We start from the raw sequence: 72,089 nt of genomic DNA, 5'->3' as shown, positions 1-72,089 counted from the left end.
GGGAGAATCCCCCTTGTCAGGATCAGCTGCTCTCTTCAGTGCCCGCAGGTAGAAAAGTTTAAATCTGCTAAACCTGAGACTCCAGGCACCTTTCTCTCAATGTACTCTGTCCTAGGGAGATGAGAGTTCTGTCTGTAAGCCCCTAACTGGAGCTGCTGGATTTCCTGCAGAGATGCCCTGCCCTGTGAGGAGGCATCTAGAGAAGCAGTCTGGCCACGGCCACTTAGCTGCACTGTGGCGAATTCCACCTAGTCTAAACCTCTCAGTCTCCTTGGCACTGTCAGGGGAAAACTGCCAACTAAAGCCACAGTAATAGCGGTCACCCCTCCCCCACCAAACTGGGTCATCCCAGGCAGATTCCAGACTGCTGTGCTGGCAGTGGTTCTTAGCTTGCTGAGCTCCATGGGGGTGGAACCTGCTGAGCGAGACCCCTTGGCTCCCTGGCTTCAGCCCCTTTTCCAGGGGAGTGGATGGTTTTCCTGTGTCACTGGAGTTCCAGGTGCAACTGGAGTATGTAAAAACTCCTGCAGCTCAGTGCCTGCCCAAGCAGCCAACCAGTTTTGTGCCTGAAACCCAGGGCCCTGGGGTATAGGCTCACAAAGGAATCTCTTGATCTGAGGATTGCAAAATTCCATGGGAAAAGTGTTGTACCCCTGGTGGGTAGCCCACTCTCTCACTGCTTCCTTTGGCTGGGGGATAAATGTTCCCCCATTCTGTACACTCTCCAGGTGAAGCAATGCCCCACCCTCCTTCTCCTCATTCTTTGTGAGCCACAACCACTGCCTAGCCAGTCCCAGTGTGATGAACTGGGCACCTCAGTTGGAAATGCAGAAATCACCCCCTTCTGGGTTGGTCTCACTGGGAGCTGAAGACTGGAGCTGTGTCTATGCGGCCATTTTGGCTCCTCCTTCCTGAAGCACTTTTCTAAAACCATTGTGTAACACTTCTCTATTCCTCCAGCTTCCAACCTTGTATTTACCCTTTAAGATACTGTTTTTTCTTCCCTCTCCTCGTTTGTTTCTTTCCCCAAATATCCTTTAAATTATCCCATGAAGAACCTATCCAATTCAATAAGGTATTGTTCACTTTAATACCACTAAATGAGATATTGGGATTGTTCTTTCCTTTTGTCTCTGCTTTTGGTTTCCTTACACAGAGGAAAATAATCCAGTCATGTCAAATGTTATATGTAATATGAAATTACACTCTGGGTGAAACGTGGCATTTGGGGTCAGTGGTTTTCATGTGTGGGTTGCTGAAGTTCCCTGAAGGTGGTCAGTTATGACGTTTTCTACATATTCTATCATTCCCAGAAAACTAATTGATAAATAAAAATGCTTAGTAACTATTACTGTCCTTATTTGTTGATACAACTTGATGAAAATGAAAGAAAATTATTTTCCAAATAGTTCTGACAATATCTTGCAACTGGAGCTAGAAAAAGAGGGTTCCAAATGCCAAAATAATGCCCAAGGATTCTAACTTAGCTGAAGAGCATAGCCCAACTGAGGAATATACTCAATAGTCATTGTAATTGGTTTATTTTCTCCCAAAATGCTGCACATCTACACTATTACCAGATTCCACGCAAGAATATTAATATTCAGCTTAAAGTGCCTCTAAACTTTACATGATTGAATATCATTTCAGTAATAACGGTCAATTAAAAAAATTCAATGAGCCATGTTGACATGTCATGATCCCAAATTAACTTATTTTGTGAAGATTCTTTTAGTGTCTCAGAGTCTATGAAATTAGAAGAAACCAGAGTGTTGATAAAACCAAAAAAAAAAAAAAATTAAATACTTCAAGTTTGTGCCTCGATTAAGTATTTTCATTTATTTTTGAGGGGAAACATATACAAGTTAAGCCAAAATAGTACTGCTTAGAAACAGCCACTAAAATCCAGTGCTTCATTAATATTTGAAGAGAAAACTAGAATTCTAAAAAATTTTAGGCAGGCAAAAGTGGAGAAGTTGTTTTCTAAAAAGTTAAACATAGTGTACTGCACACTCCTTTTAAAAAACCAAACTCTCGTCTCTCTCTTTGGTGCTCTGCTGCTGTTTGAGGTTTCAGATACTCTTGCAAACATGTGCTTGTATGTTTTGTCCTCAAACCCTTCAAATCTCATTACTATTCTCTTCTTGCACAAACACCTCAGTCTAACTTTTCTCCTGTTTCCTTCGTAATGTCTTCTTACCTTAAAACAAACTTTTTTCTTCCTTCAGATAAGTACTAGTATTGAGGATTCAATTGTTTATCTTTCACCACTGGGTTCCACTAAAATCTTTTTCACTTCACCATAAATTTCTCTTTTTCTTTTCAGAATAAAACACAGCAGTGGAGCACTCATCACAGACCTATGCAGATAGTTACAGTATTATCACTTTTAAAAAGAAAAGAAAATGACATAAAATTGATCTGATACATTGGTTTAAAATAGCATGAAATCACTTGAATTTGTACATGGTTTATTCCATACTATGTGTTTCAAATTTCTCCCCTTGAGTACTAGTTAAGCCTCCCATTTTATTTTGTTCTCATTAATTTTTAGCATGTATTGACTGAATAAAACAATACTTTTTAAGCACTAAGAAGAATACTCCTCCAGCAGTTAGGTTTGATGATACATTTCTAAATTGCCCAATTGTAAAAACAGATTGACAAAAAGAATATTATACTGTAAGATGGAAAACAAACGTATAGACCTATAAAGCAAATTACAAGACAAGATTTCTGCATTCCCAAAGGCAAGTGATGCTGGGCAATTTTTCTCAGATTGAAATTACCCTTAAATAATTCACATTACCTGCTTTTAGGGGACTGCAGCTCGAATATAAACTATTAATTTTTGATGCTTCAAGTTGTATTTCTATGTGTCAAACTGTGACATAAAATGTTGTTTGCTAGTATATGGGATGGATTCATACTGTTTTAAAATATTAGCTTGAATGGAGAAATTTCTTTAGTGATTTCTCATTTTATAATAATAAAATGGAATTTTTATAGCCAATAAAAGACATTTGTCCTGATAATTTGTGTAACAATCACCAAATACATGATTACCAAAATATCTATTTATGCCCTTCTAGTTAGATAGTGACATTTACCACTTTCTTTTAAGAATATGTTTAAGAATCAGCAAACAGAGCAATATGGAAAAATCATTGAATGAGATGTCAAAAAATCTGATTTTTTTTCTGGATTCTTCTACTCATTAGAGAAACCAAAAGCAAACTATTTGGCATGTTGCTGTCCCCATTTTATCATTTGACATAAGGGAGTTAGATCAGAGATACCTAAATACTGTTTTGAACTTTAAAATAATGTGGCTTAAAGAGTATTCCTCATCTCACTGTACCTAAAAATACATCTGAATCATTTCAACCAGATTGTCTATCATTTTATCTGATGCCACTTGTATCCACATAAGCTCTAGATCCTATAATTTTTTCCTAAGCATTATATCTCAAACGTTGTCCACTCTCAAAGTTCTTTTGCCAGGTTTTTCTCCCTTTGCCAAATTCCTCTTCAATTCTTTCCAAAGGCAGAGGGTTGGACTTTGGACCAAATATTAACTGTTCTCCAAGGGAATATGATTAATATCAATTTTGTGATTAATCCAAACAGGCATCTTAGGGAAAGCATTCAATTCAATTAAGCAAGGATTTCCTGAGCTGTTTCCTTTAATCTAAAACTACACCCTGCATTACACACATCTTTATTTTAAAGCAGCACAACATATACTTTATTGTATTCAAATATCCCCCTTTACTTTTATGCACAATGAAACTTCATAAATCCAGATGACTTAAACTTGGTGATGGTAATATAGATCTTTTAATTCTGGAGAATTCTAAATTATAGAATACTATTATTTTCTAGCAGCTGTGAAATAATGAAGACAGCACTAGGCAGTTGGCTATTTTTTTGTGCAACATAGAGGAACATGTCAGTAGCATTAAGGAAAAAACCCATAAACCACAAGAGCATTTTTATCCATTCTACAGACTGAGGAATTGCTTCTGGTAACTAACGAAGAGGCCCGCTTAGCCCACTCACATACTATTTCCTTTTAATCGACTTTATTGAGGTATAATTTAAAAACAATAAACTGCACTCTTCGTAATTGCAGTTTGATGAGTTCTGACAAGAATATACTCCCGCGCTTCTGACACCACAATCAAGATAAAGAATATTGCCAAAAAATACTCATTTATGCTTTTACCCACGCAGTCTCTTCTCCCCACCCCTGATCCAGGTAGCCAGTGATCTACTTTTCATATAATAATTTAAAATGTTCTAGAGTTTCTCAAAAATAGCATCATGCAATATGTTCTCTTTGTGTTTCCACAATCTTTTGATTACCATAACGTTTCTGAGATTCATATGTTGTTGTATTTATTAGTAATTCTATTCTTTTAATGCTGAGTTGCTTTCCATTCCATAGATGTGCCACAATTTGTCCATTCATCAGTTGATAGGTGTATGACTTCTTTCTAATGTTTATGCCATTGTAAATAAAGTGCCTGTGAACACTTACCTACAAATCTTTGTGTGAACATATTTTCACTTCTCTTGGGTAAATACTTAAGAGTAGATTGGCTGGATTATAAGGTAAGTGCATTTTTAACTTTATAAGAGACTGCAGAATTGTTTTCCAAACTAGATTAGTACCATTCTATTTCCACCAGAAATAAATGAAAGTTGCAATTGGTCCCCATTCTCACCAACATTTGATTTTATCCAACTTTTTAATTGTAACCATTCAAAGTGATGTAGTTTTAATTTGCATTTCTTAAGACAGCGGATGAGGATCTTATCATGTATTTGTTGGCTCTTCATATATCTTCTTTTGTAAATTGCCTTTTCAAATATTTTTAGCCTTTTTCATTAGTGTGTTTCTCTTCTCATCATTGAATTGTAGGAATTTTCTGTCTATTCTATATACAACTCTATTTTCATATCTATGTATTATGAATATTTTCTTCCAGGCTGCGGTTTGCTGTTTCATTTTCTTAACATTGTCATTCAAATAGCAGAAAGTTTTAATTTTGATGAAGTCCAATTTATAGTATTTCTAAATGTTTTTGGCTTTTTGTGTTTATATAAGGAATGTTTGACCACTACAAAATGTAAGTACTGTATCCTAGGTTTCCTTATGGATGTTTTATTTTCTTTACCTTTTACATTTCGGTCAATTTTCTATTTTGAATTAATTTTATGTATTCTGTGAGTTAACAGTCAAAGATTTGGGTTTTTTTTGTTTTTTATGTTGGTGATTCCTCCTCTCCTTCTCTCCCCCTCCTGCCATCTCCATCTTCCTTTTCTTTCTCCTCCTCATCTTCTTTTTCTTTTCCTTCTTCTGCATACAGATGTCAAAATGTTCCAATACCATTTGTGGCAAAGATTATCCATTCCTTATTGGATTACTTTTTCATGTAAATTAAAAAATCAATTAGCATTATATGTGTGAATTTGCTACTCTTATTACAATTACATTGGTCAGTATGTCTACTTTTACATTCATATTAAAGTGTCTTGATTGCCTTAGCTTTATAATAAGTATTCAAATCAGATAGTGTGAGGTACTCTGACTTTGTATTTTTTCTCGAAGATGTTTAGTCTTTTACCTATTTATAAATTTTAGAATTAAAATTCATCAATATCTATCAAATATCATGGTATGATTTTGATTAGGATTCCATTGAAACTATAGATCAATTAGAGATAATCATCATCTTAAAATAATGAGTCTTCTGATCCATTAATATAATCCATCTATTTCTCTATTATTTTATATTGTCTTTAATTTCTCTCAGCATTCTTTTGTAGTTTTCAGTGTATAGGTTTTGATAATTTAAGTTTATCTGTGAGCACTTCTTAGATTTTGTTGCTTTTATAAATGACCCTTAAAAAAATGGTTTCCAATTGTTTGTTGTCTGTATGTAAAAATACAATAGACTTTCACATATGGTCCTGTATCTCGTGACCTTACTTAACTCCCTTTATATTTCTAATAGCTTCTCCCTGTGACTTCTTATGATTTTTCTACAGAGCCAATCAGTTATTTGCAAAGAGAAAGAGTTTTATTTCTTCCTTTTTAAAAATCTGTATGTTTTTTGTTTTGATACTGGTAATTTGTCTCTTCTTTTCTTTTTCCATGATTATTCTAGCTAGTGGTTTTTCAGTTTTATTGATCCTGTTGAATAACTGTTTTTTGGTGGTATACATTTTTCTCTGTATTGTTCTGCATTCCATTTCTTTGATATATTTATTATTTTCTTCTTTCTGCTTAGAGTGGGTTTAATTTTCTTTTTCTTGTTTCTTTTACTTTTTCTTTTTTTATAATTTTAACTTTTATTTTAGATTCAGGGGTACATGTGCAGGTTTGTTACCTCAGAATATTGTGTGAGTTTTCTTGTTTCTTAAGGTGAAAACTTATATCATCAATTTGAGAAGTTTCTTCCTTTCTTATATAAGATTTTAATAATAGGAATTTTTCTCTTATCGTCAATTAACCTGCATCTCCCCAATTTTTATGTTGCAATTTTATTTTCATTTAGTTAAAAATATTTTCCAATTTCCCTAGTGATTACTTTAAGTCTTGAGTAATTTGGAAATGTGTTGTTTAATTTCCACATGTGTTTGTTGAGAGGATAGACTTTGTATAATTGGGGTTTTTTTATATTTATTGATACTTATTTTATTGAGTTAGAATATAGTCTATTTTGGTGAATGTTCCATGCACACTTCAATGAATGGTATTCTACTGTAGTTAAATGCGAAGCTCCATAAATGTCAATAGATCATGTTTATTGACAGTGCTGCCCAAATTGTTTCAGCTACCAAGATAAGATGTTGAAGGCCCCTGCTGTAACTTTGGATTTGTCTTATTATTGTTTTTAGTTCTGTTAGTGCCTGTTTTGTGTATTTTTAAGTTCTATTATTAGGTGTATACTAATTTAGAACATTTATGTCCTCTTGATGAGTTAATCATCTCCTTATCTTTATGAAATGTCCCTCTTTGTCCCGGGCTCTAAAGTCCACTTTTTCTAGATTAAATGGTTACTCCAGCTTCCTTCTAATTCCTGTTTGCATTAATGTTTATATAGATGTTTCACTTCTATTTACAAGCAAACTTATTTATATTTCCATGTGACTGCAATACAGTATAATGGTAAAGACCTATGGACTCAGAGGCCAGCCTACTAAACATGAGTGTTTGAAATAAAAAAGATAAAAACAAATTAAACTTTATTAAAGTTCATACTGACATTACTACTTATAATTGCTTCAAAACAGAAGATAAGAAGATAATACACATTATTCTTTTACAAGTTTGTTTAAAAAAGAAATCTTTTCTCATTAAGTAATCAGTAAATTACATTCTTCTTAAGACATGCCCTACAGAGGAGTACTATGATTCTTCTCATTTTAGTACTTGAGACACAAGATGTCCTTTTATATATGCTTACACTCTTAAAGCTTAGCTAATGTAAGTGTAAAAGTCTTCTTCCTTAAATAGCAAAAGATAGTACAAATAAGGAATTCTACTTGGGCTTTTGTGAATATAAGAAGTATCAAATAGAAAAAACATTATTTCATTATCAAAATAATTCACAGACATTTAAGACCTCAGTTTTACCTGGGTGATTTACAGTTCCACTATAGAAGAGCAACAGTAACATTCTGTCTGTAAGAATGCATGTACCACAGAAAGGGGTTTGGTTGTTCTCTGCTTTCTCTCCAGTGTATACAAACATACTTGGTATGTTTCTGTTGAATGGATGAATCCAAGATTTATGTGTGCCAAATGCGATGCTAGGCAATAGAGAAGAGTGAGATATCTATATCTATATCTATATCTATATCTATATCTATATCTATATCTATATCTATCTATCTATCTATCTATCTATCTCTCTGTCTGTCTGTCTATCTATCTATCTATCTATCTATCTATCTATCTAGTTTGCCATCAAGGAGCTCATATTCTAGTAATGAGGATGTATAACAAGGAGCTTATATTCTAGTAATGAGAATGTGTAACTGGTGGAGTGGGGCAACAAATTGAACCAAGAGATGGTAAGTGGTTTGAAAGAAAATTTTTTAATTTAACAAGAAGAGAAGTGTCAAAGATGGGTGGGGAAGCACATTAAAAAATAGTTTGGTGAAGGACGTTCTCTCCTTTAATAAACGCAACATCTGAGCAGAAAGATCTGGAGGAAGAGAGGATAGTCCCCATCAGCTTGCTCAGGAAGGAGCCTTCCAAGTAGAAACAGTGACACATTGGACAGGCTCTGATGTACAGGTGCATTTAGCAGTTTCCACAAATAACAAGGAGCCTGTGTGACTGGATCTAGTGGTAGGAAATGAGTCAGAGACATAGTGAGGGCTTTTTTTGGCCTTAGTAATAATTTTTTTATTCTGAATGAGATGGGAAGCCATCAGAGGTTTTTGAACAGAGGACAGAGATGATCTGACAAAAGTAGTGATATTATCTGATTTAGTTTTTGTGGAGCCACAATTTCCAGGTATGTTAATTTTAGAATTCAGGTTTTTAAAAATACTTAGCAATCTTACTTTTGAAAACACGAAGAAATTTATTACCATTTAACCACGTTGCTTAGACTTGGGGCCCTCTTAGAGCCTTGGGAATGAACTGTTAGGAGAAGAACCTAGAAGTTTAAGCTTCATTAGTTTCACAATAAATCTGCCTCTGAATCTCACTAGTTCTAACAGGTTCACTCTCCTGAAGTTTTAAGAATAATTTGTAGGGGTCGGGGGTGTCAAGGGTAGAAGCAAGGAATTCCATTTGGAAACCATTGCAATAATCTAGGCAAGAAATGATGGTGGCTCAAGCCAGATGAACATGGTAGCAGTGGATGTGATGAGAAGTGGATGGATGCTGAATATATATGAAAGGTAGAGATGAGAGGATTTGCTGATGGATTGAATATAGAATATGGAAGAAGGGAATGTCAAGGATGTCAGTGAGGTTTGGGCCTGAGTAGTTAGAAAATGTACAGAGTGACCAGATTGTGATAGATCTGCAGGACCCTGGGATGAATCTTAATGAACAGGCAAAGAAACCAGTTTTTAAAAAGAAGTTTTTTGTGTGGCATGGAGGAAACAAAAAAACTGAATTAAAACAGGTTCTTGCCTCCCCACCACCTTTTTTTCATTTTAGTGTCCCCATCCCCTTCATTTAAGATGGAAATCTTATTTAAAACTAAAATGCTGATGATGTCTCTCTTCCAATTATTAATTGAGAAAGAAAATCATATTCTTTTTTTTCTATGCCTTGTATTTGGAGAAACACTGGTGCCCACTGCAGTGGCCAGCACTGTCTGGTCAATATTTGTTGGTGCACAATAGACTACAGGAATTTCAAGCCTATACACCAGAAGGTAGCTATTAACAATCTAGGAATCACTGAGGCAAGTGCTGATTGTGACAGCCATGCATCACTCTGCATATTAATCTGTCACTGTTTCCCAGGAACTGGAGATTTCTTTCTTTCTTTTTTTTTTTTTTTTTCAAGAGGATGTCTTTGAAAGCTCCCCAGTTTTCTAAGAGTTATTTCCATGATGGCATTTGTTTCAGTCAGAATAAAGAAGCCACTTCTCAGGACTCCAGAAGTGTTCATTGCACTCTCTGGTAGGTCCAAAGCTACATCCAACTTTATATGTTATTCTTTAATAACAACTTTTCATCTCATAAGAGTGAAACAGAGAAAGGCTCACTAGTATCAATGACCAGGTAATTGCACCATCAGGAGCTCTCTGTTTTACATGAGGCTCTGGCTTTGAGAATACTTGATAGTTAGCAAATTTGCTTTTGCTAGAAAAAAATCAAAGTGATTCATAAAATTAAATTTGGAGGGGTCATGCAGAGAGATTTTGACTCCCTGTTTTCCCTCTCTCAGGTATATTAGCAAAGATTGCTGATGAAGAGTGAACACTTAAACCTAAAAGGAAATTTAACATGAACTGTCTTAGGTGCAAAGCCACAATGGCTGAATAATATCTAGTGGAGTCATAAGTCTTTTAATGTAGTTTTCTTTATTAAGAATAATAAAATATTTTCCCCATGAATGTAGGTCTATCATGAATACTTTATTTTGTGGTGCATTTAGGTCACACCAGAAATTACTGCTTTATTCTAATAACGAAAAACAAATGAATCTCAGCTGGCCATTTGTGTAAGAAGAAAACAAAGCATCATTGTTTTATCCTTTTAATGGAGAGCTCCCCACCATCAATTTGTCTGCCGACTACATGAAGTTGTTTATTACTTGTAAGCTTCTGAGAGCAGATGAGTAAAAGTAAGATTTGATAACTCAGCTTTATGTCTACCAATCTACCTTGGCTGGACAGAGGAAAATGGAGTTTTATAGGATTTTCCATGGGCTGCTACTGACTGGAGTCACTTAGAAGTACATTCTGACCTGTAATAATTTATGAAATTTATTGCTACTTAAATTTGTCTGGACAATTTTTGGCTGTTAGAAGGGTAAATAATTTATTTGAAGATGATAGCAAGGTCATATTAAATACTTCATCAGAAGAAAAGCAGTTGCAATTACATCATGCTCTCTGACCAAATGGCACACTCCTGTCAGTGAGGCAGAGGGCTCTTCCAGAGTGGGGCTGCAGAACTGTAGCAGATTAGTGTAAGTGATGCAATTTGAGTTGAGTGGACCAAGTTATGCCATTAACCAGATGATATCAACGACAGCCTTCCTCTGATGGTCAGCATTAGCTTGAAACTGTCTTTTGGGAGAAATTAGACTTGCCCTGAATCACAATTCAGCCTACCCCATTGACATTGCTTAGACTAAACTTGCAATGTGTATGGTGAAGAACAAAGCCTGGAAGGGAATGAAGAAAAAAACCCATAGCAAACTGTTGGAAGTTTCCTTCTGACAGGCAGAAAACCAACTGAGAATCAGCATCAAGGTTTCTGTCAGCTTGGAGGTGAGGCAGGAACTGCTTTGGAGATTGTGAGCATGATGGGGTACTAGCCTCTTTAAAATCAAAAGTGGAAAGCCGTAGTTAGGGAGGCAGGTGCAGTCTTTAGCAGCCCCCCAGACCCCCAAACAATTATAAGCTGATTTCAGCAAATGCTGGTGATGGTAGGCTTTATTTCTTTTGAAGATAGCTACATCTTTTGACATATCTTAAATCATGAGAAGAGTTTATGTCCTAGCACATTTTTTTTTCTGTATCTCAGTAGTTCCCTAATGCCAGCTGTAGATACAAAAACACTTATGGCTCAGTAAAAGCAAGATTTGCTCTTAGTAATAAGGTGCAGATTATTCTCCTGATTCATAGACACAATTTCATATGTTCTGTTTGAACTTTTTACTTTTATTAAAGTTATATGCTAAGTTATAATTTTCATCATATTAATCATAGCCCTTTCTTACACTGCACTTAATATAACATCACATATCTTGAAGAGTAAAATCCCAGAAACTACAAAAATCACGTAATTTGAATCTAACTTCACTATTATATTATATTGACAGTATATCAAGCATAAGTTTTAGTTTAAACTAAAATCAGTAAAGTTCTGTCTTTAACTTCTAGAAATAATTTATTAGTGATTGAAACAAATGTTTTTACATCTGATCAAGAAATACAGCCACAAATAATTGGTTAATCCTGCTTGAAACTATACTGTTACTTAATATATATAATTAAATTCATATGCATTTAAATTCATTTGTTAAGCAAACATTTGTTGAGTTTCTACTATGTGCTTGGCACTCTGCTTAGGCACTGAAGCATTATATATATATGTGTGTGTATGTATACATATATATACACACATACATATACATATATACATACACACACACACACACACAATAATCGCTCCAAGAAATATACAGTTTATTATAGGGCTATAAGATATGAGCGTAATTTTTTTCAAGGCAACGTAGAAAGTGACATCTTTTAAGCAAGTATAGGTAAATTGAAATGAAAATCCAGGAGAGAATTTTGCAATGAGGAAAATCTTCATAGGAGATGTAACTTTCAGTTAGACTTTGAAGGATGAATAAAAGCAAATCCATTTCAGGCAAAGGAACAACATGAGCAAAGGCACAGGGGTGGGATATTACACAAAAAATGGGAACTCAGGCTGACTCTGTTACTTGACTTCTGTTCTTTAAAAGCACTATTTCTGGTCAAGCGTGGTGGCTCACGCCTGTAATCTCAGCACTTTGAGAGACCGAGGCAGGTGGATCACTTGAGCGCAGGAGTTTGAGACCAGCCTAGGCAATGTGATGAGATCCCATCTCTATCAAAACAAGCAAGCAAACAAACAAACAAACAAAAAGAAACACACTCTTCCTTCCTTTCACAGTTCTTACAAAATTAGAATAAAGATGGCTTGTATCTAATCAACTGGCTCTTAGTTGGGTAAGTTGGTCAAATCAGAGATAACTGGGTTCAGAATTACTAAGGATTTTTTTGCATATGCATTTAATATGCAATAAAAGGCTTTCTTTGCCATTAACATTTTGCATAACAAGAACTACCACCACCAACAACAAATGCAATTTGTGTAACAAATTAGAAAAAATAAATTAAAACTATGAGCATTTGTATTCCCACAAAGAAGGCAAAAGTGACCAATGATAAAAATCCATAGACAAGTTAGTGATATAAAATGTGAGCAATAACTAGATAGTATCTAATTAAAATATGTTTAAAAGCCAAAGGGAAATCTGACTACCTAAGATGAGGGAATGGAGTTAATTGCTTCACCAGCCAGATCTCATCGAAGAGTCTCAAAGAAAGATGTTTGTGTAACATCAGTGTAATGCAGAGCATTAAATGTTAATAGGGTTCACATCATTGCTTTTGCTTATCAAAAAACGTCCTGAATTTTAGAGACAAAGTTGATAGGTATGTCTGTCCATAATATCTTAGCTTAAGTTAGAAAATCTGATTTTAAATTTCTCTCCCATTTCTGTTATTGCTTTTGTCTTACACATCCCTTTCTGCTCCTCTGTCTCACCTCCCTCTCCTTGAATATCCAAACTTCTAGGTCTTCGCTATCACAGAGGAAATTAGGTAAAGGACTATATCACAACGGTTGTATTTTGCTTGTGTAATAATAACTGTCCAAACACAGAGATATATTGGTATTTTTTGAACATTAGCCTTTAATGAAGCAGCTATTTATCTATAGATAGTCCTCACAGGTATGCCTTGCCCATTTGATGGCTGAGGCCAATCTTCCTAATGGGTGGCAAAAATTTTAAGAATGACTGCTGAGCACAGGTAAAATACGAATCAAGTAGAGTTTTTCTTCAACATCATCTGCAAGGAAAATTCTGTATGTCCCATAGGAAAAAGGCACTATTGGTCCTACACCTTATTCCTTTGAGGCTTTCATCAATAATAGCTTTCTCTAGGAAAACACAAATGGGAATTATTTCAACTCCACAAGTGCATCGTCTCATTGGGTTTAAATCTTCCAAGTATAAAAATCTTTTCCTTGGAGTAGTTTCTGAGCGACATCAATAGCCTACAAGGGTAGAATTACCCCAGCAGAGATGATAACAGCATCATTGTTACTGATGATGACACACTATCCCAGCCCCTGTGCAGTTGGAGCTGTCACTCCTGTTTCAATTCAACGATCTTTTGATAAAATATTTGTGTCATTCCTATGGGTATTTCAACGTTTTTTTTTTTTTAATTGAGACAGAGTCTTGTTCCGTCACCCAGGCTGGAGTGCAATGGTGCAATCTCAGCTCATTGTAACCTATGCTGCCCAGGCTCAAGTGATTCTTGTGCCTCAGCCTCCCGAGTAGCTGGGACTACAGGCGTGTGCCACCATGCCTGGCTAATTTTTTTGTATTTTTATTAGAGATGGGGTTTTACCATGTTGGCCAGGCTGGTCTCCAACTCCTGACTGCAGGTGATCCACCCTCCTCGGCCTCCCAAAATGCTGGGATTACAGGTGTGAGCCACTGTGCCCAGCCTCAACTTTGAAATTAAAGTGTTGGCATTAGGCTTAGTTAGAATGTGTACAAAACTTATTTTATATATGATTAAAGAGAAGTAAAATAGGAAGGGAACGGAGCTGATGCGTTATCAGGCAATTGTGTCCTTGTTCACAGTGAAAACCTAGGTTCTCATCACCACTTATTAGCTGCTGACAATCAGTAAGTAGGGCTGCTGTGAGGATTAAATTAGATAATGCACAGTAGAAATTAATGTATGTAGCACATAGTAGGCATTCAATAAATGAAGCTTTATTGCAATGTTCTTTTACATTTTGTAAATTATGTGTATGTATATTTTATATATATATATATATACACAAACACACGACTGAACTGAGAAACAGAACCAATAGCATAGATATAGACAGAAATATATACAGATACAAATAGATATAGATAGAAAGAGAAATAGATAATCTATATCTATTTATATCTATCTATATCTTTCTCTCAATCTGTATCATCCTATTGGCTCTGGAGAACCAGGGTTTCTCTGGAGAATCTTGACTAATATATCTAAGGACTCTATAGGGGTTTATGGACCCTTCTCCCTCAACACCACTTGAAATCCTCTGGAGAAGAGATTTTGAAAATAACTTAATTTCATGCATCAATGAATGTAAAACTTTGCATCTCTCACAGAATGATTTTATCATTCTTGTAGTGGTGGCTTAGCAGGAGCTAGAAGCCCATTCAATGTTAAAGTACACTTCCTGTAGATATTGTACACAAGTAAACACTTCCTGTAGATATTGAAATAAATGTTTTCCATTTTACTCTCATTCATTTCTGGGTAGTTAGAAAGTCAATGATGCTCTTGGAAGAATTTCACGACAAGCATCAAAATCCCTTGACTTGCTGGTTTGGAAAAGTTTTTCTGGGAGCAGCCGCCTAAGGTCCATGGCTGTCAGGAGAATTAGTGTGCTGACTTTAATCATCTCAGTGTGTACTCGAGAAGGTTTTGCCAGAGTCTTGGGAGGAAGTCTAGGTAAAGGAAATATTAAAATGAACTATTTCTCATCAGGCACACACATTTTAAGAATTGTCTGAATTTTTTATTCTTTTAATGTGTTATGTGGCTTTCTATAGATATCAGGAAGAAATATTTATAAATCCTTAGAAGCAACTTTGCATGAGAATTTCTAAAAGCTTCAATAATAAAGGAATAGAAAGAATTTAAAAGTTGGGAATTAACTATAGATAAAATTGCTGAACACTCACACCTACAAGTTACCATTTCCCATCATATTTGAGCGAATAATTGGCAAGAACCACACAATCTCCAGCGCAGGGATTTTACTCAGAAGGAACTCTTGTCACCACCCAGGTAAATGATAAATAAATGACTTATTGGTAAGACTTATTGTAAGATGATTTTTACAGTTCTTTGGAAGGACTATTCTACTGAAACTCATTATGCAGAAAAGAGCAGTCTTACAAACAGCGCTTTGGTGAAAGAGAAAAGAATCTGTCCCATATGCACCGTCCTTCACTTATTGTCTATCATTGCCCCTGACTTACTTCATGACCAGTTTGTGACAGTTTCTTATCTTCAAAGTGGAGATAATACTTGTCTTTTCTCACAGGAACATTGTGAAGATAAATGAGATAAATCATTTGAAGTGCTTTGGGCTCCACTGATGATAAGTGCTATGTTATTTCAAAGCATTATTATTTACTTCACAAGTGACTTGTCACCATTCCTAATCTGTGTAAAGCACTTTGAATCCCTTAGAGAAAAAGTTGATATTGAGTGAAATTTTAATACAAGTGGATAAATATGCACCACATAGAATCTGTTCTGTTAGAGGCCCCATTTCTATTGTAAGGAGAAAATAACACATGTTGTAGCACACTAGATAAGAAGAAATGTCAGGAAATACTTGGGCTTTTCAACTAGCCTTCTCATGAGCCCTCTCAAACTAGCCTGAGAAATGGACTTATATTAGTGACACATTACATTAATGTGAATACTTGGCCTAAATCACACTGGTCCTTAAAACTTCCCATCTTATCTTACTATTCTATATAAAAATAATTGACTTGTCAAACAATTACTGAGCATTTACTATTTATTTGCCACTGGACTAGATTCTGGAGACACAAAAATGGCCAAAGTAAGAAAAAGACAATGAAATTACATATAAAGAAAAGTAGAACATGGTAATCTAATTGGTTAAATTAGAAACACCAGTGTGACATTAGGACCTTAAAATAATACATTATTTAAAGCTTGGCACTCCTAAAGCTCTCCAATAGTAGAAATAGCAGTAGTATTCGAACTTCACCCATTTCCAATTTTCAGGAAACCCCTAGGATAAAGATTTTAGTCTCTCATACTGCTCTCCACTACAGAAAATCAGGACTGTTTGGTTTTCTGTGTAGCTAATTCCATACCTTACATCAGGAGAAAAATAGAATGGGCCTGGAAATTTTACTTTTGCCACAAGAATACTTTCAAGGGTAACAGAGGCAGTTATAAAGAAAAAAACCAAAATCTAAAGAAGTTCCCGGGCCAGGCATGGTGGCTCATGCCTATAATCCCAGCACTTTGGGAGTCCTAGGCAGGCAGATCACTTGAGGTCAGGAGTTCAAGACCAGCTTGGCCAACATGGTGAAACCCTGTCTTTACTAAAAATACAAAACTTAGTTGGCTGTGGTGATGCACACCTGTAGTCCCAGCTACTTGGGAGGCTGAGGCAGGAGAGTCACTTGAGCCGGGGAGGTGGAGGTTGCAGTAAACTAAGATGGCACCATGGCACTCCAGCCTGGGTGACAGAGTGAAACTCCGTCTCAAAATAAAATATAATAAATAAATAAATAGTAAAGAAGTTCCAGATAGCCATGTTGAAATAATTTGACCGTGTAGTAAAAATCATAGCAATAATACAGTTAATTGGAACACATTAGATTTATAAAAAACCAAAAATTCTTATGGATATTCAGATTTGATATATGTTTTATTTAATCCATTCCTTCAACCTTTATTTATTAAGTGTCTATATGGGCGGTCACTAGAGCTGGCATTCTAGTGGAGGGAAAAAATGAATAAATAAGCAAAATCTTGTATCTCAATGGTGCTGAGTACTACAGAAAGAAATAAATGAGGAAGGTGGGCAATAAATGCCAGAGAGAAGTTGTGAAGAAGAGAAAGAGAACCAGGAGTTTCTTTGGGAAAAGAATAGTATAAAGAATAAAGAATGTTGGAGATGAGGTCAGATATTTCCAGGAAATAGAATAGTGTAGAGGTTTTGTTTTTTGTTTTTGTTTGTTTGTTTTTTTTGCCACTGGAGAGAGTTTGGCTTTTCCCTGGGTGAAATAAACAGCCATTTGCAGCTATGGGGACAATGGATTGCAGGTGGGGCAACAGTAGAAGTGAGATCACCATGTGGGAGTCCACTGCAATAATCTAAGAAAGAAATCATGTGAGCTTGAGAAGGAATCAGATTCTGCATATATTTCCAAGTTAACATGAACAAGATTTTCTGAAAGACTGCTATGGAGTCTGAGAAAAAAGTGTCAAAGGTAGTGCCAAAATTGTCACTTAAAGAACTGCAGGAATGGAGTTGGCATTTACAGAATTTAGAAGAGAAGCAGGTTTAGTGATAAAGACCAGAAGCACAGAGCTAAGCATATTAAATGTGAGTTGTCTATTACGCATTCAAGAAGACATATAGAGTGGGCAGTGGCTATACGAGGCTAGAGTTCTGGGAAGGCTGGGCTGATGACAGAAATGTATTAGTCATTAACATTTATGTGTGTGTGTACACATATGCACATGAACACTGGATATGCGAATGCACAGATTGAGGACATGAGGAGGAAAGAACTGACAGAGGAGATGAAGAAAGGTGATCAGGAAGAGCCATCAAAGTGTTATCCTGGAATTCAAGTGAAGACAGTGTTTCAAAGGTAATTAAAATAAAAAAGAAGGTTGAAAAATGGTAAGAGGTATACAGTTTTTACAGACATCAATAAACAAACTGCTGGTATATCATTTGGGATTTTTACATTTATTCTATCCTGGTTTACCAGGTTTATCTGGGTAAACTCAAGTCATTCTGGAAAATGTAGCCACATACCAAGAATAGGAAGGAATGGTGAACAGTGATAGTCACGCATAAGAACCGTATTGAAACCAGCTCCAGCTATTTATAACGTATGTGGCTACACATAAAATCTCAGTGGAAAGAATGCTCCACACTATTTCAAAATTTCGATCAGTTAGTCAAAGAACTAACGATGAGAGTTAGAGTGCAACTTCACTCCTTTTTTTCCTAGGAGATGAAAATACTGGATGGATCTTTTGAATTACAATAAAAATAATAATGAAGAGTTAATAATATTGAACCAGGTTACTGCATTGCAAAGACAATTCAATGTGTTAAGTATTGCAGGCTATTTAAAACTTGATTTATTGGAAAGATAACAATTTATGGAAATAAAAATACATGTGAGAAAGAGGGGGTATTAGAATATACAACAAGGAAAACATTATTGTTGAAAAGGGCTCAGCCAAATTATATGACACTGTGGTTTAATTCCCTTGTACTGGGGGCTGAGAGAAGATCTTTAGTAACTGTTTGATAACTTTGATTCTATAACGTCTGCTGTTCTGAGAAGAGGGGAATCTAGAAAGATCAATAACATTCCAGAACAAATCAATATAATACTTTCTGAAACCACAGGAAAATATCAAAATAAGCATTAAAGTAATTTGAGAATGTACAAAATCTGGTATAGAAATAAGGAATAATTAAAGTAAGTCTATGGAGTTGATTCTTTTAGACTAGAAGTTAAATGTAAATGTTATAAATTTTGTATTATTGCATTTGTGTATACCTTTATTGTTGTTTAAATTGTTTAGAAATTTATAATTGCCATATACATTATTTGAGAGAAATTAGTCAAAATAACTGATATTTGAATGTTTAAAAAAATGAGTTTTCATAGTTTTATGTTTTAGATGTGAGTTTCAATATATTGAACATTAAATGACAAAGGGAACACTCATATTTTCCTTCCCTGTAAAACCTCCTTGGATACTGAATAATGAAAGACAGCTCAGTATTCAAGGATCTAAGTGCAGGATTACAGAGACAGGCACATCAACATGTTTATAAGGCCATGTGGTATGTAATAACTGAGATGTGCATTAGGGAAGCAGTCCTCAAACTTTTTTTAAATCCCAGGAACCTTTTAATTGCTTAAAAATTATTGAGGACATATATGTGTTAAAAGTATCAATATTTACTCTATGAAAAATTTAAAATGAGGTATTTCAAAATATTTATTAATTTATTTTAAAATACAATAAACCTTTTACATGTTAACATAACATTCTTCTGTGAAATACAATTAGATTTTCCAAAACACAAATTTAGAAGAATGGCATTGTTTTAAATTTTTGCAAATCTATTTAATATCCATCTTAGCAGAAGATACATGGATTTTCTTATCTACTTCTATTTTTAATTTATTGTAATATGTTGTTTGGGTTGTTATATATGATAAATATATCACTTCCCATAAGTATATATTTGGTAAAGGAAGAGAATTTCAATAGCCTTTTAAGATAATTATTTTAAACTATACCAAAATTCAAGTAGTTTCTAAAATGTTAGTATTAAAGGGAACTCTAAAATAATATTAATAAATTTTCATATTATACACAACTAATTGATATATTTCACAGATTGGATGGATCTTTTAGCCATGCATAATTATATACATTATAATTGATCATTTAAAAGATATTGGTTCACTGAGTTATATAAATCCTATAAATGTTGATAAATGTTATTATATAATATCAAGCTCACAATGACTGATAAAAGCTTTCCAAAATTCTAATTTTCTCTTAAATGTTCAAATTTTGTCATAACAATAAAGACTATTAGCTGTTTTTCTTGAAGTAGCAGCCTAACTTCATTTATTTTCAGGAAAATGTGTGCCAGATAACCAATGTCAACACAGTGAACAAGGCACATATCATCTTACTATTAGTACAAAAATAATTTGAATTTGTGAAGCCCCTATAAAAGACTTAAGAATCCCCCAAAATCTGTTAATCACTTATGACAACTATTGCATTAGGCTGCTATGGGAATACAGAGCTGGTACATCCACCCCAACTTGGATTTTGGGGATGAGTGTTACAGAAGACTTCTAAGAGAAAAGACATCTGAGCTGAGTCTAAAGAATAATTCCTGTTTAGTTGAGAGAAAACATAGTGATGTAGTATCAAATCAAGGCAAAACTGAAAGTGAAAGATAAAGTTTGGCTGAATCAAAAAAGGAGAAATATGCCATATTAAGGATTTTAGATTGTATCCTTTAGTCAAGAGACCGTTAGCTTTAAGGAGAAGAGCAGAATTATTAGATGTCCATTTTAGAAAGATCATCTATATGAAGCATAGCTTTCAGGAGAACTAAATTGGAGGCAGAGAGGCAAGGTGTAGAGCACATTTCCTCTCCTTTTCCTACTTCTTTGTCTTTATTTAGTAATTACCAAAATACAAAATAACAAATGTGCAACACAAACATTTGCTATGTAAAATAAAATAAAATAGAAAACAATATAGAAATGCAAAGCTAACCTCCCTATCTTTCTTCACTTTCATCACCTTCAGGTAACCACTGTTAGAGCCTGGTGTGTATCTTTCAGAGGATAGTTTCTTTGTGATTGTGAGTAGCTTAGCTGTTGAGCAAGCCATTGGATACAAGACTAACCTTACAGAAAGGTCAATCCTGGACGGGTAGGATGTCATCAACATATGAGACATGGTTAAAAACCATGAATGTGGATGAGATCCTCCTGGAGGATCACATAAAGAGGTCAGTGCACTGTGACCTGACTTACAGGGATTACTATATGGAAGCTGCATACAAAGATCAGAGGTCCAGCAGGGAAAGGGGGGACAATGAGTCTTGGGTGGAAATTCTGACAACACAGGATTAAAACACTGAGGATGTGCCTTTACATCGAGAAAGTGCTGAATAAACATCCTGAAGGAGGTTGGTGGATTTTAATAAAAATTAAAAAGGGAGTCTTTATTAGACTATAATAATTCTCCTGTGTTTTTCTGCATGTTATTTACATATAATGCAACTCATCTTCAGTCAAGACTTCAGGGACACTTGTGCCAGCAGACTGGTATCCAGAGAAATAAGTGAAGAACAGTTTACTGTAAATTTAAATATTTACAGTAAACAAATGGACAGATATTTGTATGTTCTACCAAAAAAAAGATTATTTATTGATTCATTTCTAAAATATTAAAGAAAGTACAAGTTTTTCCAGGCAATATTAGAAAAAGAAAAACATTGAGAAAGTAGTAACTTCAGTTTGTGAAGGGGTAAGAAAATCTCCAAGAAAAAAAAAAAGATAGAGTTTGGAAGATAAAAAGGAGAAGGACATTGTGACTTTTTCACGGCTAACCTGCCAAAATATACATAACATCAAAAAGTGTTGCAATTACAAATGTTGCTTTTTCTTGTTTTTATTCAAGTGGAAATGAACAGTGTCCTGTAACCCTCAGAGTGAGACTAGAGTCAGAATGCAGGCTTTTCTCATTTGAAATCTGTAAGTACTTACTATTGTCACAATGGGTGGACAACAATTTGGGTGTTTCCCCATGCAATAATTTGCATTCTTCACAACATGTCTGATATAATTAAATATTTCTAATATCTACATGTCAGATACTATACTAGATACTGAGAATATTCAGATAATTTAAATACTGTTTTTCCCTTAAAGAATTCACATTCTGTCTAATTAAACCTCTATCTAAGCCACTAACAATAATACACTATGATAAATATGGTATAGAAATTGCCTTTTAAAAAGTCTAACAAAACTACCTCTACCATATCTTCTTAAAGTTAGGAAAGTTTTAAGCCTTTAAGCTCTTCTCTATTTCCCAAGATGAGGCCTATGACAAGAAAAAACAATCTTTTTATAGCTGATCGAAGTATCTCCTATATAGGAAGTATTATACAATTTGAACCCAATTATCCAAAAATAAAAAGTATAATTCACTACTCTATGTCCTTATGTATGAGATGGGATAATTTCAGTTCATTTAGTCAAATTTGGTGACATATACAGAGGTGTACTTAAGTGTTAAGTTCTTGAATAGAGTTATCTGTAGTGGGCTGATTCCATAGGCTGACTTTATTTGAAATGCTAATTATCGTAAAGCAGATTTTTAAGTTTTTCTGTAAAGATTGTACGTTTTAGAAACATGGTTTGAGCCATAGTTTATAGAAATCCATGTAGTGATGAACTATTTAATGGTGAAATACTATTTCTGTTAAGATGTACTCTTTTCCACAGAAATCTACTAGATCTAACAAACTGAGGCTTTTCTTCTTCAGTGATAATTTTTCCAATGGAGCTCAGAGTGTAGCAACATATCAGACTGTATTTGTCCATTCTCATGCTGCTAATAAACACATGCCTGAGACCGGGTAATCCTTAAAGGAAAGAGGTTTAATTGATTCACAGTTCCCCATGGCTGGGGAGGCCTTGGGAAACTACAGTCATGGTGGAAGGGGAAGCAAACATGTCGTTCTTCACATGGCAGCAGCAAGGAGAAGAATGAGCGAAAGGCAGAAAAGCCCCTTATAAAACCATCAGATCTTGTGAGAACTCATTCACTATCACAAGAACAGCAGCACAAGGGTAACCACCCCCATGATTCAATTACCTCCCACCTGGTCCCTCCTGTGACATGTGGGGATTATGGGAACTACAATTCAAGATGAGATTTGGGTGGGGACACAGCCAAACCATATCAGACTGTTTGATTGAAGCAAAGGCTGGATACCTTGGCATTAGCTCTGTTCAAAAAGTAATAGGACCAATTGGGTGGCTAAATTCAACTTACGCAGAAATCTACCAGAATTTAGGAATAGAATTTTCCCTACATGAGGTTTAGTTACTTAAAAACATTTGTTGCCTTTTGTTTTTTTCATTTCCTCCCCCAAATAAAAGTGCTAAGACATTTTCAGAATGGCACAGGCTTTGTGATCATGGTACAAAAAAAGTATGTTCAAAAATATATGTGCTGTTACATTTGCTTATTTACTTCAGTCTGGAAAAAAATAAATGACTTCGGGAACTACTACTAATCAATGTCTCTCCTGATCAGTGGTGTCAGACCCATAGCTAAAGTAACTTCAACAACTTAAATACATATCTTTGTACATATATATTATTTTTTAAATGCCTCTTGAGTTCTTTCTTTTTCTTTTTCTCTTTTTTTATGTGAACATTCCCTTTGAAGAAAACAGGTGAGAAATAACATGGGGACTTAAGAAGGAAAGTCACAGGAGAGAAGTAACTAAATAGGGGGACTTGGGACAAAGAATGACTTTACCTGTAATGTGATGCAACTCTAAAAATGGGAGTGAGAATAATGAATGGGATGTCACAATTTTTTTTTTTTTTTTTGAGACAGAGTCTCACTCTCTCGCCCAGGCTGGAGTGCAGTGGCACCATCTCGGCTCACTGCAAGCTCCATCTCCTGGGTTCACGTCATTTTCCTGCCTCAGCCTCCAGAGTAGCTGGGACTGCAGGCGCCTGCCACCATGCCTGCTAATTTTTTTATATTTTTAGTAGAGACGGGGTTTCACCGTGTTAGCCAGGATGGTCTCGATCTCCTGACCTCGTGATCTGCCTGCCTTGGCCTCCCAAAATGCTGGGATTACAGGCATGAGCCACCACGCCCAGCCGGGATGTTACAATTTTTTAAGAATGGAGAGGTAAGACAAATATATAGCACTCTGAAAAATAAAGCAATCTGTCTTTTACAACGCAGAAAACTAAACTAGAAATAATAACAGAGAGATAGTTTGAAAATCCCCAAATATTCAGAGATTAAACAACGCACATCTAAACATGAGTCAAGAGAAATTTTAAAAGTATTTTGAACAAAATTAAAATGAAATTACAGCTCAGCAGAACTGGTAGGATGCAGCAAAAAGAGTGTTTAGGGGAAATTTATAGCATTGAATGTCTATATAAGAAAATAAGAAAGATCTAAAATTAATAACCAAATATCTACTTTAGGAAATTAGGAAAAGATGAGCCAATTGAATACAAAGTAAATAGAAGAAAATAAAGAATAAAAATCAGAGCAAAAATCAATAAAATTGAAAACAGGAAATCAATAAAGAATATCAATAAAACCAAGGGCTGGGACTTTGAAAAGACTGATCAAGTTAAAAAATTTTAGGCAGGCTAACTAAGAAAAAAAAAGGAGAGAGGATACAAATTACTAATACCAGAAATGAAAGAGAGGACATCACTACAGATTCAATGGACATTAAAAGGATTATAAAAGAATAATATCATAAACTATATGCCCACAACTTTGATAGCTTAGATGATCTAAATAGACTGATATCTATAAAATAAATTGAATCTAAAATCAGTAACCTTTCAAAACAGAAAGGATTAGGCCCAAATGGGTTCACTGGTAAATTTTATCAAAAAAGGAGGAAAGTACATCAATCCTCTAATATCTCTTTCAGAAGATAGAAGCAGAGGGAATACTTCCTAACCTATTCTCTGAATCTAGCATTACCTTAATATCAAAGGCTAATGAAGACATTACAAGAAAGGAAAACCACAGACCAGTCTCTCTCATGAACATAGATTCAAATATCTTCAACAAAATATTAGGAAGTCAAGTCCAGCAATGTTGAAAGAGGAATTATATACCATGATCAAGTGAAATTTAGCCCAGATATTCAAGGCTGGTTTAATAATCAATCAATATAATCTATCACATCAACAGGCTAAAGAAGAAAAATCATATAAGCGTATTAATAGATGCAGAAAAAGCATTTAAAAAAATTCAACACCTGTTCATGATAAAAATCCTCAGCAAACTAGGTACAGAGGAGAATTTTTTCAACTTGATTTAAAAAAGCAACATACAGCTAACACCACACTTAATGATGAAAAACTAAAAACTTTCCAACTAAGATCAGAAAAAAGGCAAGGATGTTTCCTACTATGATTCAAATGTGTCTCCCAAATATCTTGTGTTAAAAATCCCCAAATTTATATGTTGATTGGAGTTAGGGCCTTTGGCAGGTAATTAGGATTAGATATGGTCATCAGGGTGGGGCCCACATGATGGAACTGGTGGCTTTATAAGAAGAGAAAGAGAGACCTAATTTGTCACACATGCTCTTGCCTTCTTGCCATGTGATAACTTCCACCGTGTTATGAAGCAGAAAGAGGGATCCTATGAGAAGCTGAGCACATGCTGGCACTGTGCTCTTGAATTTTCCAGCATCCAGAACTGTAAGCCAAAATAAACTTTTTTCCTTTATAAATTACCCAGCCCGAGGTATTCTGCTATAGCAACAAAAAATGGACAAGGTATCCCTTCCCACCACTACTATTCAAGATTTTACCAAAAGTTCTAGCAGATGTAATAAGATAAGAAAAGAAAATGAAAAGTATACATACTGGGAAGAAAGACACAAAACAGTCTTTGTTCACAGATGTATGGTTTTCTGTGTAGAAAATATGAAAGAGTGAACAAAAAAATTTCTGAAACTAGTAAGTGATTATAGCAAAGTCGCAAGGTACAAGGTTAAAATGCAAAAGTTGATCTCTTTCTAATATACAAGCAATGAACAAGTGAAATTTGAAATAAAAAAACACATTTATATTAGCACCCCAAAATAAAATATTTAGGTAAAAATCTAAGTACAAAATCTTTATGAGAAAAACTACAAATCTCTATTGAAATAAATCAAAGAAAAACTAAATGAATGGAGATACATTCTATATCCATGACTTGAAAGAATCAATATTGTCAGGACGTCAGTTTTTTCCAACTTGATGTACAGGTTCAATGCAATCACAATCAAAATAACAGCAAGTTATTTTGTGGATATCAACAAAATGATTCTGAAGTTTATAAGGAGAAACAATAGTCAACACCATATTGAAGAATAAAGACAGGGGACTGACACTACCAACTTCAAGACATACCATAAAACTACACAATCAAGACAGTGTGGTGTTGGCAAATAAACAGGCAAATAGATCAATTGAAAAGAATAAAGAGCCCAGAAAAAAACCCACATAAATATAGTTAACTAATCTTTTATAAAAACGAATATAATGGACAAAAGATAATCTGTTTAACAAATGGTGCTGGGACAATTGGACATCCACATGCAAAAAAAAAAAAAAGAGAATCTAGAGACAGGGTTACAACCATAGCAAAAATTAACGCAAAATACCATAAACCTAGATAAATAAATAAATAACTAGATAAGTAATAAGCCTAAATGTAATATTATATATATACACATAAAACTCCTAAAAGAAAACACAAGAGAAAATCTAGATGACCCTGGGCACAGTAATGACTTTTTAGATGCATCACCAAAAATAAAGTCCATAAAAGACATAATTGATGAACTGAATTTCACTATTAGAAACTTCTGCTCTATGAAAGACACTGTCAATAACAGGAAAAGACAAACCACAGACTGGGAGTGAATATTTGTAGAAGATATATCTGATAGAAAACTGATATTCCAAATATACAAAGAACTCTTACGATTCAAATGTAAGAAAACAACTTGATTTAAAAATATGCAAAAGACATGAATGGACACATCACCAGAGAAGATATAATGATGACAAAAGTATATGAAAAGATGCCCAACATAATTTTTCATTAAGGAATTGCAAATTAAAACAATAATGAGATATCATTGCACACCTATTAGAGCGGTAAAAATTCAGAACAGCGACAACAAATCCTGGTGAAGATGTGGAGCAATGTGAACTCTCATTCTTTGCTTGGGAAATGCAAAATGATATAGCCACTTTGGAACACAGTTTGTCAGTTTTTTACAAAACTAAACACACACCTACCATAAAATGAAACAATCAGATTGGTGCTTATTCTCAAGCTGTCCACTTAGGGCAAGGCAAGTGGGTCACAATTACGTTCTTTATTAACAAGTAGTTATTTTTGTTGTGACCCAACAGAATACCTTATAATATTCTGTTATTCTAATTTTTCAGAAGGTACTGAAGAAATTGAGAGATTGTGCTAAACTTGATAGAAGGCAGAACAACCTTGATTTAGCTAGGATTTGAATTTTCACATGTGGCTTTTTCAAAAGATTTTTAACTTGTTTTTTCTAGTAAGCCTGTGGAAAGGGTCACTTAGTGCTTAGTGAACATCCCCTTATTCTTTAAGGTGATTCCTGCTTTGCCTATCCTCAGAGTGTGGTCAAAAGGCAAACTTTCCCACTTGCCTTTTCTTTAGCAGCTTTGTTAAGGGTGTCAGTGCTGAGAGTTGCTTATTTTTGGAGTGAGTGTTAATGATTTTATATTTTTCCTGTATACACTGTTCCAGCAGTGAGCAGACTCTTAACAAATCTCTAAAATAAACTCATTTACCAAGTCTTTCTCGTATTTGTCATTTTGAAAGATTGAATAAACATCAGTAAAAGAAGCAATCCAAGTTCTCATGCCAAATATGTATATGTCCAAGACCAGGATTTCTTCATGTCTGAATGTGGATATGGAGCCTAGAGTACTAGGTATTTTAAATTTTCATTTTAACTTATTTTTGTTTCTCCTCCTTCACATGCTCCAGTTTGGATGGGCCTTAAAGGTAGGGCTGCTTGCCGCTATACGAAGATCTGCTCTAGCAGACTGAAGGCTGGGCTATGTTCTATTTTATTTGGAAGAAGACTTGATTTCATAGCAGAGAATTACTAATTGTGGCTCAGAGAATCCTTTCCAGATGGCTGTAGGTTGGTCCAAAACACAAAAGGACCCAATTGGTCTAAAGCCTGGATGAGAGTCCCAGAGAGAATTGGATAAAGGTTGGAGGGAATTATTTCTGTTCTGGATCTGCATCTATAGTATCTGTAGAATGAGGCTAAACTGAGCAAGAGGAGAGGAGAACAGAATGCATCTTTGGTTTCCTCTCCCTTTTTTCCACTCGTATTTTAAGGGAAAGCAATGTAAGGATTTGAAAACTTTTTTTTTTTTTTTCCGTGTAACTTTTATTAGTTGATAAAGTTACATGGTGGGTCACTTAGTTCAATGCGGCTTCTCTATTACCCTCTTCTCATCTATGTCATCTCCTTGCTTTTCCATAATTCCTCCATCTCCGCACTTATCAGACTCTAGTTTCTCTTTCTTTGTATGCAACTGAAACAATTTGAGACCAGACAAGCAATATTACTATGTCAAGTGGCAGGGCAGTGCCTCAAAAAGTTGTGGAGACTCACCAAACTGAAACATATGACCCTCCTAAAGGTATTCAAATTCTAATGTGAATTTATTGACTAGTAGACAAATCAGAGGGTCAGGTTCCATCTACTGGTCATCTCTTTGCAACTGTTGCTCTGTTTTATTCATATCTCCTTTAATTTTCCCTTTCCACCTTTCTAAACAATTGTATAAGGTAAGGGTGAAGTTTATGATCTTAAAATTCTGGCTCTACCACTTACTTTGTGAATTGGGCAAATTAATCTCCTTGTGACTCAGTTTTCTCATCTAAAAAATGGGGTGATAATGATATTAACCCAGTGAGTTGTTTTGAAGAATACATGAAGTAATACCGATAAAGCTCTGAGAGTAGCACCTAGAACACGGATGTACTATGTAATTGTTTTTAAAATAAATATTTGATTTTTTTATGGCCAAGAAGTCGCTGAAATCTTCTCCTGAATTTCACTTCTCAGCTCACCTGTCTTCCCTCCCCCACTTCTGTGTTCCTGACTGAAAGGCATACAAGGAATCAACATATGCAAGGAAACAAATAAGGTGCAGATTACCATTTGACTAGGCTAGTGCTGATTTCCCAATGATCAGCTATCTGCATGAAGCTTGCTGCTTAGGTTTGAGGCCTAAAGAATTTCATCACTACCCTTATGGCCACGTTTGAATCCTGTTGTCTTATCACCAGATTCAGATGTTAGGGCTTGGAAGAGACCTAGCATTATCTTTGTATTGTCATATATTTTCATAAAATTTGCAAAAGTGCAAACGCTTTAGCTACAATCAATCTTTTTCCTTACTGACTCTCCACATTGCTTACCCTCTACCCCAAACTCATTTACCTATGCATAAGGAGGCATTAATGTCTCCGCGGGAATGTATTGCGACTAGAATAGGAAGATTGAAGGAACATTTAGTTTGGATTTGCGGAGATATATTTATGAGACGTGTAGTCACTTCCTTGTATAGTTCAATTGTTGTTAACTGTCCCACAGTAGAAATGGTTTCTAACAATGTTTCAAATGCTTTTCAATTCAAAAATGTTTAATGTTTTTTTAAATTAACAAATAAAATCATATTTTTTTAATCATGTACAACATGATGTTTTGAAGTATATGTACACTGTGGAATGGTTAAGTTGAACAATTCAAATTTTATATGCTTGCAAGAGTATTTAAGAGTAATCACCACACAAGAATATCTCAATGCCCTGAAATCTTGCAGCTCTTTTATGAAAATATTTGAAAAAATTTTTTCAAAAATTGACAACAATCATAAAAATGTGTATGACATTAAAATAAATGAATATATTATATAATATATGTAAAGAGGTTTTGAAAAGATGTGTGACTCCTCTGTGTTTTTTTTGTTCTAAGACCAATCTAATTATGGTAAAATACTACAGTATTTACATCATTGCTCAAATTGTATCACATCGCATTGAGTTGCCATGTCTCCTCAGTGTCCTCTGGTTTGTTACAGTTTCTTAGGGTTTCCTTGTTTTTCATGACCTTGATAGTTTTGAGGGGTATCAGTCAGGTATTTTGTAAAATGTCCTTCAGTTTTGGTTTATCCACTGTTTTTCTCATGATTAGACTGCGGTTATGAGTTTTTAGAAGACTACCACAGAGGTGAAGTGCCCTACTCCTCCCACTGTATTAGCAGGCACTTCATGTGCACATAAGATCACTGATTCACCTTTATCAGGTTGAGGTAGCAGTGCTTGCCAGGTCTCTTCACTGTAATTGTACTCTTCTTTCTTATCCATTCACTATTCTTTGCGAGTGAGTCACTAAGTCTAGCCCATTCTTGGAAGAAGGGGTAGGGAAGACTAAATTTCATCTCTTAGAGAGCTTATTTGGGATAACTAAGCTTCATTATTTGCAATTCTTGAATAAAGATGATTTCTCATCATTTACTTATATCCAAATAGACTTGTAATATTTATTTTATATTATATTATTTATTTTTTAGTTGAAATTGTGCCAGTTTTTGCCATTGGGAATTCTTTCAATTGGCTTCTGTGTCCCTTTGACACATCTCTATCCTTTGTATTTTTTTTTTTCCACTTTCTTACTTTCTGCCACTGTAAGATATTCCAGGTTCATTTTGTATTTTTCTTGCCCTAACCCTCGAATTAACCATTTCTTCAAAGAGCCTTGGTTTACTTGGGTAAAATGGTATTTAAAAACCAAGATCTAGGTGCTGTCTGTGCTCACTGCCACTGGGTTATCATTGCTTCTAGGACCTCTCAACCAACACAACTATTATGTATGCTAACTTAGGTGTACATGCATATCTTTAGTTTATATATATATATATATATATACACACACACACACACACACTATATAGTATATTATGTATGTAGTACATTTATATATACTAATTTATGTGTACATGAATATCTATGCTTGTTTCTGTATCTATCCATTTGTATCTATAGTAAGCTAAAAATAAGTTCACACAGATGTCTCCAACTCTGATCCACTACTATGGAGTTTATTTTAGCCTTCCCCTCTTGCTAATCTATAACTTTATTCTCCAACAATGAGAAAGGTGACACCCAATATCCATCTTCCTTTTACTTATTTACCTAATCCCTATATATATATTAGCCTTTCAGAAGGGCTAACATGTACCTCCATGAGAAAAATAAATGAAAATGAAAACAGAGTACAGTGTTTATGTAACAGGGTCTTACTCTGTCACCCAGGCTGGAGTACAGTGGCACAATCATGGCTCACTTCAGCCCCAGGCTCAACTGATTCTTCCACCTCAGCCTTCCAAGTATCTAAAAATACAGATGCGCACCACACCTGGTTAATTTTTGTATTTTTTTGTAGAGACGAGGTTTCACCCTGTTGCCAGGCTTATCTCAAACTCCTGGGCTCAAGCTATTTCCTCACCTCAGCCACCCAAAATGCTGGGAATACAGGCGCGAACCATCACACCAGGTCTAAAATTCCTTTTTTTTCCTTGACTCTACAGTTTCTCTATTTTCATTTATAATTTACATTTAAAGTTTAGCTTTACAGTCAAAACATTGTTTTCCAAAGTTACATAGGTCAGCTCTCTTTACCTCCATCTCATTCAGTGCAAATATATCATATATTTTTTAACAGTTTAATTAATTTGCCCTTCCACATGCTGGTTGATGTTTTAGTTTTCTTAGTTTGCATGCGTTAAAGTTTACTCTTTTTGATATACAGCTCAATGAGTTTTGACAAATGCATAGAGTCATGTATCATCACCCAGTTCTACTATTTCTTTTAACTCAGCAAGGTAAGTCCAGGTCCTTACCTCCACCTAAAAGTTCTGCCACCAAGGGACATCTGCTCATTATCTTCTGTCCACACATCAAATGACTTCAATGTGACCCCTGGATGTTCTCCAAAGAGCTGAAAGGAAATAAATATTCTTTCTTTATCACCAAATACTTCAACTGCAGAGTGGTTGTGCTACCAAGGCCTGAAACTTTGGAAAAACCTGCATAACACAAAATATTAAGTGCATCTCTGAGGTAATTTTATGAGTATACTATAAAAGAAAAAAGTAAGGACTTATCTTTCAAGCACACAGTTGATGCAGTGTGCATTTGTTCCATCTTTATTCTCTCGATTTTCCTATTGTATGTATAACATGTTTACCAGATTGGGATCAAAAATATATTTCAAATTGTTTCTATAATAATAATTTAGGCTCCATCATTTTTAGCTATTTTAACTATCAGTGTTGCAAATTCAAAAGAATTCCACTTTATAAAAGCACACCATTGGTAGGCCATCTCATTATTATCTGTATAAATCATTTAAATATATTAGTAGTAGTATCTTGGCCAATTCTTTTAGTATATAATTCTTTTGTTAATTCAGCATATTTTCCCACTAATAATATTTTTCTAATTGTTTAATTTTGTCTTGCCTTCTATAACATGTTTTGAATCTGAATAATTATCACCTTTCATTTAATTTGTTCCCTTAGAGATAGAGAATACATGGTTGTAACACCTTATAAATCTCTTATTCAATTGATAAAGTTTACTCTTTCCTGGCTTTTTATGGAGATTAACAGAAGATCCTTGAAAACATTTTCTAAAAGCTGGCCTGGAACACAAAGCTCTCAGGTCTCCACATTAAAGTATTTTGCTTTGCATTCAAGGTTGTCAACATGATGTGTGGGCTTCTGCTTTTGCAATTATTTTAAATGTAGTTATTAAGTTCCTTTGGGAAATTGTTCTCCAGCTCTTGCATTTTCTTACATACCCCTTCTTTTATTTAGCCAAGATGCTAAAAGTGTGCTTCTTTTGAGAAATATACTTGCTTTTCATTAAAAAATGAAGAAAGATAGGGGTGCATGGAGGCTACAAGAAGATAAAACATAGTGCTCAGAGAAAAGAGAAATTATTATACTTAGCCAAACTTCAATTTTAGAAAGTTATTAGTATTTTATCCCAAAATAAAATTTAAGGTAAGCACAACTTTAACTTAGAAAAATATTCAGCATAATTATTTGCATAATTACTTTCTAGCTTCAAAGTAAAATAGAAGAAAACATGTTCAAGTTTTTATTAGGAGATGGGACTTGTAAAGCAATTTAATAACTTTAAGAATCAAGTATCTTCTGAATGAAATGAAATATGCACAATTTTGTTCTTAATTGTCAAATTAAGGATGTCATCAATCTGATTAAAGGCTTTTAATTGAGTTGTCATCAAAGAGATGAACAAAGGATGGCAAATATCTAGCACAAAGAGTACCACTCTTTGATGACATGCCCATGGCAGACATCACTAATTAATCACAGCACTTTTTTCCACTGTTATCAGTGGAAGTTTCCAAATTTTTCTTGTCATGGTCCTGCTAGGCACCAAATGCCCAGCATATAAAGACAAAGAAAAAGTTAAACTTGTTTGCCATTGATTATATAACTGCAAACTCATCTCCCTCAGGTATCAAATGCATGAGAAACATTCTCTTATGTGGATGTAATTGTAGAGGTTGCATTATTTCTTGACTAATCCCAATAAAACTCATTAAATGTCATGCAATTCCACAGGGTTTATCATGGTATATATTATTTCCACATAGATAATATTATAACTTAACAACAAAACTTCTTACTTAAGAATGTGATAAACTTTTTGAAAGATCTGCTATACTGTTCATTCCATGTATAGTAGAGGGCTTATCACCACGGACATGGAGATTGAGTGATAAAGTCACTTAACAAAATAGTTAAATACATACATCTATTTTAATGAAACTCAGAGAATGTGAGGATTATGAGTAGAATTAATACAGTAAAATAATGAGCAGGATTTACATTTACTGGGAGCTATATAAAAATCAACAAATCAATCCACACTAAGTTAGTTTAGCTTCAGTTTTACACCTCCTAGGACAGGAATTTTGTAGCCTACAAAACAATTTATATTTTATCTGTACCATCTAATTAATTAAATGGCCCCAGAGTACCAGACTCACAAATCTCATTAATAGCTGAATGTGGAAATAAAGGCTGTTCACCCCTACTAGAATAATATTTGCATATCCCCACCTGTGATGGGTAATAAGTACCTGCCACAAATCAGAATTATGAATTTTGTACGCCTAACAAAACCGCAGGGGAAATTATACCTCAGACATTCCATAATAATTGCAGCTAAGCTGTTTAGTGCCATCCACTTATTCTGCCTGAAGTGTTTAAAGCAGCAACAGTTGTAAATGAATTCAGGCACATATTCAAGGGAATGTCTTTTTTTTTTTTTTTCCGAAAAGTTTTTCTGTCTTGCCATATGTAATTATCTTTATGGAAGTATTCAGCCGTGAGTTATAATGCATTCGCATTCAAAGAAGCAAATCAGAAAAAAAAATAGAGGGTTCTGTCCATCAGCTCATTAGATGTGTACTAGAATTCTGTTTTTGAGATTTTGGAACAGCTTAAGGTAGGTTTTGAGGTATTGACATTCTAAAACTTAGGTTGACTAGCTGGAGTGGGATTCTACTTGTTCAGTCTGTAAATTGGTAAAATTAGATTCAGAGTAGATAGTCCAAGAAGTTGTGGCATTAAGATGGAGCAAATGCTGGACTAGTAACCCTAGGTTTCAAGATTACATAATGTGGCCCATCTTTAAAATGGCTTTTCTGAGCTCCAGGATTGATTGTGGAGTTCACAGGCTCCTGGGAGGAATCTGGCCTGAGAGCACTGCAATCCTAGACCTTGGGCTGGGAACGATGGGAGTTGCAAAGGGCATATTTATCTTATTGCTAAGCTCATACAGGGGAAGTGCCATGACAGTGCCTAGCATAGAGTATCACACTATAGGAAATAATAAGTACCTTGGTATTAACCGTTAATTGTTCTGATTAAATATAGTATCTAATTAAATGACAAATAACTCCAATAGGGACAAGACCTAACCTGTTTAGGAGGTATGGAAGTTACTTAACAATTTTGATGGCTGTGAGGTATATTGTAGGGATTAACTAAATACTAGAAGACCTAATGTCACCTCTTGCTAAGTATTGACCTTGAGATCTTGAACAGGTCAATTTCTCTGAAAGTCTCTTCCCTCATCTATAAAATGTTATCAGAAATAGTTTCATCTATTTACTAACTGACCAACAAAATCATCTACTTCTTGAGATGGTTGTGTGCCTCAGTAGTTACACTGTATGCACCTTAGGATCACACTACAAGTGATTGCCACTATTTTATTTTCCCATTAGGGATCTGGCTGATTAGCTGCCTGCTTGAACCAAGTTTCTCCATTAAAGAAACTTTACTACAAATGGGAAGGAAGGGCATAGGAGAGAATATACATAGGAAAGAAATACAATCGTTCAAAGACAAAGAATGTCTTCCTACCTATCTGGGGGGTGTGTGTGTGTGTGCACACTTAGCCTGAGTGTGTACATAAAAACTGCTCATTTTAAAAGGGTTTTAAAAATAATTAGGATTTATATATTTTTAAAAGAGTGGGCAGAGTGCAATGAGTCACCAAGAGGTGATTAAGTCAGGTTGTTTGAGGCTCCCTGAGGTGACAGGATGGTCTGCAGGCTTTAGAAAGAAAGCTTATATAGCCTATTACCATGATGAAGTGAAATTTAAAATTACATTTTATATTTGTAAAGGGCTAACAGGCAAGGTCCCTATGGATTGTCAAATACTACATAAAATGCTATAAAAACCAGACCGTAATCTCTCACTAACTTACACATTAGCCTCAGGCAGTAAAGACGGTTTTTATTGGAACCAGATTTTGTGAGGGGAAAAAAAAAGTTATGCACAGTTTATCCTGGCTTTTCAGGCACTTTGCTTGTTCCTTGAGTTAACATGACGTATTCCAAGTGATTAAATAAACTTGTCTAGCAGCTCTTTTCATGCACTTGAAAGAGGCAAAGTAAAGAAGGATTTACTCTGAAGAGAGGTCTTAATTCTATCACTGAAAAGTGTCTCTGTTTTATTCCAATCATTACTATGAAAACCAAGGAAGGCAAGAAAAAATTAAAGCTTCTGAAAAAGACTTTTGTAGAGAACTGCTTGTACTCCATGTACTATTTCACTTACCACCTTGTACCTTTGAAGATCAAAAGTAATACGTGTGGGAAGAATTCAGAACACAGAGGAGATATTATTGTCAGTGCCATGAATGCAACCCAGGAAAATAATAGTTTGGATGTTAGCTCCTTTGTTATCACTGAAGTGCTAAGCAAGGCTGGTCAAATATTTTGATGGACTGGTAAATTTTTTCATCTTCAAGAGTAACTAACTTTGAACAGCTTACAGTCAGATTTACAACATGTGGCAGATTTATAAATGATCTCTAGATTCAACAGTCAAGCAGTGAGCCTATTGGTGTCTTTGGTTTTGTGCTTCTTTCAAGAGTTAGAGATTTGTAGTAGCCTATAAGCCAGGTGTAAGATTTTTATGTGGAGACAAACTTGGGGCTCTTTAGATATGGTTGTTTGGCCATTTACAGAGCTAGCTTGAGCAGATATTCAAAGTTCTGATCTCCCCTAATGTTTAGGTTGTGCTGGTTGAGAACTAACCCTCCGTGATTTAGTAGTCAAGGGGTAGAAGGTGGTGGCCAGTGTGAGTCTCGAGAATCCCAAGTAGGTGGCCCATGTTTAATTACATGCCTTAGGAACTCTTGAAAAGTTGGTATGGTAAAAAGCACACATGGCTTTGTTGTCAAACTGACCCTTATCCCAATCTTATACCCATCAATTACTAGCCATGACTTTAGGTAAATTACCTTCTCTGAGCTTCAAGGAGTTCTTTGTTTTTGTTTGTCATCTATAAAGTGACACCTACCTCAAAATATTTTTGGAAAGACGAAATAAAATCTCAAGTAGAACCAGGGTTAAGTCATCTCACTGGAGCATGGATTTTGTGTATCCCAGAGCCCTAACCTTTAAGGGATAACCAGCAAAAGAGAAGCCCTCAAAGTCTGAGATCTAGTGGTTAAAAAAAAAAAAAGATGCTTTTAAAAAGGAAAAAGAAATCAAGTATTCATTGCTATAGAAAGACCTAATAAAATAGAAATTAAAACAATCTCTCCCTCAACTTATACCCTCTCCAACTACCATTTTTCACCCCTTTTCCACTAGCATCTTCCTTTACTAAACTGTCCTCATCACGGTCAACAATAAATCTATTGTTGCTAAACCCAAAAATCACTTTCTGGTCCTCATTTTATTAGAACTAAAACTAGTACAGTTTGGAGAGTTGGAAAGGAAGCATTGTACATGGAAAGAGCTCAGAGTGAGTGTTTCGATGATGAATTGTCATCTTAGTAAATGCTTGAACTTGGAAAAGCTATTGGACGATTCTGAGCTCATTTTCCTTACTTGTTATCAGAACAAAAATCACAGCCTTATTCATGAGGGTCTGTTAAGGACTAAGTTCTGATAGCAATGCACGGAAATATCTACAGCTGCTCCTTGACTCTTGATAAGGTTACAATCCTTCAAAGCCATTGTAAGCTGAAATACTGTAAGTAAAAAATGCACTTAATATACCCAACCTAGTGAATATACCCAACCCGCTGAATACCTAGCCTACCTTAAATGTGCTCAGAACACTTACATTAGACTACAGTTGGGCAAAATCATCTGGCAACACAGTAGAGAACCGGTTGCTCACCCCTGTGATCACAGGATTAACTGGAATTTGCGGGTCCCTGCCGCTGCTCAGAACCACAAAAGAGTATGGTACCTCCTATCACTAGCCTGGAAAAAGATCAAAATTCAGAATTCAAGTATGGTTTCTATTGAATGCATATCACTTTTGCACCATCATAAAATCAAAAAATCGTTAAGTTGAAACATTGCAAGTTAGGGACCATCTGTAGTATCATGCTTGGAATGCGGTAGATGTCCAACGAGTTATTTGGCTTTTAGTTTTTCCTGACACAAAATGCAACCACATAGCAGCCACCTTCATTTTCTTCTACCTTCTTATTATGCAAGCTCCTCCAGATTAAAAAAACATATTTTAAATATCCATAATCTACAGTCGCTGGCATAGTGTTGGAAATAAAATGCATGTTCCATAAATTCTTACTGGTTGAATGAAGACAAAAAACAGTTTACTGATACAGAGAAGTTCCCATAGAGGCAACATTTGGTGGTTTCCTTTTAGTAGACAAATGTTTGTGAAGGATATTTTTGGATTTATCATGGGAGGTTGATGACACCAAATCAGATACAGTCTGCCCTCTGTATCCATGCATTCTGTATCTGCATATTTGGGGAAAAAATAAAAATAATAATCCAAATAAAAAATTAATATAGTGCAACAATTACATAGTATTTATATTACTTTAGATATAAGTAATGTAAAGATGATTTAAAGTATATGTGAGGATGTGCATAGGTTATAAGGTTATTATAAGAGTCTTGAGCACCAGCAGATTTTGGTATCTGTGGGGTCCTGGAAGCAATCCTGCATAAATACTGTGAGAAAACTGTATCATGAAAAGACTATACATTGATAATCAATAACATATTTTAAGCATTTATTATGGATACATTATAGTAAGTGTTTTATTGCATTATTTCATTTAATCATCATTCAATCTTCAAGAAAACTGCTTTATCCCCATTTTACGAAAGAAATGATTGCTTACACAATTAGTCAAGCAGCCGAGATTACACACCATCTGAGAGGAGACCTGAGTTTTAAACTCAAATCTAGCTGTTTTACACAGACTATGATCTTAGCCATTATGCTATGTGTCTGGATCCCCACCAAATACAAGTTCTGAATAGACGACCTACATGCCCTTCCCTGCCATGGCTGCTGCCAACTTTGGCTTTTCACGTGCAGCTTCCTCTTCTCTTTTATAACCATACTAATCCTAATCTTCTTTCATTTTTTTTGGTATAAATTTATGGGGTACAAGTGTAATTTTTTTACATGCATAGATTATGTAGTGGTGAAATCAGGGGCTTTTAGGCCATCACCCAAATAACATGCATTGTACTCATTGAGTAATTTCTCATTCCCTCCCACTCTCTCACCTTCCTTAGTCAGCAATGTCTATCATTCCACACTCTATGTCCACATGTACTCATTATTTAACTCCCACTTATAAGTGAGAATATGTAGTATTTGTCTTTCTGGGTCTAACTTGTTTCACTTAAAATTAGGGCCTCCAGTTCCATCCATGTTACTGCCAAAGACACTATTTCATTCTTTTATGGCTGAATAGTATTCATTGTGTATAATCTCCTCCACATGAGCTGTCTTGAATATGTTTCTTCTTGCCACTGAACCACCTGATTACTCTTCTGATGGAAGGCAGTATGGCAGTGGTTTGGATGGAGTATGAGCCTGAAGCCAGGTGAAAGCTGATGATAATATGTATGACTTTGAGCAACTCAGTCTTTGGATGACATAATGATAGATACTTACAAGGTTATTTTAGTGATGGAGATAATGATGCAACACACTTTAAACAGCATTGATCATTAAAATGATGAATACTTTTATTCTAGTTTCAAGGTTTCTTGCTGAAATTATGGTGTGAAGTTTGGTAAACCTTTTAATGTTCATTTTAGTTGTACCCAACATAAATGCTTGTTAATATGTTTCCTTATAAATTATGTCTTCAAAAGAGAAGCAAGATATGAAAATCAGTAATTGAACTTGGCCTGTAAATGGGAGGAGCTTTTTTAGGGATTGCTAGGGGAAAAGGCCACATATGAAACATTGATTTATCTGCTTTTGTAAAAGACCAGAGAAATAAAGCAATAACTTTTGAGATTAAAATCAAAATACATATTAAATTGTATTTGAGCATTATTTTGGCCTGAGACTGAAATTATTTTCTTTAACCCATTCAGTTTTAATTTATGTCAGATTCCAATTTGGTAATACATTTTACTCATTGCTATTTAAATTCATGACAAATTGCATGAATGTGTATATATATATATATATATGCCATGCATGCTGTTATGTTTTGGAGAACATTATGAGTTCAAAATGGATATCCTTATTAAAATATAATAAACTTTTTTTCTATTTCAAAAACATATAGTTTACAAACTGTGACTGTCTTAATAAATGCTGGAATTCTCCCATAATCGTCTTAGGGATTTGTTTACCTAAGATTTTCATACACTTATGATTAAATCAGGAATTACTAAGACCAGGCCATATTTCAGCAAAAAATCCTTATAATCAGTTGGGCTGTGAATCTTCCATCGAGATGTTTTTAATTTCTGCAACAGATTTTTCAATGCATAATCTCACAGCTTTGTTAAAGACTGGTGAAGCAAAAACTGAAGTATATGAAAGGTGGTTTTTATGTCTATGCGTAGGGTAAGCAGATCTTTGGAAGGTTCACCCAGTTTTTAAAAAATGTAATCATCAACCACATCTCTACAAAAGGCTTCTTCTGTTCTCCTTTTTCTATTTTTCAAGATTCATTTCCATTATCAAAGATATTTAGTACTTCTATAAGACTTACCACATTAAATAATTAGTACAACCTCCTTTACTTGGCATTTAAGAACACCCAGATTACCCTGCAAAATACATAGAATGAACAATGGAAGTGGTCTTTCAGGAGACACAAAATAATATATCCTTGGCTACTAGGATCATCACTTTGCTGTATCATATTGCATAATTAATTTTTTTGAGTCTTTATTTTCTTAAGTGTAATGGAGGATTTCCAAGGCCTGCTATAGCTCTTGAAGTCCATTTGTCTCTGGCTTAACCCTTTCAGACGTATTTTCAACGAGTTCCCTATATGTTTCACTAGTTCCAGCTAAACCAGGCTACCTACTAATTCATGCACGTGCCCATATCTTTTCTGTCTTCTATTCTTTTGGCATTACTGATCTCTTTCTACAAAAACTTCTCTCCCATTTCTGTCATTTCAAGCTCTTCCAGTTCTTTAAAATTCCTTTCTTACCATCCTCCACCATCAAACCCACCCAGATTTATAACCCATGATGATATAGTCTCTGAAATTTTGCTCAAAACTCTTTTACTGATGCCATATACAGACTTTGATTACATTGTTTCTTGTTTCATCTTATCTACTAGGCTTGGAACAAAGGCATTCTTCTACTGACTTCTGCATTTTTTCTGTAACACCTAATAGTACATGGCACATAGTAGGCATTCAATCAAGTGTCTGTAGAATGGGAAGTCTGGTCTATTATTCTGACACAATGCAAATGGTAAAATGATCTCCGTTAAAAAAAAAAAAAGCTTTTGGCCATTTATTCAGAATTCATTTAGTGCATTGTTTTTGATTGTTCAAAGATGCAGTTTAATACTCTTTTTTATTATACTATATGAGTATTAGCTCTCCCCTGACAGTAAGACAGGGAGAAAGATGACGCCATTTCGCTCTTTCGTTTCTCCAAGCCATTATGCAAAGAATAAGCTCCAAGTGATAAGGTCATACCCCTGTGTCTAACAAAAAACCAGGTTGCTTCTTAAACATCTCAGACCATTTCTTGTAATCAGTTAACAATTTCTGCCTGATTAAAATGTGCACAATTTTCCACTTGCTTAATTTTTCTTAAAATTTTTGGATTCAACTCTGTAAGAAATTTTTGTCTGTTCCTCCTTTCCTGCAAAAACATTATTCCTTCATAAATGAATCTCTAATTGGAATTTAAATGGTCATTTTCCAATAACTAAAGCTTTCTCCATGGATGTTAAAGCAAAGGCAACCCACATTTCCTACTATCCCTTCACCCTCAATATTGTGATGGAAGCTCTACAGATCCAGTGGATTTTGGCAGAAGAGATCTAGTTGAATCATCTCAAAGCCCTGGAGTTTGGGGCCTCTGGCTATTATGACTGAGCAGCTACAAGTATGCAGAAATTGTTGCTTTGTTTGCCCTGAATCCCTGTGCCATCTGTACCACACAGAAAGCATTGTGATCTTAGTCATTCAAAATGAATATTTAACAGTTCATTTTTGACATGCATTTTTAAAATTTAAATTAAATTTTTTTTTTTTTTTTAGTTTTTATTTGTACCTTCTCAAATTTCTTGGTCCCAGTTGTCCTGTGTATCATTGTGCTGGCATCATTCTATATTGACCTCGGTAAGATCAGCAATTATAGATTATCAAATAGAAACCCTCTTTTAACCCTTGAATCATTTTCATGATAAACAATCAGGAAAGTCCCATGTCGCTTCAAGATTTGCTCATTTGTGTTTACTAAAAAACATCGGGGTTGGAATACATATACAGGAAGTTTATAATGCCTCTTTTTTTGTTATATTTGTTGATCTCATGTGCTTTAAACCATTTATTTTTTTCAGGTCATTGTAGCCTTGTGATGAGTTAAAATTAATGTCTTTTCATAGATTGTTTAATAAATGTCCATTGAATGATAATAATTCTAAACCATTATCAAAGTGGTAGCATGCATGCATGATGTCTCTATAGAGATCCTCTAGGTTGAAGACATTTATGACAACATAATCATTATAGTGTAATATGTAACACCTATAAGCAATTTTTACTAAGATCAATGACCGTTGCTGGTCCCAAGACTGAGAAATTCTTAAGAACATCTCTATAGTGAAAATTAAAATAGTGCAATCTTTTCATATTTAAACATTAAAACAGAATTTAGAGCCCTAAGCCTTCCAAACCCGGTAAAAGGCCAATAGTGAGATGTCAGAGGGAGAATGAGATCTGCCCATTCTTTCGAGCACCATATATGGCACTTCACAATCTGGTCTTGCCTAATAATAAAGAGTTTAATCCTGTAGCTACAACCTGTTGAAAATTGCTTTAGTCCAGGGCTTCTCACCCTTATTCTTAACATATTTTGGGCTGGATAATTTTTACTGTATGTTCTTATGCATTGCAGAATGTTTAGCAGCTTCCTTGGCCTCTACCCATTAGGTTCCAGATGCTAGTAGCACCACCTTCCCAAGTCATGACAAATATATATATATCCAGACATTGCCAAATATTCTCCAAGGGGCAAAGTTGCTCTTCACCCTCATCTGAGAACCACTGTATTAGATCCAACACTTACCCTTTTATAATTCCCTGCGTGCCCATCAGTCAGGATTCAGAAAGTTTTCAGATGTTTTAAAAGAAAGAAATTCAGTGTTTACAACAGGCAACATAAAGTTTTTAGGTGTTTTATTAGAAAGTAACTGAGTGTTTACAACTCTGTAGGAAGGGCTAAAGAAGAGGAATTCAGGGGAGTCCCATCAGGCTAGAATTTTAAGGGCATGTTAGTAAAAACTGTGAGCCAGATTAAGGAAGCTGCTACTCCCCCTGCCATTGCCACAGCTGTCTCTCACACCCATAAAGTTTCTGACCAAAATTGGGAATTCAGTGCTTGTATTTATTCCCACCTTAATTCCCAGAACCAGCAGAAGCAACAATATCCCAACCACATCACCCTTTCAAGCCTGTCAAACCTGTATATCATTCATTAGTTGAATTTAATTCACAGACTTCTGGTTTCAAGGAAGTTTCTAGCCCCTGCAGTACACATAGAAGATAAAAATGGAGAGTGAGAATAGATACTGTGGGCCAAAATATCATATCCAGCATATCATGCTGTGGCACATCTGCTTGTTTTGGGCTTATAGTACCCTGTGCAGAGATGTGCTTCATTTGTTCATTTATTAAACTGTTTATTCAATTATCATTCAGTCACTCTTTCAACAACTACTTATTGAATACAGTGTTAGGACTCTTCCAGGTGCCAATAACTTGAATTAGTTTATTAAAACATGTTAGTGGGGAAGGCAAGGAGTTAAGAGGGTATTAAATATGGTAGAACTAGGCTCATAAACGCCTTTGGGACTCTTCTTTTTTCCTTTCTCTCCTCCTTTCTTTGTACTTTTCGTCTACTTTTCATCATCCTTTTCCTAGAATGGGCTTTTTCAAAAGGTGCAAAACCTAGACGTTCCAGATTCACACTCCACCAACTTCACAACTACACAATTTTTTTTCAACAAATACATATTGAGAATTCGTTAAATGTTTATCATTTTGTGTCTTATTTCATTTTATTCTGCTATAACCACACAGGATGCCACAGACTGGGTAATTTATAATGTACATAAATTTATTCAGCTTATGGTTCTAGAGGCTGAGAAATCCAAGAGCATAGTGTCAGCATCCTGCAAGGGCCTTCATAATGTGTCATCCTATGGCAGAGGTGGAAGAGCAAGAGAGCACATTAGAATGCAAGACAGCATATGAGAATGCAAGACAGAAAGAAAGCCAAATTCACCCTTTTATCAGAAACCCACTCCCTCAAGAACTAACCCACTCCCTTGATCATGGCATTGATCTATTCGTAAGAGTGGAGTCTTCATTACCGATTCATGCTAAAAGGTCCTCACTTCTCATCATTGTTGCATTAGGGATTAAGTTTCCAACACATGAACTTTGAGGAACACATTCAAACCATAGCACTACGTAGTTGCCGGGTATAGGATAAGAGAAACCTGAAAAGAAAGGGCTCTCTTTCTGTACGTAAAGTTAATAAAGAATAAATGAGTAACCAAGAAGAACCTTAGTTTTTACAGCTTGGGCCATGTGCTTTTTCTTTGCCCATGCATTGTGGCCAAGGAATAGAGTATTATGATTGCCCCAGTAGCGATCAAATGTCTAATCACTTAGACCTTTCAGTTAGAGAAGAGGGTAGGTAGCAGAGGCCAAGGCAGGAGGATTACATGACATGACTGTCAGGGGAATTTCTGGGAGACAGAAGGCTGCTATATTTGTGTCCACTACAACGATCTGCTGGGTATTAGGCACTATGCTAAGTGCTGAGGATACTGTAGTGGGTAAGACAATGTCCCGGGAAAAGTTTTCTGTTAAACCTGATCCACCAGAGCTGACCACTCCCTCTTCTGGGGTACCAGTAGTTTGTGTATATTACTAACATTATTATTTCTTCTTATCTAACTTCCGCAGAAGACTGAGAAATTGAAGCCTCTGACATCTCACTCCAGCATCTCACCTGGCATGTAGATGTGATTCCATGAATGTGCATTGGCTAAATGTTGAAAGAATGAAAGAACAAATGATGGCTTGATTAAGCAAATGAATGGATGTCTCTCTTTCATACTGAGAACGGTAGATGAGGGCTTAGCTTTCTCCTTTCCTGAATCAAGTCTGTTGGAGAAGCGAGGCTGGCTCATGCAAAGGGTGATGGAGGGGCACCTGATATGCTCTGACATGTTTCAATTTAAGCTTATCTTTCCCTCGCTCCTTTCCTGTAAGTCTATCTTCTTGGCTATGGGATTTTTATTGAATTTCTGATATGTGAATGAATCACCATAAAAATGTAAGCTCTCTGTTGAATAAAATTACACAGACAAAATACTCCCGGAAAAATGAGGCAAATAAGTCTCTTCACTGGTGGCTATTTATAAGATCCTCCTCCACCTTTAAAATGCACATATTTCAATAGCCTTAAGTGTTTTTGGTTGAAATTTTAGTGAGAAAGACATATGATCTGTGAGAAGTGGCACTTTATCCTGGTTAACTATAAAAGCATTAAAAAACTTGTAATGACTAAAAGTGTTTTAAGTGATTATATAAAATGTCTTCAGATTTCTTTTATCTTTTTTGGGAGGGGTAGCACAGAGGGGAGAGTGAGGTGAGTATGACTATGATTAAAATCAATGAAGACCATTGCTGGTTTAGCACATTATGACAATATTGTACACCACAGTGGCACATAAAATGATATTACCCATAAATCCTTTGTCCTTTCTGATGCTGCTAAGAAAACACATGAAATCATTTTGACTGATTAACAAGGCTATGCTCTGCAGGCACTACTGATCCTGAAGTTACTGGTATTACCTAAAGTATCTGAGGTTATAAATCAGGAGCAGTTTGCATTATTAGAAGCAAGAAGATGTTTCTTAGGAAGGAAGAGAAAGCCAACAATTATTTAGAGTTATTTGTGGAGTGTTCCCACAGTATCATGGACAATATAAGAAGAATAATAAAAGAAATATAAGAAAATATAAGACTATAAGAAATGGAAGAAAATCTGTGATATTAATTCTTAGAAATGGGGTTACTGAAAATTAAACGAGGTATCCCAGATTCAGAGGAAGGCAAACAGTTCTCCATAGGTTAGGTTTTACCTATTGGAAGATCTGTTTATAGTCACTTAGCTGGAACAGGGGGTTCAAATAGGGGTATTAATTCTCTACACTTTCTGTTATCACTTACTAGTTGCCTAAATGACTCTCATCTTTGAGTTAAACTAGTTAACTCTTGATGGTGGGTTTGTAGGTTTGGTGGAGTACTGATAGATAATAGAGAAAAGATTAAATAATTTGTGAATTAAACATGGAAAAAGTAAAACAGTACATTTCTCAAAATAAGTGACTAAAAATCAGTAAGAATTATACACATTAGATTGTATCTATTGTTTGGAATCACATAACAACCAATACATTTGTGTTATACTAATTGGAAGGTAAGAAGGCCCATTCTTATCAGCAACCATATATGTGCTTCTCATCACTCTCTCAAGACCCTTTACTGAATCAGAAGCAAACACTAGCTACAGAGAGATGTAAGGAGAAGCTTGGGCTATTTGGTTCCAACATGACAATGTGTGAGATGTTTAGAATGACTAAATTATTGTATAGGCATCATTTTGGATAACATCTACAGTTAATAAACAAGTTCATAAATATCACATGGAAGTTCACTAAAAAAATCCATTAGATCTATTTGATGTAATTTACCTTATTTTCTTATTAGAAATTACTTTACTTTCAAACAACAGAAATAGACTCAGATTAATTTAATTAAAATATTGAATTTTTGGCTTTGTCTGAATTGGACTCCAAATTGTATGTCTTTCTTCTACCTTTTTATCTATATTCTTTACTTTCAATCAGCTTTCCAAGCCAGCTGGTTTGATTTGACAAAGCACCAAACTAGTTTTTACTTTAGGTATTACAGTTTAAACATGTGATCGTTGTTATTTATGATACATTTATTCATCTGGATAACAAAAGTAATAATATCTGTGTCTCCTAAGGTTCCGGAAAGAATCAAATAGTGGTATGAAAGCACTTTTTTAGGATGTTGAATAAGTGTAAGAGATCTATGTTTTCTTACTTTTGATTTTATAGTTGTTAATATAACTATATAATGGAGGTTCTTAATATAACCTCCATTTGTTTTTGGAACCTCCAAACAGGTACCAGATGAGTTCAGAGAATCAAAGGGAAAGAGGATAATTGCACTTCAGAAAGAGTAGGAATTAAGGTGGCTATGGGGACCTAAACTGAAGGAATGATTAGAGTTTTAGAAGAACTAAGAAAAGAAGAACAAGAAGTTTATGGGAACTAAGCTTTGAAAAATGTAGGGCACTGACTACCCTCTGTGGAATTTAAAACTTACATGTATAGTCTTACCATATATATCCCTATCAATAAAAGAATAAAATAAAGCTCAAAAACTTCTCATTTTATTTTATTACCACCTTGGTTTATTTGTGGAGAGAAGAAGATAGAAATTAAATATTTACTATTCTGATTGATTTTGATGTTCTATTATCACAAATATTGCCAATTTTCACTACCTCTGCTTTGTTGGTTCTCCAAGCAGATGCTTAGTCTGTCACTAGGCACTGCTGTTAATACGATTCAATTCCAGTGACTTCAAGATTTTTATTTCTCTGTCTTCATGTTTCAGATATGCCACAGAGAGGATCCAGAGAGCCCATCTTCAGTCAGTTATCTGTATTTGCATGTCAACTACAGCATCAAGAAGCATAGGCATGGATACTAAGGACCCCCTCTGTACACCAAAGCCAGTCCAAAGGACAGTGTGTCACTGTGAACTGTAAATTCATCTCTCTTCTTCATCTTTTTTCTACCTACTTTATGCTTTATCTCTAAGTTGAGGCTGTTTATGGCCTCATCCTCAATTACCTTGTCCCTCGTTACTCCCAGTTAATGGAGATTAAGCTTTGTATCATGACTTCCTAACTAAAACTGAAATCACAAGACATCACATAAATAAAGTGACAAATGGATTAGATAAACATTCATTCTGCTATAAGGTAAATGTAAAAGTGTATTAAAAAATAATTCATATAAGGGAGAGGGAGAAGCTTTACTCTGGAGATAGAAGATACCAGAAGATTTCTTCATCTCTAAAATGGGTATAACTTTCATCCCATTGTTAATTTAGGACAGCTTTTCTTGCAAAAGGAAATCTTGAGGTGGTGCTTCAGATGTACTCAGAAGTGAGCCCTGTCAGCTTTTTGTTTGGTGACATCTGTCATTTTCTTTTGTTTACCTTCTGGAACAGCTCTAGTGATGTCTTCTGTCAGTGTCTCTGATATGGTGTTAGTATGAGAATTCAAAACTTTTTCCTCCTTTTTTCTTCTACACATCAGCTTGATTTGCTATTAACCATCTCCTGCTTGTCCCTGACAACCCTCCTGTCAGCCCCAGAAGCTGCTATTGCTGATATTTGCACTGTTGAAAGACCACAGGTGGCAGAGACCTCTCTGGAGCCCTCAGTGCCCAAGTGGCTATTCTGTGCACAGGAAAACAAAACAAAACAAAACATTTATTTCTCCTCTTTTACACATTCTCATGTGAATATGAAAACAATGCTGCTTGTATCTCGTTACCTTCTTACCCATACTCTGCCCCCTGCCCTTTCCATTTCTCTTACACATAAACTGTGAAAAACTAGATCAGGAGACCAAGAGTAATGCAAAAAAATAGCTCATCTTCCACTGGCCATTGCCATATATCCATGTGATGACGGGAACTTTGAGAGCCATCCCACCCCCATGAGAGAAGGCAAGGCCATGTGTTGAGGATAGTAAATCAGAAAGATAGAAACAATCTGAGTTTTTGAAGACATTAATAATCTTTAGAATTCACCAAGCCTAGAAACTTTCTGCTTCTGGACTTCTTGGTTTCAGAGATAATACATATTTTTTGTTTCTTAAGGCCATTGAGTTGTCATATTTTGCTATATAAAACTGAAAAGACGTCTGGGCACGGTGGCTCATACCTGTAATCCAAGCATTTTGGTACGCTGAGGTGAGTGGATTGCCTGAGGTCAGGAGTTTGAGACTGGCCTGGTCAACCAACATGGTGAGACCCCATCTCTACTAAAAATACAAAAATCAGCTGGGCATGGTGGCACGTGCCTGTAATCACAGCTACTCAGGAGGCTGAGGTGGGAGAAGGGCTTGAATCTGGAAGACAGAGGTTGCAGTGAGCCTAGATCACACATTGTACTCCAGCCTGGGCAACAGAGCAAGACTCCTTCAAAAAAAAAAAAAAAAAAAACCCTGAAAAGACAGTAAATAATGGTCACATAACAAAAATGCACAATCTAGATGGAAGTAAGAAAATTGTAATTATTAATTTGTTGTTCTCTTCTAGGCTTTTATCTCAGGAGAATCAGCTTGTCATTGGATAATTTACCATCCTCTGTCTAATGATCTCTAGCTCTTTGATACAGTTTTAATTCTAGTTGAAGAGACATATATACACTTCAGTTATGGTAACACCACTTCTCTAACTAAGTGTTCCTTTAAAATTTTTATAAGTACATTTACCATTTTTTTTAATATCTAGTGCATTAAAATGTTTAGGGAGAAATGGAAAGAGAAGGCAGCATTCAAGCAAATTTCATTTTGTCTCCCAAAGCCATTAACAAGTGGATGGGATTATTTTCATATACTGTAAGTTCTTCTTCTTTGATTAGAATGGTTTCTGAGTTGCTTTTTCTCCTTATTCTTAGGATAGTGACCATAGCCAAGATGTAACTATATCATTATGATAAAATTTTATTATTTAATAAAGAATAAATGTTTAAACAATTTAAAAATCTTTCAAGATATCAGAATGAATATACGTTTTTCTTCATTCTCTCTATGGGCATAATTTCAAATAAAACAAAATAGATGTATAAAGGCATAAGCCAAAAAACAAAGGAGGGAGTAGATGGGAAGAGAGTACATCAATCTATGGTTGCTCTTTGGAACTGTTCCTTCTGGAAAAACAAACAAAAACCATATTGGGGATTGGGAGCCAATAAAGCAGAAATGAGAAGGATAAAGTCAAGGACACTTTTGAAAATTTTAGCCAAGGATGAAACAGATTTTTCACTGCAGAAGATCAGTAGGGCTTGGAAGCTGGAAATACTATGTCTATGAAGAGTAGGAATGAGATATAATTAAAGTCTGTAGAAGAATTGGTCGACCTCTTTCCCTCTTCCCTATGTCTGTGCACAGATTGCCTGGCATACAGGGGTTTAGCCCACATGCAGAAAAGCAAAATGACAGCAAATTTAAGTGAGGTTCTTCAATTAAACTGAACCACCTCCTTGAGGGAGAAATAGGGTAGCTAGTGTAGGAGATGGCACCCCAGCATTAAACAGTCTGTTACTGAGGTGTCTGAAAATTTACTGCCAGCTCTCTGCTCACTTAAATTAAGCCAAGTCTGTCAAGCCCTTAACAGTGTTTATGGTCAGATTTTTTGTAGTCTCTTAATTAAATGGACAACAAGAATCTCTAGACATTAGGGAAAATCCTCAGTGCAAAGTATAATCATCCAAATACTTATTTTAAAGAAAGAGACAAAAAGAATTCCTCCCCACAGGAAAAACAGATATTTTGGGAATAGAACAATATTTAGAAAACATCCTAATTAATGTCTCTAGAGAAATTTAGAAGATAATGCTTTAATAAAACTAGAGCAGGTTTACTTGAAAGGAGAAAAAATACCAAATACTAATAAGGAAGCATATTTGAATTTGAACATATAGGTATTTACATAAATATCATATCTGTATATCTCTGTCAATCTGTCTGTAAAATGATAAAGTGAAGAAAATCTCCTGAAAAATACATCAGAAATACCAAAAGACAGACTTAATAAAATCTAAAGTAAAAGACATAGATAACCTCGTGAATCCAATGTCAGACTAATAGGTCTTCCAGAAGAGCACTGAAAATTCTAAAATTACGGCTGAACAACAAGACTGGAAAGATAGATGGAGTGAAAGAATTGGGGAAAAATAATCACATACATCATTTAAAATAAGAGACCGATTGAAAATATAGTAAGAGGATTCTGTAGGGTAAAAACAAATTCCCTGAGTGTAACTCTAGGAATATTCTCCGTGAGTAGAAAAGTGAATATGTACTAAATCCTGAGAGGAGAACATATAGTCCTAGCACATTACTTGTCTCTTTAGTAATAATTATTAAATAGTCATAATACAAATGCAGCATATTTATTTATAGTTTTAAGAAGCCATCTATAGGCTAGGCACAGTGGCCCATGCCTGTAATCCCAGCACTTTAGGAGGCTGAGGTGGGTGGATCACTTGAGGTAAGGAGTTTGAGACCAGCCTGGCCGAAATGGTGAAACTCTGTCTCTAATAAATAAATAAATAAATAAATACAAAAATTAGCTGGGTATGGTGGCATGCACCTGTTGTTCCAGCTTCTCAGGAGGCTAAGGCAGGAGAATTGCTTGAACCTGGGAGGTAGAGATTACAGTGAGCCAAAATCTTGCCACTGCACTCCAGCCTGGATGACAGAGCGAGACTCCATTTCAAAAAAAAAAAAAAAAAGAAAGAAATCATGTAAGACTTCATTTAGCTCTCACAACACAGTGTTAGGGCTTCCAGCTTCAACTGGAATATAGAAACTTGCAACGCATCTGTCATTTCTGTTGTAACAGAGAAACTACGAAATACAAATTATCTAGTTTTAACACTGTTAGAGAACTGTGGTCATAAAGAAGTCTAATGGAAGTGTATCTTAAGGATAAAACATTTCCAAGTAAGCAGGGTTTATCTGCCACTTTCCTCTACATGGCCTGCCTAGTTTAGGTTTGGGCAGGCTGAAAATCAGACTGCCATGGGAAGAGCCACTTTTCTTGGTTAATGAGAAACAAGAGGATTTAATGACATGGTGGGCTCGCTGGCTGACATATTAGGGCTATGGATTCCCAAACACAAAGCTAATTATCTCTCCTTGCTGATCTTTTTCCAGTTGGACTTTTGTTGAGTATTTGGCTATGGCAGCATGGAAGATAAGAGTCTGGGCTGGAAAGCAATAACAGCCTTCTGTAGTCTCACAGTTCTTAGATCTTGCAAGAGGGAAGAGATTGCAATGCATGCAGAATGGATCTTACCCTGAAAATATTTGAAACAGGAGGTAAGTTGAAGCTAACTAAAGCTGCAACCAAGTCCCAACTGAGTTCAACTGTTTGGACCTAAAGTGGTCATTTTCTCAAACCAGTTGCCGAGTTGCTTAGTTCCTATCTGGGGAGCAATATTTATTTACTTTACTTCATAAGGATCTTTTAAATACTATATCTAGTTAAAAATAAATAATTAGATATTCAAAGATGCAAGACAAAGTAAATACCAATAACAGAAAAAGCAGTCATAGAATTATATTCAGATGTTGGAATTAGTAGGCAAGCTATTGAAAGAGCTACCAAATATCTTAGAGGAATACATGAAAAATGGACAAAAAGATAAATTTTAAATTGAATTTTAAAAAGGGAACAAACTGGGCATTTTAGAACTAGAAAATATAAAACCTGAAATTACAAATTAATTGGATGGTTCAGTTTCTGGGAAAATAGAGTAGATGTACTTTTCTACATTCTTCTCACTAAGTACAACTAAAAGCCCTGGACATTGTATAAAAAGCAAACATAAGAAGACTTGAAAAGGTGGAGAAAAGAGGGTAGACTGGCTTAGAGACTTTGAGAATAACACAATGATGAGTTTCTTAGCTTTCTTCTTGCCTCCTATATTCTAATCTTGGAGCTGCAGAAGCCAGTATCTCAGAAACACAATAGGTACAGACAAAAAAATAAAATCCCCAGCTAACTGTGTTCCTTGTAGCCAAAGAATCAGGCAAGGGGCAGCCTAGCAAGGCAACAATTATCCATTCCAGCCAAATATCACAGGAAAAAATCATGTACTCTGTGGTGAGCTGGGCCTTTCACCTCCACCCAGTCTGACAAAGAACCACCCCCATCCCTGAAAATGTCAACCAAGGTTCAATAGGAAGCCTGAATTTCTAGACCCATTGGGCGGGAATTAGATGGTGTCCCCTCCTGCCCCACACTGTTCCTGCAGGAGCACTGTCAGAGAAAGTAACATAAAACAGAAATTTTAAATAAGACCTAGAATCTCATAACCTAATGTTATGACATCCCTGGGGTGTCACTTCAACAGCCGAAAGCCTCTGTGGCCTGTGGTGCCTTTGCTCCAGTTTTGCTCAGGCCTGCTGGGCCCATTCGGCTTGGTAGGCTGTGCTTGGCTTGCGCTACTGGCCCGGACCCCTGCCTGCCAAAGGCAAGCAGAGTGGTGAGGGGTATGTGAGCAAGTGAGCATGGGATCCAGCCACTGTGCAAACCCAGGCACACTGGTTGCAGTAGGACAGGCAGTTCCAGGTGCCAGCATGGACACTGGCTCCCTGCAAGGTTGCGGCTGGACCAGGCGCACCATAAGCATCTTCCACGGCTGGCACTGGGGAACACAATGGTGCATGGCAGGTTGGAGACACCAGGAACCACAGAGCCCCCAAGAGGGTGTCACAGCCCTGGCTTGGTGAGCTCCTAGGTCTGGGATCCCCAGAGGGCCGTAGCTGTTCCCTCCCTGTCGTCATTTGCAACGTAGCGGGCAAGGAGTGTGTTTCAGCCCTGTTTGTGTTACAGCTCTTTCGCCCCACCAAGGTGTCTTGAGGAGTGTTCAGCTTTCAGCAGAGAAGAGACCCTGGAGTGAGTAACTCCTATCTACCAGCAGTTGTCATGGCATCTCTCCAGTCTGGCTGTGTTCGGGGTTTTATGGGCTTCAGAGGGGAGGAAGTGCACGCTGATTGGTTCATCGGTGGCTACGAGAAGCCCAGAAAAAGGACCATAAATTCCCACTCCAGTCTGTGGGACTGGGAGCCCGAACCCCAGGCTTCAGGCCTTCCCCGACCTGAAGGTAGAGCTTCACCAGGAGCCTGGTGCCTCCTATAACTATTTCTGCCCAGGAGCCTGTCTGACTCCTATAACTATTAATTTGTGCTAAGGGACGCTTGAAGGCCAGCGTGAGCTGCCCTCAATGCCCCAGTCAGCTTCGCTCTCATGCTCACTGGTGCCCAAAGTCTGGAGGGGGTCGAGGAGGCAGGGGGCTGTTGTGACAGTGCTGCCCCCAGTTTGCACACACCTGGCCACGTTGCAACAGCACACGGGCTCAGCCTCAACTTTGCTCTGAGATCAAAGTGGATGCAGGGAGCGGGGAGAGACCAGACAGTGGGAACAAGCACTTCTGAGCCTGCAGCGGCGTAAGGGGGCCTTCCTGGGCCCTTGAGAGTACAGAGATGCCTGGGTCCACAGCCACAGCTGGGTGGCTGCAGCTGTGCCCAGAAGGGTAGGGCTCCTTCCTGCTCCCAGCCCCCAAGAGCACTGGCATGCTCAGGTCTGCAGCTGCAGCTGGGCGGCTGCACCTGTGCTCAGGGAGCCCAAGGCTCCCACCCTGCCAACTCAGAAGGGGGCAGGGCTTCTGCCTGTTCTTGGCTCCCGCTAGTTCCATGGAGCATGCAGCCCCAACCATGCCTCCTCCCCTGAAGCTGGCATCATGGCAGTGACCACTCTAGATGGGCTGCCGCTGCCATCACTAATACCAAAATATAAAGATTTCAGTAAAAATCACTCATCATACCAAATCCAAGCAGATCTCAAATTGAATGAAAAAACACACAACAGCTAACAGTGAAATACCAGAGATCTTAGAATCAAAAAAGATGAAATAAAATCTTAGAGTCATACAATCTTAGAATCTTAAAAGTCTTGGAAAAGATTTTGAAGCAGCCATGATTTTTTAAAAAAAAACTTCATGAGCAATTATGAACACCTTTGAAACAAATGAAAAAATATCCAAAACCTTAGCAAAGGAAGTCCAGCAAAGAAATAAAAGATACAAAGGAAAACCAGATGAAAATTTTAGAAGTGAGAACAAACTAAAATACCCAGTAGAGAGGCTCAAGAGTAGAATACAGGGGATAGAAGAATGAATTAGCCACCTGACGATAGAATAATAGAAATTACCTAACTGAACAACATAGAGAAAACTAACTGGAAAAAAAATGTCAGAGCTTCAAGGACTTAGGGGACTGTAACAAAATATTTAAATTTTGAAATATTGAAATGTTAGAAAGAGAGGAGAAACAGCAGGGCTGAAAAAATACTTGAAATAATGGCTGAATGCTTTGCACATTTAGTAAGAGACATTGACCTATAGGTGCAAGAAGCTGAATGAAGTTCAAAAAGAATGAACCAAAGATAGCCAGGTCAAGACACATCATAAAGTCCTGATAATTAAAGACAAGGACAACATCTTGAAAGCAGCCAGAGAATAGTGACATCTTATCTATTGGAGAAAAAAATTTTAAAAACAGTGAATTCCTCTTAGCAACAATGAAAGCTAAAAGAAAGCAGCACCATACTTTTCCTGGTGCTGAAAGAAAAGACTATCAACCCAAATCTGTATGCCTATCAAATATGTTCTTCAGAAATTAAGGAAAAATCAAGATATTCTCAGATTAAGAAAAACTAATCTGGCAGATATGCCCTAAAAGAGTAATTAAAGTAAGTTCTCTAAAGAGAAAGGAAGCAATTTTTAAAAAAAGAATGTTGCAATTTTTGGAAGAAAGAAAGAACCCTGTCAGCAAAAAGATTGGTAAATACTTTAGGCTTTCTTTCTCTTCCTCAATTTTCTAAATTATGCTTTATGGCTAAAGTAAAAATCCTAACACTGTGGCTCTAACTGTATGTAGAGAAAATACTTCAGACAATTACATTATGAACAAGGGAGTGTAAAGGGATGTAAAGAGAAGTAGGTCTTCTATACTTCACTCAAACTGGTATAACAATGGTACCTGTGAATCATGGATATTACGTAGAACAAGCTCTAAAAAAGCTATATAAGAGATACACTCATAAAACACTATTGATAAAATAGAATCCTAAAAATAATGTAATCCTGTAACCCATCGGAAGACAAGAACTACAAACTAACATAGCTTCACTGGTGAATTCTACTATACATTTAAAAAAAGAAACTCCCACACTTGAAACATTTTATCTTACAACGGAGGCTAGCATAAACGTGATGCCAAATCCCAATAAAGACATTACAGAAGAAGAAAATTACATAACAATATCTTTCATGATCATGGTCACAAAAACCTAAACATATTAGCCAATTTCAGTGTTGTATAAAATGGATAAATCAGTCTGAGCCAGTGGGATTTTCTATGATGCAAATAAGCATGTAAAGAAATAAAAAGGATAGTTCATTAAAAACAAAAGGAAAAAAGATGATTATCTTAATTCATAGAGGAAAAAAGTAATATTTGCTTTATTTAAATAGGTATATTTAAATAAAGAAGAATTTATTCAATTTGAATTTTAAAATATCTACTAAAAATCCTGTAGCCAGCAGCATATTCATTGATAAAATATTGAGAGTTATCTCCTTAAAGGTCATAAACATGATAAATATTTCTGCCATCACTACTTATACTCACCATATACTGGAGGTCCTAGCCAGTATTTTAAGGCAAGAAGAAGAAATAAAAGACACAAATATTGAAAAGTAAGAAGATGATGTTTCTTTATTTGCAGACAATACTGTTGTATACAACAAAAATCCCAAGAAATATACAAGCAGCTAGTTGCCTTGCAAGGTCACAGGTTCAAGACCAATATACAAAAATCAATCATATGTCTTTACGTTAGCAGCAAATAAATAGAAAATAAAATAAATAACTTCTGCAATAATATAAAAATTATCCAATTCCTAAGAATAAATTTATCAAAAGATAGATATGTTTACCCTGAGTCCTGCAAAACACTGGTGAGAAAAATTATCCATTAAGTCGAAACAACCCAGCACACGTTATCTGTAGAAATGGAAAGCTGCTTCTAAACTGTACATGGAAATGCAAAACAACAAGAAAGCCCAAAAATAAATAAACAAAAACCCAGAATGTTATTATTACTGATTGTTGACAATATAAAGGTAAGAGTGCTATTGTCAGATATAATAAAAATGGAAGAGCATAAGAAAAGGAAGGAATGCTACTTTTAATTATATCAAATGTTGTGTGAACACTGAACAAGACTGAAGAAGAAATAAACTTATAATTATGTTGTTTGAGGTTAAAGATATGACCCATGGAGAAACCAATAATAGTTGTAAAATTATATAGATAGGTGGTAAATTAGGGAAGTAGGGAATAGTATATATGAATTAATCTCACATCTATCATGAGAGTAAACCAATAGATATGTCTAAAGCTGGGGGAAAAAGGAGGTGTCCATATGAAGGAAAATCTCAAATGATGAAGATTAAGGGGAATTGCTCTGGGTACCAGGACTGGAAGTGGAGAGAGATGAGCTAAGAGATGGTTGCTTTTTATTATATTGTTTTAATTCTTTATACATCTTACTATGGTAAGACTTTATAAAATGTATTAATTGGTAAGTTAAAAAGCAAAGTACTTAAATTCAAAATATGGTATCCAGGAGAAGAATGTGCATTAAAATAAGTGACATCATGAAGTTAAAAAGGCAATGACCAATTAAGTCATCTTGGGATATAGAGGGAAAAGAACTTTGATATTTAGCTGTTGAATCAATCTTTATTTTAATTTTTTATTTTCTTATTTTTTCAGGGGAATGACTACATTGTTTTAATAAAAAAGATATTTACTACTAAAAATTTAATAGAAAGTTGCAGAGAAAAATGTAAAATACTTCTTCTAATTCCATCTTTATTCATCACCAGCGTTATTCTTAGCCAACTGTTCTATGAGCTGTAAGTTTGGACGGATGAGTGGCTGGGCAGAGAAATAAGAAAAAAATGTATAAAATGGCATCAAAGTGTAATACTATTTTTAACATAAGAATTAATGTTTATTTATTTAAATTTTACAGAGAAAAATCTCATAAGAAATAAGGGAAAGGACTGCTTAACTTCAAAAAGTATTTCATCACCTCAAAATATGCTGTTTCATAGTAGATCCCTCTAATCCTTAGAAACTGTGAAAAACATTGCACTTGAGTTGCCATTTTTAGCTACATGTTTTAACCTTAGACAATATCAATTGACCTCTGCTATGAGAGACAAAAGTGTTAACTCTTTACACTTGCTCCCAGCCTCCATCTCCACCTCTCAATTTTTTTATTAGTTATATGTCATATTTAATATATATTACATTTATATGTCATAATTTTATTGTTAAGCTTACATTTATCTTTATTTGGCAACCACAATTATTGCAGGAAATAATCTTGATTTTCATTCCAGATGTTTCATAGTGGTTTCTCAATTCTGAAGTAGTTATTTTAACTTTTGAGTTTTGAGTAGTTTTCATAAGAGTGTTTATCACATTTGAATGGAGAATATAGGAGTTCTGATTTTGTTTTTCTCTTTTTGTAAGAAATACAGAAGCATGTTTCAGAAGAATTTTGGTTGTCATTTGATTTGTCTGATATCTTGCCTGGGTCTAATATTTTGGATAACACATTCCCTCAGAACCTTCTAGAAATTGCTCCATTGTCTTCTGACATTGAATATAACTTTCAACAAGTCTAAAGCCAATCTAAACTTTCTTCTGCCTGGATTTGATATTCCATTTTATTCCAGAATAACTGAAGACTGCTTCATTTTTGAATTTCAGTGACAATCAGAATTTGTCTCAGGGTGGATGGTTTTGTCGTCAAGAATTTGTCTTTGCAAAGGAGAGCAATTCTGCTGTATTTCTCTCAGTTTTGTCTCCACCCTCCATGCATCTATTTACTTTTTTTTTCTTGCATCAAAATTAGAGCCTTCATATGTAGAAACTTTTTGGAATACCATTTTTTATAGCATTAATCACAAAAAATAAAGAGGGAGGGTATTGATCTTGCCTGTAGAAATAAATATTAGCAGATAATTGTGCAAATAGAACACAATAGACTACTCTACTCCTAGGGAATACTGGAGACTTATAAATAAACACACAAATCAGTGACTGCATTCATCTATTACAGCCTCTTAAAAGCACAACATTTGTTGCATTGTATCTGGAATATGCAGGAGGCTTGTCTAATTTTAAGACATAGCATTGCCTCTGACCATCATCTAGTAGTCAAGAATATTTTAGTAACAAATTAAGGCTAATTGGTTCGGATTTCTGAAGGAGAAAAAAAATACAAGTCTCCCACAATAATCTGATGGTTTATTTAACCGTTTATTTAAGCCAATGAAATTAATGGGGCTGGTCTTTTGTTTAAGAAAACTTTGTTAATGTTTATGATATAACATCCTATCTTACATTGACCAGGCATTTGCTGACATAAATTTAGTGCAAAATTGCCAGTTATTTTAATTTATGAATTGTTAGTACTAGCAGAATGTGTAGCACAGCTGTTACTCAATATTAGAAGGACATTTTTAAACATAATTTTTCTCCATGATTAAAGACTATTGTAGAAGCAGAAGCTTAAAAATCAGTTTCACAAACTATTTTGCATCCTCGTTACAATATGATATTTTGAAAAAAGGAATATGAAGGTGTAAAATATGTATTGTCATTAATTCCCCTTCTTAAAAGCAATATTGCATTCTAAGATGCTGGAAATGTTGTTTACTTTTTCCTTTTGGAAAGATTTGTTGTAGATACAATGCAACAACAAAAATATATTATACACAGACTTTATCCTAGGAACTAGACTAGACATTGGTATCATAGAAAAATCTGTCATGTTGGAATTCATTTATTTGGAAAGGAAATGCAATTGATATTTAATTGAATTCATAAAATCACAGAAAATGTTTAGACATGAAAAGTGAATCTAGTACAATCTACTTATTTTACAAAATGGAAATTTTTTTTCCAAACTACGGAGAGTCTAATATAATATTTTTTTAAATAGGGCAAAAGCAATGACTTAGTGTGTCCTTCTTTCAATAAGTACAAAACAAAAATTAACAGGGCTTACAACATGATAGTAATCCAGCTCCTTATCCCGATTTCTTTTCACTTTACACTTGAGGTTCTATATCTGTGGCTTAAAATAGCATTTATCAGAAGCTGGATGCAGCTGATGTTTTAGCAAGTAATCCCAACGTTGTTTCCTGTAGGACAAGCTGATAATAGCAAACACTAATTCTATGTAATGTATTGTATCAGATAGACTGTCATTTTCTTTTACAGGTTCAGGAACAGGCCAGATTTGAGCTTGGCTTCTTCACTTATCGGGATTTTCTTAGGAAAGTCTGTTCCAGTGATGAGTCTAGGAAATGATTTCCTACTGCTCTGCTGTTTTATGTTTGCTTTCGTTTTAAAGAGAAAAATAGGGTGTACTTTCCAGGATTCTGTAAGAACTGAAATGTGGTAGTTTTCTCCAGGGTCTCAACTCTGTTCATCGTAGTTTGAATAAAAAGAAGGGTCCTGGCCCTACCACTAGGAAATATATATATTTTGTTTCTTCATGAAGCTTGCTCGTCAGCAGTTAAGCATAAGTAGATCAGTCCCATTTGAACTAAACTGCCAAGTTTGCAAGGACTGGGAAGAGAATCCCCACTTTGCAAGACAATATGGTGATGGCTGAAGATGGCAAGCATTTGGCAAAATACCATACTTGACAAGCTCTTTGATCAATGTTTTCTATAAGCTCTTTCAGATATTTCAAGGATAAAGGAATTGTTCTTTTTTCAGATATATTATTGTTCATGAAGTCGTTTAACCTTGTTTCTTGGCTAATGCAAAGTCTTCTAAGTTTTTCTTTGAAAGGAGTTAAGAGCTACCATTTCTACTAAAAATTTTTGTGTAACATATTTTTGTTATTCCTCCTGCATTTCAGTGTTGCACTTCCAATATGCTATTTGCAACAAAAATTTTAACTTGGGGGATAAAGAAAGAGGTAGTAATGCACATTCATCCATTAGTTGTTTGCTCCTTCAACAAATATTTATTGGATACCTCCTATCACCAGGCACATTCCATACAAACGGATTAAGATATTTTCCCTGCACTCATGTGGTTCACAGCCCAGTCTCTAACAGGTTACATGGAATTAACTAAGAAATCGGCACTAGGAGAAAGCTTCTTAAGTGTAGTCTTTACCTTGACTTTGTGACTCTTACAGTATGAAGGCCAGAAACAGTGACACCTTTTGAATTGAGAAGGTAATATGAGAAGTTGTTCACCCTTTCAAGTCCTTTAACATACTGGGCAGTTTACAGTTTTGGTATATTCTGAATGAGGAATGAGGATATATAGAAGTTAATTCAGCTTGCGATATTGTCTAACTGGTTCAAACAGAAATGGGGCTTACATCCTGGAAAGCATTGATGAAAATGAAGTTCCCCACAAATGACTCTATGCAAATCCTCAATTCCAAATTTGTTTTAAAATCAAGAAAATAATTACCTTGGTCAGTGCCGTCAGGTACACACTCCTTCACTGTGTTCTGGCAGAAACTCAGAAAACCAATTCAGCAACTTAATTAAGTCCTCACAGGCAAGCATGTCCCAACTACGCAATTTCTGGACAGTGAGATTTCCTTCCCTGTTGGGTTCTAACTTACATCAATGTCTTAGGCTACCTTAGCAGCAGCAGGACAAAAATTTGGTACTTTTGGCCTCCATTTAAATGTTTTAGGCAGACAGCAAAATAAGGTAGCTATTTTTAAGAAATCATTCCTGGAACACGCAAAAAAGAAATTGTCACTTCTCAAAAGTCTGAAAGGAAGTCTGCTAACACCGAGTTTTTGAGAGAGAAAGAAACAAAATCAATGAGGAGAAATAATTCTCAGATTTCTGTTGAATGAAATGTTCTGATTAACACTAAAAATGTAATTCACTATACAGTAACATTTTAGGCTGAAGAGTGATTTCACTAGAGAGGTTTCTAAAGCATGGAGTGAGGAAAGCAATCACTTTTTTAAAAAAAATTCTCTAAATATGAGAAGAAATTTTAATCTGGAAGTTTATTACATCTCTAGAATTTCACAACGCAACAGAAGCAGACTTGTGCCTCAGATTGCTGAGATGTAGTTACAACATCAGTGAAAGCTCATCATCTTCCCAAACTGCACATGTGACCTCCAACATCTTGAATTCAGACCAGCCTATGTTTGCATGCAGCTCCCTAACTTAGCAATTCCAGTGCTGGTCTTTGTTTTGTTTCACTGTCAAGCCTTCTACTATGGTGTCTTCTTCACTGAAGTATTTCTACATTACATTGCCTGGGACAAAGCTATTTTGTATGCACAGAAACTTGCTTCAGGACTTTAAACTATTTTCTATTCTACAGTGGTTAATTTTTCATTTATGTGGCATCTTACTGAAGAGTAGTCAGCACAGTTAACAATACACTGTGAAACAATAAATATTTTACTGGATATATAATCTCCACAATTTAAAAGTTTTATTTTCTGTGTGAATCTGTATAAAGCTAGAAATGTTAACATTTTGTGGATGCACATTTTTAATATACGCTCTATAATCACTATCAAACAAATGACCTGCACTTTAATAGGTGCTCCAAACATTAGCTGCCATTTCTGCTAAACTCAGTAAACTCTAATAAAGGTGTTTTATGGGAAGAGGTTTTTTTTTTTTTAAGAAGATATATTACTTAGATTTCATCAGCACATAAAAATGTTATCTTGGGAACACTGGAAGATTCATATATTTCTAAATTACAGCACATTCCTGTCACTTTCACATGAGATCATTCTAATTTTTTTAAAATCATAGTTTAGATTGGGTCATGTTTCACACTTTATTCCATTTGAATTAATGATGTTATTTACTTGGAACTTGATTGTATACTTGCCTCACATTCTATGAGGTAGTTCATAAGAGGCAGCAACATAATAAAGAAGGAAAATGTTATTTACTCTCTTTCCCAATTCTCAGGAGCTTGGTGTAAATTCTACCCAATAAAACGTGTTTAGTTTGTTTCTGTATTCCTTTAAGGCTCAATATACAGAAGCAGGCAGCAGGAGTGCTCAGAGTCACAGTCTTTGTAGGATTTTACTCCTGAGCACCCGCAGTGCTCGCTCTTGATCTGGGAAACAAACGTATTCTCAGTTCTGGAACTCCTTGATCCAAGAAACAAAACTGTCTCCTGCCATGGAACTTCAGCTTCAGGAGTTGCTTTCGCCTCTCCAGCCCCAGGAGAAGCCAATAATCTCAGATAGCAAGGACTCAAGTGAGTTGTGCACAATAAATATTTTCTCAGAGCAGCTATATGCATTAAATGAGAAGTGTGTACTAAACAAAACTCCTTGTATTTCTAGAAATGCTTAATTTGGCACCTATCAACTAAATCCAAACCTAAATCTGAGTCTAGTGCAAAGCCAGAGGAACGGCCACACAAGCCAATGGGTCAGGAAGGAGAACAATTGGCATCAGGGCAGCAAGGAAATAGGGGAGAATCAACTTCTCTTGGTGTACATTTCAACCCCAACAGCTTCTGTCCATAATTTTGTCATCACAGAAAACACTGTGGGGTTCAGTAACAAGGCTAGCATTCCAGGCACCTCAGACCTTGGTTATTTAAAATGCCAATTACTTACCGATCTCTGACTGTTGTGGCTCATGGGTTGAGGACAAAAGCATTCTAGCACCCTCTGGCATTGTGTCCATTCTAAAGCCCTAACAGCATTTTCAGGTAGACTTTCAAATTTCTGTGAGCCACAGGCAGGTAGCCATACTCCAGATGCTGCAATTGACCAATGTGAAGTTAGAAATTAGTTTCTTATCATGGGGAGAAAACCACAAGAATCAGTGAACCTGAATGGTGCCGGCAACCTTAGGTAAGCCCCTTGAACAGTTTGGGTCTTATATTCCCCATTTTATAGAATCCAGACACAAATGGGAGGCTCCTGACTTTTAGGATTCCAATGAAATATGGTCATAGGGCTCTAGGTTTACATTTCTATCATTTGGTCTTGAGATGTTGAGGAGGATAGCTTACATTGTTCTTCAAATCCTGCTCAACCAGATTTGTGTATGTCTGTAATTATCCACCACTCATCTCAGCTGTCACTGAGAACAAGCCAGGGAATTTAGTCCCTTTACCTTTTTATCCATAAAATAACCACACTTACAATCCAACAGTGACAACAAAATAAAGATAACTGAACAAGTACCACCTCCCAAAAGACCCCCCTAACAAGATAAGTGCAAACAAAAAGTGACCACTCTAAGACCATTTTGTGTTGAGCAGAATATAGCAATACATGGGGAGATAGAGAGGGCTTAGATTCCATCAACACAAAACACTTAAGATTGATTATTGGGCCTCTTTGTTCTTCAGAAACCCTCAGCATTCATTTGTGCCAGTCTGAGCTCTAGCTTTCAGCAATTGCTCTCCGTTTTTAAAATCCACCTTGAAACTTGCACGTTCTGCACATGTAGCTCAGAACTCGAATTAAAATTTAAAAAAAAGGAGCAAAAAGAAAAAAAAAAGCCACTTGTCTCTGAACTATAAAATATCTTCAAAAAGTTCATGGAAAATACACGTTATGAAAAAAATTATGTGTGAATTTCAAAAATGTTTGCACCAAAATAAGCTCATACTAACTTTTCATAATGTGTGTGAACAGGATCTCATTTGAGGCCCTAAGAAGGATAAGATATCAGTTTGAAAAGAACCCCTATTGGAACAACATTGAATTCTGCTAAAATTGAAGCAAGAATAAACATTAAATTTATGGTAAAGCTTGGGTGGAAGAACAGTGAAATCATTAATGCTTTATGAAAAGTTTATGGGGACAATGCCTCAAAGATATCAGCAGTTTAAAAGTGGATAACTTATTTTAAAAAGGGACAAGACCATGTTGAAGATAAAGCCTGTGGTAGCAAATCTTTCACCTTAATTTGTGAGGAAAAAATGAACCTTGTTTGTACCCTGGTTGAAGAGGACTGATGCTTAACAGCAGAAACAATAGCCAGCAACATACATGCCTCAATTGATTCAGCTTACATAATTATGACTGAAAAATTAACATTAAGCAAACTGTCCACTGGATGGGCAGCAAAACTATTGTATTCAGATCAGCTGCAGACAAGAGCAGAACTTTCAAGGGGAACTTTAAACAAATGGGATCAAGATTTTGAAGCATTTCTTAAGAATTATAATGGGTGATAAAACATGCCTTCGTCAGTATGATCCTGAAGAAAAAGCACAATCAAAGCAGTGGCTACCAACAGGGGCAGGTGGTCCAGTCAAAGCCAAAGAAAACCAGTCCAGAGCAAAGGTCATGGCAACAGTTTTGTGAGGTGCTCAGGGGATTTTGTTTCTTGACTTTCTGGATGTGCAAAGAACAATAACATTTGTGTATTACGAGAGTGTTTTGAGAAAGTTAGCCAAAACTTTAGCAGAAAAACTCCAGGAAAATTTCATCAGAGTTTTTTTTCTCTACCAAGACAATCCTCCTGTTCATTACTCTAATCAAGGGCAATTTTGTGAGAGTTTCAATGGTAAATTATTAGGCATCCACTTTACAGTCCTGATTTGGATCCTTCTGACTTATATTTGTTTCCTAATCTTAAAAAATCCAGAAAGGGCATCCATTTTTTTTCAGTTAATAAGGTAAAAAGACTTAATTAATATGGTTAAATTCTTAGGACCCATAGTTCTTTAGGAATGGACTAAATGACTAGTATTGTTGCTCACAAAAGTGTCTTGAACTGGACAGAGGTAGCATTGAGAAACAAAATTTATATTTTTTATTTGTATCCTTGAATTCCATTTTTCATGAATTTTTAAAGTCTCCTCTTGTATATGTATAAACATATAGATGAGTTATATATAAACAAATAAATGTATACATATGTAAATATATACAAATGTTATATATTTTTAATGGGGGATAAAACATGCCTTCATCAGCATGATCCTGAAGACAAAGCACAATCAAAGCAGAGGCTATCAACAGGTGCAGGTGGTCCAGTCAAAGCCAAAGAAGACCAGTCCAGAGCAAAGGTCATGGCAACAGTTTTGTGAGGTGCTCAAGGGATTTACACATAAACCTAAGCTCAGCCTTCTGTGAGTTATCAAAAATCTTTACAATATTTTATTCCTAACAATGATCCACATATTCTAGGTTTCACTATTTCTTCCTCCCTAACTGTGATGAAAGAGGTATATTTATCTGTTTCTACAAAACCTTGGTTTTCAATGCTCTTTTCATCCTCCTTCCCTTTTACATGTAATATGAAGTATCCAAACTGAATTATTAAGTTTCCTACTGTCTCTAGAAATCTATGAAATAACTTCATGTTTTATGGATTTGAAATACTTGAGAATTGGCAAAATCTTTATGCTTACAAAGATATATTGATGGCTCCAAGGCTCAGAGAAGAATGGCTGGAGGAAGGTGAAGGCTTGCATGTGAGAATACTGTGGTTAGAGAGAGGTTCAAGAGGCCCTTTGTGTGTTGGGCTGGCACTTAAGGTTTAGAAATAAAGTAAACGGTTGGTTATGGGATGGATTCTGTGTATTTCTCCATTGATCAGTGAAAGGTATTTTGCCTCAGTTATGAACATCAAATTTGGCATAACAACATAAAAGGAGCTGCCACTGCGTGACAACCCAAGAGACACTTCACGCTATCATATTTTTGCTGAATCTGCAGTGATTAAGTACATGATACTTAATTTTATCAGTCTAGAGCTAGAAATACTCAGGATAGAATAAACTGACTCACAGGAATCTGAAGTATAACACCAAGTGTCAATTAATGAATTTACAAGGGAAATCCTTCTGCGTCTTTAGATGCCATGTGGGTCTTTGCTCTAAGCTATCATTATCATGTGTTGGCTTTAATGTTTTGTTCTCAGAGGCAACATTATTTTTCTTATTTGCAATTGCTTTGGGGTCACCTCACTGTTGCCACCAACTTATTTTTTAAAAGTTTGATGGTTAGAGAGATTTAATGGAGTCAGAATTGAATTAGGTGCAAATTTAACTGCAAATTTAACTGCCTTTTCATTATGCCAAACTGCATTAAATACAGCAAACAAAGGTAAAACAAATTATACTGTATAATAATAGGATATGTTAATATTATTTTGTTCCCCCTGTTGTAAAATAGAGGCTAAATGCCTAAAAACAGTTTTAAACATAATAAAATTTAAACACTATTATGTTTTTTTCTTTAGAATACACATTTAAAAACAATTAACTTTGAACTTGTAATGATTGCACTTGGAAATTATGGTAGCATTTGGTTGCATAAAATATTTATTCAGTTCAACATCAATGAAACCATTGAAACTGAGTGTTGTAAATAAGAATGATAGTTTAAAGTAATCTGATGTATGAGGTCATTTCTTAATATGTATAATTTCAAAAATTTAGAATTTAACCATTCAAATCACTAAATATGATCATTAAGGACAACAAAGATTTTAAGTCATCCAGTCTACCTTCTCAATTTTGCCTAATTGTTTCTTATAGTAAACCGTTACATTTACTTTCTCCCTTGCTTTAAATATCTTAAGGGATAGCCCTTCTCTAACATTGTCATAAAAGACACTTTTCAGAGGCTAATAGATTTCACAGCCAGGAAGTTTTTTCATGAAATTTAGCCTGAAATTTTTTTTTCTTTTTTTAAAAAATATACTCAGCCAAGCACGGTGGCTCATGCCTGTAATCCCAGCATTTTGGGAGGCCGAGGCTGGCGGATCACTTGAGGTCAGGAGTTCAAGACCAGCCTGGTCAACATGGTGAAACCCCGTCTCTACTAAAAATACAAATATTAGCTGAGCATGGCGGCAAGCATCTGTAATCCCAGCTACTAGGGAGGTTGAGGCAGGAAAATTGCTTGAACCTGGGAAGTGGAGGTTGCAGTGAGCCGAGATCATGCCACTGCACTCCAGCCTGGGCAACAGAGTGAGACTCCGTCTCAAAAAAAAAAAAACAAACAAACAATGACAATAAAAATTTACCCTATTAGTCATAGCCTTATCATCCTGCAGCTTGCTAAATAATTTCTCTTCTGCCTTGGTGTTTATACTATCATATGTCAGTAGGTAGTTATCTTGTCCTTCCATAGTCTTTGCCTCACCAGTCCATACATATTTAATTCTCTTAATCTTGCCTCATAAGTCAATCACATCAGATCTTCATCATGCTTGTTGGAGTGCCTGTTAGTACTTTCCAGTGTGTCTATACCACTCTGATAATAGGGCTCCCAGAATGAAACACTGCTTCACTATGTCTTAGAGGGGATCATTTATTTGTTGGTCATATGTGATATATATTTTATATATATATAGATAGATTTTTTTTGAGACAAGGTCTTGCTCTCTTGCTCAGGCTGGAGTGCAGTGGCATGATCACAGCTCACCACTGTAGCCTGGACCTCACAGGCGCAGATGATCCTCCCACCTCAGCCTCCAGAGTAGCTGGGGCTACAGGTGCACACCATCTTGCCCAGTTAATTTTCGTATTGTTTTGTAGAGACAGGGTTTTGTCATGTTGCCCAGACTGGTCTTGAACTCCTGGACTCAAGTGATTTGTCCACCTCAGCCTCCCAAAGTGCTGAGATTGCAGGCATGAGCCACCAAGCCTGGCAGATGTACTTTCACTTCATATAAGTAATTGAGTTCCTGGCAAACTGTGTACAAATCCAATAATTGCACACTAAATGGTATCTTAAATGTACCTTTTCCAAATAGAACTTTTTACAAAATGTACCTATTCCAAATAGAACTTTTTACAAAAGATCTTACAAAAGGTAAAAAATTCAAAATTTCCTTTTTGTGTATGTATAGGGAAGAGGATTGGAAATCCTCTTAATTTGAGTGTTTTAGAAATCAGGTATGGACAAGATCCATGATCCATTACAAGATCCAACACATGTAGAGTTTTCAAAGTATTTTTACATATTTTATCTCATTTTTCCTTCTCAACTCTATATAAGATATGTAATGCCATTTCCATTTTATGAACAAGGAAACCAAATCTCAGAGTTTCATGGACTTGCTCTGGATGATAAAGTGGAAAATGGAAGACACATATCTTACCAAGGTCTATTGCTTCCAAATTTAGCAATTTTAAAAATAAGGAGCCTGGTAACTGAGAACAGAATTTGAGATCACACATCGTATTTGAAATCTTGGTTCTTCCATTGACTTTAGGCTACCATCAGCAAATTAGATAACCCTCATAAACCTGAGTTTTCTCATTTAAAAATGGAAAGAATATCCTACATTTCCAATGGATGATGTGAGGGGTTAGGTAAGGTAACCCATGAAATACTTAACTATGTGGAAGCGCACATCACTGACCTTCCTCCTGTTTGCACTGCCCACTACAATGAAAGTATAAACTTAGATTTTCTAACACTCAATCATAGCTGTCTTCTAAAGTCTTGACATGGTCTAGTAGAGAAGTTTTCATAAGATAATATGCATCTTCAAGGGCCTATGACTTGATATTATGTGTTCCTTAAAAGAAAGAAATACAGAATAAACATAATTATTATTGTCTATTGCAACACTTGATGCTCTTGAAATTTAAACAGTAATAAAGAAAATCTCTGCTAAATTTTCTCAGTGAAAAGCACTGGTAGTCTAAAACAGTATTTTTTACACCAAGACCATAGTTGTTATACAGACTTTCCCAGTGTAATCCAGGCATGAATACTTTAAGTAGTTCTCCCACTTTACAGAAGAAAGCCAGAGCCTGTTTCCATTGCAGATTATACTGTGGTGCTTTGCCATGGGATATGAAACCTCCCAGAGCCCCTAACAATATGGAAATACTGGTAGGAGCCTCCCCTTTAATACAAACCAAGGGACCTTACACACATAGCACTTCCTGGCTTTTCCTCAGAATACATTGGCCCATGCTGAGACATTCTGAATTCAGAATACAGGAAACAGTGAAACGGTAGAGATTAGTGACACTTCGTCTTATCAACATAATAAGAATATTTGATAGAAAATGTTGAGCTTTATCTGAGTTCTGTAATTATGGAAAACATAATTAAAGAAATTTAAATTAAAGAAATTCCCTTCTTTTTTTTTTTTTTTTTTTTTGGTTCTGGGAGACTGCTTACTGCAAAGAACTACCCATTCTCATATGATTTAGATAAATTCTGTGGATAATCCCCTTGTTTATTTAGCACCAGGCCAGACTCAGGCTTTCCAAATTTCCATTCTTTGCTCCATAAGTGAGCAACTGAACTATTTGTCCCCATTGACCAATCAGAACAAAGCACTTGTTGATCTGATTTGACCAATCTTTTGTTAAGTTTCTCTTCTTCCCACTGGACCTTCAACATTGACCCACCTCAGCCTGAGCCGACTGAACAGGAAACAGCCCCTCTTTAGTTACCTTTCCTCAACACTGCTGGACCACAAAAAGTCGTATTTCCTGATCAGTTGCTGAATTCGGGTTCTTTCTAGCCTTGTTTACTCCTCCCCATGAAAGAAAAGCCCTTTACTGCCTCACATTCAAGGCACTCACTGATCTTGCAGTCAGAGTATTCTCCCTATTGCAATAATCTTTCTAATAATCTTTCTTTATGTAAGTCTAGATTTGTCTTTATTTGACAACACATTAGATAAAACAGATAAAATATTATGAGATTTCTCCCAGATTTGGTGAAGTTTATGTAACGAGAGAGTTAATATATATTTTATCAAATTACATTAAGAAATACATATTCTAGCTGCAGTGAATTCTCACTAGTGATGAGAAATAAACTTACTTAAAACTTACGATGAAACATTTTAGATATCAGGTTAAAATGTGCAAGAGGATACACAGTTTTGCAAAATTATTGTAGAAGATACATGAGCAAAATAATTTGAGGACCTTAGCTCTAACAAACAAAAGCGAGGGAAGCAAATCATTGAAAAGATATGGTTCTATTTCAGGTTTGCTCCTGGAGGTCCTTTGACTTATGACTTCTCCCTCTGAGAAAGGAGAAAGACATTTGTATTCACATCTTTTGAAAACATGTCTTAAAATGGGTTATTTTAATTTCCCTCCTGAGCAAGTGGGTAGCATGTGTAGTGAGAAGTGCCACGAGCGCTGCTGAAGCTGGAGTTCTGGGAGGGCTGGGCCTGGGTAGTGGGCAGGACAGTCCCTCAGAGTGTGAAGGAAAGCAGAGGTCAAAACACAGACCTGGTCGGGTGCAGTGGCTCACACCTGTAATTGCAGCACTTTGGGAGGCCGAGGTGGACAGATCATGAGGTCAAGAGATTGAGACCATCCTGGCCAACATGATGAAACCCCATCTCTACTGAAAACACAAAAATTAGTTGGGCGTGGTGGCGCGTGCCTGTAGTCCCAGCTATTCGGGAGGCTGAGGCAAGAGAATTGCTTGAACCAGGGAGGCAGAGGTTGCAGTGAGCTGAGATTGTGCCATTGCACTCTAGCCTGCCGACAGAGTGAGACACTGTCAAAAAACAAAACAAAAACAAACAAACAAAACAAAACAAAACACAGACCTGCTGCACAAAGGTGGCCTGGGGGAGCCTTGAGGCAGCCCCAAAGGATCGGGGTGTATAATTACATGGCCAAGATGGAAACCAGAGATGTGTAGACAGAAGGAAATATTTGGTCAGTGGGAGGGGCCAGGTTTTAATGGGAACCTTGTGTCTAGTCCAAGGGCACAGAGGAATTTATTAAGGGCCTTGAGCTGATTAGGATGTGTCTGAGACCAAAGGGTAGAGTAAAATGTTTAGAACTGGACTTCTTATATCAGTTCTTACATTTTAATGATTTTTTTCTGGCTTATTCAAGACTCGCAGCTTCACTTTACTAGTGATATAAACACAAAATACATTATGCTACTACTTTCTAGGGTTTTTGTTTCAGTTTTGTTTCCCAATTTATCTCATCTAATAAGTATTTTGCAGCATATAAGCTTGAAAGGCATTTAATTAATGTTGATTACCTCACTACCTCTCTCTAAGTTTGACTTTTGCTAAAAGAATGGCAGCCGTAAGAGGTCTTTCTTATATCATTCAGAGTCAGGAGATGTTGCTGAAAGACTACCCACAAAGGTGTGGGCAAGCAATGCTGAGGTGCCAAGAGACTTAGTAGCAGCAGGAAGCTGTGAGTATCCCTAAGCAAGAGGAGCATGGAATGGGGAGGGCATGGCCAGTGTCCAGTGAGAACAGAGAATGCGCTAGGGTTCTGGGGCTGGACTCGGAGCTGTGCAGAGACCTGGGATCTACCAGAGATGCAGC

The 72,089-nt window shown here is 35.7% G+C and overlaps 1 long non-coding RNA gene across 1 annotated transcript; it reads left to right on the top strand.

The window, feature by feature from the left end:
* Positions 1-17,501: 17,501 nt before the first annotated feature.
* LOC103892003 (uncharacterized) lies at positions 17,502-47,864 on the top strand. The gene is made up of 5 exons (XR_656242.2): positions 17,502-17,557; positions 17,838-17,944; positions 21,543-21,616; positions 31,600-31,828; positions 47,517-47,864. It is a non-coding gene; the product is annotated as an uncharacterized LOC103892003 (long non-coding RNA).
* Positions 47,865-72,089: the final 24,225 nt, after the last annotated feature.

Source organism: Pongo abelii, chromosome 1 (assembly GCF_028885655.2).
Source record: "Pongo abelii isolate AG06213 chromosome 1, NHGRI_mPonAbe1-v2.0_pri, whole genome shotgun sequence".
In the NCBI taxonomy this organism is placed as follows: domain Eukaryota; kingdom Metazoa; phylum Chordata; class Mammalia; order Primates; family Hominidae; genus Pongo; species Pongo abelii.
The sequence above is the reverse complement of the archived record's forward strand: the minus strand, read 5'-3'. Positions and strand labels throughout refer to the sequence as shown.